General features: G+C 43.5%; 1 protein-coding gene across 1 annotated transcript; it reads right to left on the bottom strand.

Annotated features, from left to right (window-relative positions):
• Positions 1-42,754: 42,754 nt before the first annotated feature.
• Positions 42,755-57,080, bottom strand: LOC309334278 (brain-specific homeobox/POU domain protein 3-like). The gene is made up of 3 exons (XM_081848518.1): positions 57,022-57,080; positions 44,312-44,642; positions 42,755-43,726 (listed from the first exon to the last, which is right to left on the bottom strand). The coding sequence occupies exons 2-3, from the start codon at positions 44,591-44,593 to the stop codon at positions 42,797-42,799; spliced, it is 1,212 nt and encodes a 403-aa protein (XP_081704644.1). The 5' UTR covers positions 44,594-44,642; positions 57,022-57,080; the 3' UTR covers positions 42,755-42,796.
• Between the last annotated feature and the right edge of the window lie 15,009 nt (positions 57,081-72,089).

The raw sequence follows: 72,089 nt of genomic DNA, 5'->3' as shown, positions 1-72,089 counted from the left end.
GACCTGCTCTGATTTCCAATGGTACTTGCTTCCAATTATTATCTATGTTTCGTTGGAATCCTGGAGGCCAAGACTCACAACTACTCTGTGGTAAGAGAACCTCAGCAGAGATTTAACATGGCAAAACATGCAGCAAAGGAAAGTGTGGAAATATAGGCCGTAAAACCTTTAAAACGTACATTTCAGTGAATCTCATATTATCCCACTTCCCTAGCACACAGATAGCCCACACATTTAGTAAGTTATAAATAGTTTGCTAACAAAACTCTAAGGTCAGATTCATATGCTTTTCCAAACAGCAATCAGAAAAAGCTCCACAGGCAGTAAAGCATTACTTGGTTACAAAATGGTAAAAGTTCCTAAACTATTGGTATACCAAAATGCTAGTTTCAAACTCCTTTCTTGTCTGAAACAAAAGAGCCATGTGGCTGAGCCGGAGCAACCTGGTCAGACCTCCTCACACATTGAGGTTACCCATTGGTTACCGATTTCCTCTCAGTGTGAGGGGAACTGACACAGACTAAGGCTGGCAGGACAGCTTACTCTATGGCATTAACCCCTTCATGCATTAATTAGACTCAAGCATGCTCATTATATAAGGCTGGTTATCATACATGTTTATGAGTGCAGCATAAGGTGAAGTCATGCAGTGCCAGAGGATTACTTACTTTAATGCTCACCTCTTCAGGACACAGGCAGCACTTCAGAGGGGTGTTCAAGCCTAGAGATGATATAAGGCTTGTATTGGGAACGTGTGACCTTCCAGATATTTTTAGACAACAACTTGCATCAGGTCAAACCACCATGGCAAGTGATCAAGGATGATGGAGCTGCAAATGTTGCTAGACTCCAGTGCCTCTCAACCCTAGCCAGCATAGCCAATGCTCAAGGATTTTGGGAGTTGTATTCCAACAACATCTGGAGAGTCACAGAATCCCTATATCTGGGATACAATCACCATTGCACAATCAGGCTCAAGCCAAGGCCTAGATCTCAAGTTATGAATATATGGGGATTTCAAACAATCTGATCCTGTGTGTGGGGGGGGATTGGTTGACAAGGAGTGAGGAAGATGCAATAGTGCAGCTGGGAAAGCTAAGGGGGTTTCCTACTTAAAGGCAGACAATTTTCAGTTCTTGCTAGTCCACATAATACTGTGATGCATTTGGGAACAGCTGCTGAGGCAGGCTGAAGTTGTACATGTCTGGGACAAGGGGAGAAAAGGCTTTTAGGATTTTGCCATCACTGCTGCTTCAATATCCTTGAGCATGATTTAATAGGCATCTAAAGAGCAGCCCTGCACGGTCTTTGTTAGCTTGGAGAACAAGCTGTTCTTTTAAAAGGTTCTAATTGCTGAGTTAGAGGGGACGGAAAATGTATCCAGCGGCACCAGTTAAAAGCTCTTGGACCACTGTGCCACTTTTACCTCCCAATATCCATCACTGCCTCTTGATTTAATTGCGACTAACAGACACAGCTCGCTCATGCTCTCCTCAGCCAGAGTCTTCAGGAGGATTGCAGAAATTCTTTAGACATTGATAGCCCAAGAAAGTCCAAGGCTGCAATCCAAGACGCAGTGGGATGAATCAAATTTATTTTTAAGCAGTCAAAGCAGGAACAGGTGGTTTTATCTTCAAAGGTGTGGGGGGGGGGGTTGTGTGCATTTGATAAGGGCACTCAAAAATGTGACCACCCCTGTTGGGATTTCCATGGAATTTCTACTTGCAAAAGAAGCAGTACACACACACAGTTACATAAAATGGTATAACAGTCACTTGCCTGGGTATACTTCCTTAAAGAAAAAGTAATTGGCAGACTTCAAAAATTATGAAACTATGAAATAGGCAGGCAGTTCCACAGGTTAGGTTCTGCCACACTGAATAACTGACTTCTTGCAAGTGCAGAATGAGAGTAACATGGCACTTATAAAAGTGCCAGTTCCACAGATCAAAGCAATCGACTGGGCATGTGTGGGGTAAGACAATCTTTCAGCTAAATATATCCCAGGTTCTTGAGGATACGATTTGCTAGTATACAAATAGTAACACCTTGAATTTGAGCACCCACCACCTTTATTTCATGGTTTGTTTCATAAAATTTCTATACTGCTTGATTGTAAGGGGAAAAATTGGTTTACAAGAAGAATAAAACAATAAAATCTATAAAACAGCAATTTTAAGCATTCCAGAATAATTAAAATAAACCATGAGCTAAAAGCAGATTAAGGGGCATGTTGACACTCCACATTTCTGGGTGGGTTTGCCTAAAATGAATCTGTTTCTAGTAGGCACCACAAAGAGTACAGTGACGGTGCCTGCCTGATGTTCAAACTCCCTTTGTCTCAGCCGCTTCCTTTCCTTGCTCCCTGAGAGTTGACAAACCTTACCTCGTGCAGGAGAAGGGACAGACAGTGGCAAAGGCAGAAGTGAGAACTCCAGCTCCCTGGCAAAGCACTTGTTCCCACTAAGGAGTGAACTGGGGCTACAAGTTACAGAATCTCCTCAGGGAGGTATTGTGCTATTTCTGAGCCCTTGGGGAGGGAGAGGCAATGGTGATGGGCAGCAGCAGGCACTTTAAGCACTCCAAAGTGTTTTACATGTGCTTGCATAGAGCATTGTGCAAGACATAATGTTCACACAGAGTACTGTACTTGCAAACACAGAAGACTGAGAATTCTGAAAGGAACAGGAAAATGAGAAATTGCTGCAGTTCTTGTCAGTGGTTGAGAATGTAAATCAGTCAAGATTCAGGTAGGCAGTGGCGTAGCGTGGGGGGTGCAGGGGGGGCCGGCCGCACCGGGCGCAACATCTGGGGTTAGGGCAAATCCACGGGTTAGGGGGCGCAAATCCACGGGTTAGGGGGCGCAAATCCACGGGTTAGGGGGTGCAAATTACTTGCCTTGCCCCGGGTGCTGACAACCCACGCTACGCCACTGCAGGTAGGTAGCCATGTTGGTCTGACGCAGTCGAAATAAATAAATAAATAAATTTTTCCAGTAGCACTATAGAGGCCAACTAAGTTTGTTCTGGGTGTAAACTTTCGTGTGCATGCACACTTCTCCAGTAAATAAGTCAAGTGATTATGATCTGTATTCATTCACAATGTCACTGCAGAAAATGCGTAATTAATGACATCGTTTTGACATTTTGTTTACACTGAATGTAAATTATGCAAGTTATGTAAAGAGTATGTAAAAAGCTACATTAAAGGTTACTTGTGTAACATTAGTAGCTTAGGTTAAATGGCGGGCAATGAGACAGATAACACAGTATTTGGTGGAAACTGAATTTTTACCAGAAGAAAATAGTGCTGACTGCCATGAATACACGTTGGAACAGTAATGACTGCCTTCTTACATCCCTACTGGCAGAAGATGGATCCCCTTTTGAGGTAAACAAGAGGATGATTCTGCTTCCCTTGCTGAAAGCAATACAATAGAGACCTCTTTCCCCATTCTGTAAGCATTCATCCCACTTTTATTTCTCTTCACAAGTTTTTCAGGGATTTGTGGAGTTTCCAAAACCTGCACAACCTGTTTGAACTAATGCCATAAATAAAATAAAAACTATTTCTCCAGGAGTGTCCAGCAAATTGGTGACACATTTTGGCCAAGCCACATGCTCCTCCTTGTGACAGATGAAGACACGGCTGAGCCTAAAGCCCTTTGCAGAGCCCTGCGCATGATGCTTTGCAAACCTGAAAAGCAGCTGACCATCAGACAGCAAAGCGCTGTACCTTTGTCCACAATTCAGGGTTTCCCAAACTTGGGTCTCCAGCTGTTTTTGGACTACAATTCCCATCATCCTTGGCCACTGGTCCTGCTAGCTAGGGGTGATGGGAATTGTAGTTCAAAAACTGGTGGAGACCCAAGTTTGGGGAACCCTGACCCATGTGGTTTGATTTGAAACCATGTGGGCAAAACCTGGTCACCGTATTCCAGGTGATTAAGAATCCAGCCCACAGCCTGATCCAGTTTTCCAACCTCTGATAGCATGACTCCCTTCATTTGGCAGCCTGTATGCAAAATACGAAGAGAAATCTACAATCATAATAAGACTGGATCAGAACTGAATAGAATACATATTTTTCCTTATTGAACTAAATTAGCAGACCATATCAATCAAAAACACCCTTAACATCGAGATAAATTATATACTTATGTTCATTTTTTAATAATAAGAAAAGCTAAAAATAACAGGAGAAATACAAGTCAGAATAGTATTATATGCTCAAAACTCAGAAACCTACAACTGGAATGGACTCTTAATATGTTTGCCCCTGAGACTACTTTCCAAGTCACATATTGATTCACTCCATGTAATATTAGAAAAGTTGGTTTTTCTTTCACTTTCCGATACCTCATTTTCTTTAAAAAGGACTCTAAAAATAGTGTTATGCAATATCACGAGAAAGCTAGGCTTCAAGAATGTAGTGGGGATCAAATCCTCCAACACTGCTTTCCACAAATACATAATCTGTCTTGGCATGCTGTAAAAGAGCTCACATCACTCAGGTTTATAGAATGGTGGGAGGGAGCCTCCCAGCCTCATTAAGAATATAAGAACATGTGAAGAGCCTGCTGGATCAGACCAATGGAACAGACCATCCAGTCCAGCCTCCTGTTCTCAAAGTGGCCAACCAGATGCTGTGGGAAACCGGCAAGCAGAATTCAAGCACAAGAGCACTCTCCCTTCCTGTGGTTCCCAGCAACTGTTATTCAGATGCATTGCTGCCTTTTAACTGTTAGAGGCAGAGCACAGCTATTGTGGCTAGCAGCCGCTAATAGTCTTATCCTCCAATAATTTATCTAATTCTCTTTTAAAGTCATCCAAGTTCGTAGCCATCATTGCCTCCTATGAGTGGCGCTGTGGTATAAACCACTGAGCCTCTTGAGCTTCCCGATCGGAAGGTTGGCGGTTCGAACCCCCACAATGGGGTGGACTCCTGTTGCTCGGTCCCAGCTCCTGCCAACCTAGCAGTTCAGAAGCACACCAGTGCAAGTAGATAAATAGGTACCTCTGTGGCGGGAAGGTAGATGGTGTTTCCATGTGCTCTGGCTTCCGTCACGGTGTTCTGTTGCACCAGAAGCGGTTTAGTCATGATGGTCACATGACCTGGAAAGCTGTCTGTGGTCAAACGCCGGCTCCCTCAGCCTGAAAGCGAGATGAGCGCTGCAACCCCATAGCTGCCTTTGATGGGACTTAATCGTCCAGGGGTCCTTTACCTTTTTACCTTTTACCTATGGGAATAAGTTTAACTATGTCTTGCATGAATAAGTATTTTCTTTTATCTATTGTATTTTAATATTATGTTGGAATTTATAAATAATAAATAAATAAATTATTATTATTATTATTATTAGGCCTGAATATTCCAACATTCAGCTTCATCCACACTCCTACAGTAACACTGCCTCCAGCCATGACATTAGTTGTAGACTGTATTATAGCCAAGCAACATTTTTTTAAGAAGATATTGTTCTGAGAAAACATCTGAATTTTGCTTCTTTGCAGAAGGCCACTTTGCAGAATTTTAGATGAATATTGTCCACCATATTTTTAAAGGATGCAAAATGCAAGCAAGCAGGCAGGTATGCACGAAGTATCCTGCTATTGCTAATAGTGAACCCCAACTATAGATGGGAGATAAATTCTATTTGGTTCACATTTTAAGACTAACCAAATAAATTTGCACTTTCTCAATGAAAATCTGCATCAAAACACAACAATATTTCAGAATTTGCACTTCATTGATTTGGGGGTGCAGTTCATCAACCAAAAAAACATACAAAAATCTTGTTTCTTTTCCCCCACACACTTCCATTCCCATATTTTCAGGTATCACATTTTAGATATTCTTCATATTTTATATCATATACATATTATAACCCACTCTAATGTACTTTATATGCTATGATATTTATTCTCGTACAGTTGCTGGTTTTATTTTTGTTTGGGTCTATGACCACATAAATTGGAGATCAACAGGTTCAAACATGTGTATATGAGTGAAGGCAACATGCAAAAATGAGCTATATAAGTGGAAATGGTTTGGCAAATTGTGTATATAGGCAAAAATGTGTATATTATGATGAAATATGCATGAAAATGTGCATTCATTTCCATATGTGGTTTTTTGTTTTTGTTTTTAAATCAAACTCATTACCAATTAATTAAATCTTGCCGCAATTGCTTTGGAATTGCCCCTTGCTCCAGTTGCTGAGTCACAATAGTCCAGCACAGATTTCTTACATTTTGGCAATGGAGTTCTGGATGATTCGTCTGAAGTGCTGCAGACTAACTTTTGTGCAAGATGGGGTGGCTAAGTGTTGCTTATGAGCTAAACACTGAGCCGAAACAGCTTCTCTCCCAGTGCCAGTCCTCCAATTAAAATATATGCCTTTTAAGCCCACGTACAAGTAAAAGAGATAAAACAGATATGCTCCTTGCCTGTATGTTGCAATTAACACAAACCGTTGAACCAACTGACTTAAAAACCATTCAAAACAAAAACAAATAAAAACTAGAACAGACTGTACAGCTCAAAGACAAGCAGCCTTATTCATCGTCATCTTCACCTGGAAGTCCCAACTCACTTACCAGCTGATACTGAAATTGGACGAGCTGAACTCTAGACTGGAAAAATAAGAAACGGAAAAACCCGAAGTGGCAGATTCTTCCAACTGCTGGAGAATTTATCTTCCCCCTGGAGAATGTTGATGAAATGGAAACCCCCCACCCACCCATTTTTCTGCTTTCAAGTAGGTGGGGGCAAGAGGCAATTTGCACACAGCTCTAAACTGCATCTTGGAGCATTGCCTCTTAACTGAGCAAGCTAGTCTGACAAGCAATAGAGCGGACTGCTTTGAAGTGATTGCCTGGATAAACAGAAAATCATACAAGCCACTGTCTGTGTTGTGACATTCAGCAGCATGCTTTAAAGAACAAAACTCCATGTGAATTTCCCTTTTGTTGCACTCAACATGCTCCCACCTCATCCTCCCGGGATGGGGATTTTGCCTTTTGTTGATTGTGCTACATGTTTCAACTTTTGTCATCCTCTGGATTGCCTGCGGCAAAAAAGGTTCTTGAGCCTCTCTCTTTTTGGCGATTGGTTTTTGCACACAAATTCACATCCTTCTATGAAGGACTTATACTGTTCTGCTGTAAAATTCATTTGTTCTCTTTACCCACCCTTTCTCTCTCTCTCTCTCTCTCTCTCTCTCTCATCCTCAATATTCTTGTTACCCCAGGCAGCTTTAGCCATGATAGATTTTGAAGTGAGCTTTGCAGTCCACAACTGACATATGCACTTGCTTTCATGTGTCTTCCTACCTAAAAGAGGTGCATAACCAGATGGCTCTTGTATTGTTAGTGCTGCCCATTCATCAAAAGGTCTGTCTCTCTTAGCCCAAGTCTCTCTTAGCCCATTATGTGGATGGCGATGAGGAAATAGCTAGAGATGTGTGTGAGGGGAGGTGTCATTTAGTTACTCCATTCATTCTCGTTGTTTAAAAATTCATTCACTGAATCATTTGCTGTCTATTTGTTTTCATAACTGTTTCAGAATTAATTTAAGCTACACACGGATTTTCATGGGAAACCCAGTCAATATTATGCTGCCTGTAATTTTAGTGTTTTTCATCCAAATGGTTTGAAGTGTTCAGGGCTTCTGCTACTCCTTCATAACACAGGACGTGCAAAATTTAAGAGAGATCCATTTTGGGAGATAATTCACGGTAATAAAGTACACATTATATAAGCTTACCATTGTTTTCAGTGAGACCCATCTGCCCTTCTCCTGCTTATAATGTCTATGTTCTCCATTCAATTGGCACAACTTTCATGTTTATGTTTCCCCATGAGTGTTTTTGTTTTCTTCTTTTTGTTGTTGTTTATATTTGGCTAATTTTCAAGCAACAAAGACCCATCTGCGCTATACATTCAGAACCATATCATACCACTTTAAATAGCCTGTGCCTATAAAGGGCCTTTGCCTTGCCATGCAGCCATTGACTTGTATGGCATGTGAGGGACAGAGGCTGCCCTGGGAGTGAGTCCTCTGAATCTGAAGCATCTTGGAATGCCATGTCTTCTGCTCTGGAAGGAAATGGAGGTGGAGACTTATCATCCAGAAGCTCTGAGCTTTGAGTGGGATGGAAAACTCACTATGACACCAAACAAGAATTAAGCAGGATTAAGACCACAGATCAGACCTAGAAGGGGGCTTTGGATCCAAAGTTGCCCTCCTGTTCATTAAATGAGTCCTTCAGTGAGCAGGACACCTTCCATGGGTAGATTTTTTTCAATGATCAGAGGACTCCTTCTGTGAACAGAAGGGCATACCTGGATTGAAACCAACGTGAGTGCCCTTTTTTCTTCTTCCAAAAATGGGTACGTGTTTTCCGACACACTCAACAATGTACCAGGTGCATAATTTTGATACAGCCTTACATTTCACATTTTGTAGACATATTTAAAAAACCCAACCTGATAGGTGCTTTGTAAGCAGTTGGCACCATAACCTTTGCTTGTGTGCATTAAATACAGATGGAGCAGACTGAAACTGTTCCCTTGCACTCTAAATGAATGTGAATAGCTGGTCAGTTAATGGATCAACTCTTTTGGCTGAGGGCACTTTGAAGCAAAGACATGGTTCAATAATTATAGATGAGATCAGGTGGGGGGCAGAGTTCCAAAATGTTGACCTTCCTTCTTTCCATCTCTCTTTATGTGCCATGGGACTGTACCCAATATTCTCTGTTCTCTAGTGCAAATGCTCTTGTGCTTGCAGATGGGTAAGTGTTCATGCTGGAAACAAAGGAATCCAGTGCAGATGTTGCACAAGTTGGAACTTGCTGTGCAAGAGATTACATGATCTTTTGCACACCCAAGTAACCAGCAACTTGCTAATGCATTCTCTTGCATAACAGGGTTTTGCTAGTGTAAAGCATTTCACCAGCAGAACAAGTATACTGCTAAGTGACTTTAACTTAGAGCTGAATTTGGTACAATGTGTTCCCAGACGAAGTGTCCTCTGGGATACGGTGCCAGCCCTGGCTACACCTGGAATCTGACATATCCTAAAGGGAAGGAAGACCTCTTCCTTTTTTTGCACCACCATTCACCCTAAGGTTATAACCACAGTCTGGGACTGGAGGGCTCAATACCAGTCATGTGGTTTCCTGGCCAGCTCTTGGACCTCTGCCTTCATAATCCCATCATATGATGAACCATATAGGAGCTTCAGGTCAGTAGTGAAGTGCCCAGCTAGCTGCCAAGGATGGGGTGGAAATTCAAGAACTGAAACACAACCATTCCACAAAATTCTCCAAATTTTGCAGTTCAGTTCTCCAGCCAAGTAATATGTACAAAAACACGGATACTAGGCTGAAATGTGCATAAGAATGCACATATCCATTTGGATCCATATCCACAGAAATGCATTGTTAGGGAAAATTGCTTTGCAAAAATGTGTATATTTGGCAAAATGGCACACAAATGTGTATCTTAGGATAAATTCTTCCTAATTTTTTTGGTCAGTGTTGCCCTTTGTAGAACATAGCAGGAAGAAGGATAGAGGCAAAAGAAGAATGATTTGGCTGTGACTGACATTGGCTCTAGCTCTTCCTACTGTTGGTCCCCTTGCCTTTCTGCTAAACCAATCTCAATGTACACCATCCACTATTATTTATAATAATCATTTTATTATTTATATGCTGCCTATCTGACTGGGCTGACCCAGCCACTCTGGGTGGCTCCCAACAAAATATTAAAAACAAAATAAAACTTCAAACATTAAAAAAACTTCCCTGTACAGGGCTGCATTCAGAGGTCTTCTAAAAGTCCAATAGTTGTGTATATCTTCTTGACATTGGATGGGTGGCTGTTCCACAGGATGGGTGCCATTGCTGAGAAGACAGTCTCCCTGATTCCCTGTAACTTCTCTTCTCTCAGTGAGGGAACTGCCAGAAGGCCCTGAGAGCTGGATCTCAGTGTCCAGGCTGGATGATGGGGATGCAGATGCTCCTTTGGGTATAGAGGGCCAAGGCCACGTAAAGCTTTAAATGTTAGCACCAACAGTTTGACTTGTGCTCAGAAATATACTAGGAGCCAATGTAGATTCTTTAGGACTGGTGTTATATGGTCCCAGCAGCTGTTCCCGATAACCAGTCTAGCTGCTGCATTCTGAATTAGTTGTAGTTACCAAGTCACCTTCAAAGGTAGTCCCATGTAGAGTGCATTGCAGTAGTCCAAGCGGGAGATAACCAGAGCATGTACCACTCTAGCAAAACGATGCACAGGCAGGTAGGGTCTTGGCCATCACACCAGGTGGAGCTGGTAGACTTGGACACAGAATTGACTTGGGCTTCCATGGACAGATGTGAGTCCAAAATAACCTCCAGACTGTGTACCTAGTCCTTCAGGGGCACAGTTACCCCATTCAGGACCAGGGAGTCGCCTACACCTGCCCACCTCCTTTCCCCCAGAAACAGTACTTCTTTCTTTTCAGGATTCAAGCCACCCCTGCCCTTGCCCAGCAGTACCTTTTGTTAACTTTAGATTCTGGGGTTGATAGTGTTATGGGTTTCAGAAGGCAATGTGTTGAACTTCATTTACTTCAGAATGTGGTGAGTGAACCCTGTCACATATGGGAGGGACCATCCCACTTGTTACATTGGATGGGACCCTGGGTTTCTGTCCCAAACTCCTTCCCTGATGGCAAAACTGCCCCACCTGCAGTTGCTATACATTGATGCTGGGCAGGCTGTCTGTGCAAGCTGGTGTTTCCAGGACTGGGTCTCGCTTTGGGGCTACGGAGTAAATGTACTATCAGTGAAAACAGCTGTTATCTGATTCATCCCAACAGCGCCTGATGCACCGTGAGCTTCGTGGACAGTAACATCTTAATATCCTGTGCTAAATGTTTAATGCTGTGTGTGATCAACCCAATCATCGTCAAACTATATCCAGTTGCTTCAGCGGGGCCCAAACACTCCTAGGGGGTGGAAGGCTTCGGAGAGAGAGAGAGAGAGAGAGAGCTTTGGAATGCCACTGACTTTGGTTTCAAAACTGACTTCAAGGGACAGCTCAGAAAGCCTTGATCTTCTCTTCAGAGTAAACAAACAAACAAAAACCCAGCCAGTAGTTGAGTAAAGCAACCGTTGTGGGCTGGCAGCCCCCTCAGAAAGCCTTCATCTGCTGAGAAAGCCCACACTTGCTGGAAACAAGCACACCCTCCCTTTCTCTCTTTCTTAATCTCCTCTTTCTCTTTCTCTGGACTAATGCCTTTAGATCCCCCCCCCCCATGCATGGAACACTACATAGCAGGACCAAACAGGACCTCCTAACCACAATCACTACCACCCCACTTCAAGCCTTCCAAAGCACAGTGACCATGCCAGCTGCATTTCTTAAACTTTGGGACCATGGCTAACATTTACTTATAAAGATTAAAGCAGGAAGACATGGCAACTGAGTGTTGTACTAATTCTCAAGTCTAAGCATGTTAACCATCAGAATCCCCTTACCCATTCTATTCAGGTGAACCTATGAGGTGATTTTTTTTATTACTATTGTTATTTTCTGCTTATAGGTGCCAGGTTATTATTATTTCATCATTCGCCTCTCCATGCTCATTGCATTATGTACCTGCGTTGGATATCAGTAACTTTCCTGTATACAGCATATGGAAAATAAATGAAAAGATGTGTTGTTGTTTTTTGTTGTTGTTCTAAAGTACATTTTGCATCTCATCATTTGGCTCTGAAGCCACCCAATCTCTTGCCCCCAAACTTTCTTTTAAACAAATATAAAGGAAAGGATGAACACTTCAAATGTGAGGACATTTTTGTGACAGCATCAACTTGGCAGGGGAGAGTGAGGGAGAAGGAGAGGGGGGGAGCGTTCAGATGTGATTGTTGGGCATGGACCGCTCCATATTATGTAGCTTCCAGACAAAGTCGACAGCAACTGTCAGAATCTGTGTTTCAAGTCCGACCTTCTGCTTTTATCTATATTTTAAACCCCACACAAGGTATACAAGGCGAATGTTGCTGTTACAGTCAGAGAGTCCTAAATAATGGATGAAGAACAGAGGCTCTAAAGGGGGGGGGGGAGAGAGAGAGCTAGAGGAGGTTGGGAAAAAAAGAAAGAAAGGCAAGGGGGGGGGATTCCTCCAAAATAAGAGAGAACATCTGAGTAGCTACTGGTGAGACTATTCCATAGCTTTCTGTCCTTTCCAACTGAATCCCACACAGTGCCATTTGAGTGCCCTCATTGGTATAGAATATTCACAAACATTCACGCAATTGGAATGTTTGACAAACTGAATTGAGTTTGAAGTGAAAGGTAGAATTTTTTAAAAGAGAAATGAAAAGGTTATTGGGTGAGTTGTCAAGGAAGGGCATATTTTAAAGAGGATTCTCTTATAGCAGGGATAGGGAACTTTCCATTAGCCAATGGTCAGTGGTCAGGGATTATGAGCAGGCATGATGAGCATTGTAGACAACTACATCTGGTGGGAAGGGGCCACAGGTTCCTCAACCCAGCTTTACAACTTTAAAATCCACAAATCCCCTCAGCCATGTTGCAGTGCTGTTTTGTGGCTGTGTTCTGATCAGTTCTTGCCGTACTGGTGGGAGGGAAAGCGCCAGAATACGGTATATGTATTTCCCGGGCTTCTGTTAAATGTCTACAGTTCCCTGGAAACATTTGGTGAATTGTGGACAAGCAAGAAATGTATTAGCAAAAGTGCTGCATTTGCAGAAGTCCAGAAAAATGGAGCTACTGTCCTTTCACCCTGTAAAGAGATGACAAATGGAGACAGTGTTTTCTCCCTTCTAAGGGATGTAATCCTCCTCCCAGTGGAACTCCTGTTGATTTATTATTGTTGTGTGAAGCATATATAATTCTTAATGTACTGACATTCCTTACTGTGCAATCCTATACATGCCTGATCAGAAGTAATTTCTTCTGAGAAATTTAATTTTATTTCTGTTTTAATGAGAAACTACCTAATTCACACACCTCAACATGACCTAAAGCACAACTATGCTTCAAAATTCATACTTCTCCATATATTACAATGTGGACAATACCGCATATATTAGGAGAAAGTATGTTGACAAATGCCTACATTCATGACATAACATACAAAAATGTCTTATATTAGGGGAAAATGTTCACAAAATGTGCATATTAGTAAAGAGTTGTATATTAGGAGAAATCTGCACTAAAATGATTTCAAGTTTTCATGAGGGTTCCTTTATTATTTTTTTAAAATGGCAAAATTCTTCAGAAATGTGCGAAAGAAAGAGGGGGCTTTGCCCTGCCTGACTTAAAGTTGTACTACGAAGCCGCAGCCTTCTGCTGGCTAAAAGACTGGCTACTTCTCGAAGACACTGACGTACTGGATTTGGAAGGTTTTAACAATGCTTTTGGTTGGCATGCATACTTATGGTACAACAAGGTTAAGATCAATAAGGCCTTTAAGAACCATATTGTTAGGAAAGCAGTATTTAATGTCTGGATAAAATACAAAGACTTACTGGAAAACAAGACTCCGAGGTGGCTTTCTCCTCTGGAAGCTAAGGCCCGAAAAAGACCCAATATGGAGGCCAAATGGCCAAAATATTGGGAGATATTAGAAAAAGATGGAGACAATTGGAAATTGCAGAGTTTGGAGAAAATGAAGGATAAAGTGCGAGACTGGTTACATTACGCTCAGATTAAAGAAGTTTTCAAAAATGATAAAAAGTTAGGGTTCCAGGTGGAGAAATCGAAGTTAGAAACAGAATTGTTAGAACCAAAGACTAAGGTACTATCTAGAATGTATAACTTGCTGTTAAAATGGAATACACAAGACGAAATGGTTAAATCGGCTATGATAAAGTGGGTACAGAACTGGGAAAGGTTGTGGACCACTGGGCTGAACTTCACCGCATGTAATGCTCTGAAGGAAAATGTAATGAAAATGATATATAGATGGTACATGACCCCAGTTAAACTTGCCAAAATATACCATTCGTCTGATAATAAATGCTGGAAATGTAAAGAAAATGAAGGAACATTCTTTCACCTCTGGTGGACATGCCCTAAGGTGAAGGCCTTCTGGGAAATGATATATAATGAACTGAAAAAGGTATTTAAATATACCTTCACTAAGAAACCAGAGGCCTTCCTTCTGGGTATTGTCGGCCAGAAAGTGCTAAAGAAGGATCGAACATTTTTTATGTATGCAACAACGGCAGCAAGGATACTCATTGCTAAAAACTGGAAAACTCAAGATCTACCCACACTGGAAGAGTGGCAGATGCAGCTGATGGACTATATGCAACTGGCCGAGATGACTGGCAGAATCCGAGACCTGGGAGAAGAGAGGATTGAGGAAGATTGGAAGAAATTTAAGATGTATTTACAAAAATATTGTAATTTGGTTGAATGTTAAGAAGGATGCTAGATTATAAAAAATTGGCCACCACTAAATTAGACTTGAATTTGATGATAAGTGAGATTAAAGAAAACATAAATTTTTTTTTTTTTGGAGAATTGCTAGATTATATTTAAATGAGTGGATATAAGATCGTAAACAAGTTGATAATTTGCTTGGAAAAATCTTTTAATGATGTAAATGGGAGCGGGAGACGTGAGGGAGTCCAAAGAAATGATGAAACTATGTTGTGTTAGAAGTAAGATTGTTTATTATTTGTGTATTTGTATTCAAAAATCTTAATAAATACATTTGTAGCCGTGCTCCTAAAAAAAAAAAAAAAATCTTCAGAAATGTGGAAAACCTAAGATTGGAAAAATAAGAAAAATTGTACAAATCAAGACTGACAGACTACTCAGTTTCCCACGAGTGCTGCATAGCAGGCATGGTGAACCATTTTTCTATTGAATGCCTTGACCTGAGCATACTTCAAAAGGACAGATCTATCCAAACAAGCATGCATTGGACAGTGGTGTTGAGCAGAGGTGGAGAACCTTTGCCCCTCCAGAAATTGCTGGGCTCCAGCATGGCCCAAATCCGTATGTTCAGCAATTAGGAATGATGGGAGTTGTAGTCCAGCAACATCTGAAGGAACACAAATAATTATACCTGGCCTGGAGCATTCATCAGGGACAGGAAGGCTGAACACTTCACAACCAGATGTTGCTGCCATAGCCTCTTCAAGTAGCACATAACTGTTAGTCTTTCCTCCTCCAACTCTTTACAGAGTTTTGGAAAGGGGGTGCCACAGGTTGCGGCCATCCAGCCATTTCAGCTTGGCTACCACTCTTCTCCAGCAGGGGGAGGAGAGATATGAGCCTGCCTGCCATTTACTGAATGGGTTTAGATAACAATCACTGAGGAAGACAGGCTGGGGGGAATGCTGTTTTAGCTGATATGCCTTTCAGCAGCAGGAATGCATCCCAGCATATGGAAATGTATCCCATAGACTTATTGATTTCTTTGAAATGTTGATATATTGCCAAAGGTACTCAAGGAAAGCCCAACACTGTTGCTGTTGGCTGCTATCTGGGCCAGCCCTACCATAAGGCAGAATGGGCAATAGATCACTCTTGTCAGAGATCTGAAGTGATTGATTGTTGAGGGCTTTTGGAATTAGGCTGAGGTCTACAGGTTACCCACCCTGAGATGTGCCATAGTGTGGGCTGAACAGCTTCATTCTTGCTTATCTTTAATACTGCATCTTCCCAGAGTCTGGTGGCTTCAGGTGGATGGTGAGGGGGCACGGCCAGCTGTTTCCCACCCACAGATATTCCCATTCCCCTATGCTGGCCACCTGTAGTTCTCCAGTAGCTGTGACTTTTACTTGATATTCATTTGCTACTGGCTTGCTACTGACATGGGCTAGAATCATAGAATTGTAGCATTGGAAGTGGGTCACCTGCAGTACAAGAATATCAACTGTAGTGCAGGAATATTCCACTACAGTGCAGGAATGTCAGCTACCTAACTAGCTCAATAACAAGTTCTTAAAGTTACAGCTGATGTCAGAAGAAGTTCTGGTTGTCTCACCCTTGATAAAAAGAGTAGTAGTGTCTGCAGAAGCACTCTCCCCACAGATCTGATCCAGCAGCAGAACTATGGAAAAGTTGTCCAGGCAAAGAAGGCAGGGAAGACCTCCTGCAATGCAGTTTCCCCCTCAGATAGCTGATAGCTATTCCTCACAGAAGTGGGCTCCTCCCTCAAAGATGTCACTGGTGGTTCTGGCTGATACTGTTCACCATTAAAATCTCTTGAGGATAACTTTGAAGAGAAATGGGGGCCAGTCTCACTCATGAATGCCCATCCTTTCTTGACAAGCAGGTCTATCTTCCACAAGCTTCAAAAATCCAGTGGAAGGCTATAAATAAAGCCATCAGTGATTTCTCATACAGAGAAATTGTGGGTTTCTGTGGAAAAAAACCACATTCATGGCCCCTGATGACATTCGACCAGTAAATAATAGTGCACTTAAACTTAAAATAACTTAAACTAGTCCAGATTCTGCCAGGAACTGCCAGCAAATAACCCTATCTTGAGAAGAACAATATTCACAGCAGAAGGTTAAATTTAAAAAAAAAAACCCTCTATGTTAAAACAATGCATTTTAATTGGTACTCTTGAGGAAAGGTCAACTGATATTTGCTTTCAACAACTGTGCAATGCTGTTAGCTTATATTTCTCAAACAACTCTCTGTGCATGTGTTTGAATGGGTGAGTCTTTGAGGTTAAGTCTTGCTTTCATTTAGTGATGGATGGTGCTATTGGGAGTGGTAGGGTAGAAGGCAGGGAGACCAACAGGAAGTAGAGCCAGAGGCAAAGGCAGGCAGGGCCAGTTCATTCTAGTTTTGCCCCATTCTCCTCCAGTTCCCCAAGTAACACCTCTCAGACTAAGGAGGAGGAAGCTGACGGTCATGGCCACCCAACCCCCCAAGACTGGTTGTTGGCAAGCAGGCAGGCAGGCAGATGGGAGCTGGCCTATGACAGACTGAGGGTGGTGGGGTAGTGCCTCATTTGCCCTAATGCCTCCACTATATTCATTGCTATTGATAATATCAGTAGTGGGTTTGTATGGGATGTGTGGGGTACATGGGGTGTTAGGGGATGGGTAGTACCTTTGGTGTGGAACATGTTGTGTACTTTCTAGGGTAGTTTGCCCACTTTTGGTCCCCACCCTGCACTCTGCACCTGTGGCTCCTAGAAGCTGTCAGCATGTGACAATGACCATACCCTGGGAATGGCTTTGACTTGCTGGCTAAACCAGGTGAGGGTAGCCAATGTTGTCACAAACCCTTGGTGTATGAGGGGTGTCCCTTGCAAATGAATACAGGCTCCCCAGCAGATTGAGCGGACAAGACCAAGAGTGAGTCCGACAGTCAAGGAGGTTTCTGCATGTGCTGTAGAGGGAAATGAGGGACAACCTGGGAAGGTAGCCCATCTAGGAGAAGGAAAACTCTGATCCTAAACCTCTGCTGCCTGGCAGGATAGCTTAGGAAGAAGAAAGGTCTAAGGCAGGGGTTGTCAACCTGGTCCCTACCACCCACTAGTGGGTGTTTAAGGATTCTAGGTGGGTGGTAGGGGGTTCTACGGCACAAGCTGAATCCACCTTCCATCGAGCATTGGTGGGCAGTAAGGAAATTTTACCATCAAGAAAGATTCATTTGTGGACAGTAGGTATAAAAAGGTTGACTACCCCTGTCTAAGGAGTAAATCCTGCACAAATCAGAGTGCAGTAGACAATTGAATGAGGCCTTTTACGCCTCCTCCCGACAACTGCTGCTGCCAGGCTGGTGCCAAATGTATTGCTCTGCTTTTCTTTAGACTACATCAGTGAGGGACCTTGTTGTCTGGGCAGCCCAGGACCTCCATACACACTGCCCAGGCTTTTGCCTTGGGAAGGTCGCTTTGATGCTGTTAACACAGCTATTTGACTTTAATCCTGGAGGTGCACTCCATTGACTCCCAAGACAGATGGATGCCAGCAAGTGGGCTTGTGGGCTATGCAGTTATTTGGCTCTTGGTGGGAGGGATTCCTTACTGCCTTTCTGTCAGCCTCTTCCCCACCATCCTATTTCTTGTGCAACCCAAGTGCTAAGGATATGCTATTGCATTGTATCTGTCCTTAGTATGATTAAATATGTCTGTTTCAGTTTCTCATTTTTTAAAATCTTAAATTCAATTAGCAAATTATTATTATTATTATTATTATTATTATTTAAAAATCCTCATGAAAACCCACCAGCATTTTATTGCAAATATCTCCTAATAGAATAGAACCATGTGTACCACCTTGAGCTCCTTGGAGGAAAGGTGAGATATAAATATAAATATAATTATAAATATAAATATATAAATAATAGCATTTGTATGAGATATATTTTTAAAAGCAATTTTTTCCTAATATCATGCATTATCATGTATGTTATTTTCACTGATATAAACATTTTAGCCCTCGTTTATGCATTTTGTTACGCATTGCTTGGGTGGAAAATTCAGAGGGGTGTGAATTTCAAAAGACAGCTGTTTCAGTTCTCATCTTTATTTGGAAAGTGTTAATTAGGTAAGTTCACCTTTAAATTGAACTGAATCAAATTTGTTCTCCATCTCTAACCTGTGCCTACATTATGAAAAAACATAGCTACATTCAGATTTTTTGAAACCCGCAGCTTCTCTATATAACCATGTGCTGATTAATCCCTTTGTATCCTTCCATCAAAATGCCAAAAACCTTTGCAGTGTAAGTGGAGGTTATTAAAAACCATGAGATACTTCACATAAAAGAGCACCTCTAGAGCCCTGGTGGGGCTCTTCGCTTGTAAAAACAAACACTAGCAATGCTCCATGGGCTGCAGTAGACCATGGTTACCACCAGTGGAAACCATAGGTGGCATGCACTAAGGGGCAGCACTATTAAAGCATCTGATAGGCTGGCAGATGGCAGCAGAGTCTTCTCTTAGCAAATACATGTCCCCCCCCCCCCATTTATTTTGTTTTATTAAACAACATTTATGTACCACTTGATTGGTACATGAATCAATCTCTAAGTGGTTTATGGAAAAAAGAATAAAACAAGAAAGCTATTTACAAAAACAATTTAAAACAAGTTTTTAAAGCATTCAATAAAGAAAACAATAAGCTAAAACCAGATTTAAATATATGGCAGAATCTACACGCATGGGTAGTGTTTCATAAACAAAAACATTTTTAGCAGGTGCTGAAAAGAGTACAGTGAAGTGTCAACGGGCAGGGAGTTCCAAAGTTGTGGGTGCTGCTACACTTAAGATGGATTTCTTAGAAGTGCAGAATGAATATTACGTGGCACTGTAACAGTGTCCATTCCACTGTGTGGGCATGTGTGTGATAAGGCCATTTTAAAACATGTTTGCAACTTGCACTGTTAAATGTAGCCTACGCCTGTTGCAACAGTTTGAAGACCAATCAGAGAGACTCATGCTCTCAAGCTGTAGTTAAACCAGCTCTGAAAGCAATTCTGAGTCCAGACTGGCTTCTGAAATTCGTTTTCACAGCTCCAATGAATCCTAGTCTTGTGGTGATGCTGACAAGTTTGATGATTTCAGTAATTCATATTTAGAGAGCAGAGCAATGAGCAAATTAGTGCCAGGCATTCCTATAGCATTCCTTCATTGGCCTGGTTGAAACAGTTTGCAGCTTCTGCCCTCTTGCTCTGTCATTATTGTGTGGCACCCATAATGTACTCAACTACCTTTGCCTGCTTGCTTGGCTTGGTCACTTTGGTTCTCACGTAACACCAGAACACCCAGGGCCCCCAACACATTTTGGCACCAGAGGCCAACCGCAAAATGGTGCCCCCTTCCACCAAGGAGGAAGGGGTGAGTGAAGATCTACATCAGGAACAAGGAAGGAATCAAAGCAACCTGACCCAACAATTTAAGTGGGAATCTAAGGCCATTATGGGTGTGGGTGTGGAAAGGGGTCAGCTCTGAATCATGCTGAGTGGGTGGGTGCAGAGCCCAGGAGATCCCAGAGGGCAGCCCCCGCCATTTCCTCCCAAGGGGTAGGAGGAGACCAGCAGTGCAACCTATTGGCCTAGAGGTAGCTTTGGAGGAGCTGCTAAGGAGATAGCAGATCTGGCCTCCAAGGAGCATGCTGCAGGTATCGCGACCACTATGGTGGCAGCAACGGGTGATACATTCCTCAGAGGTCAGATCTGCTGCCGCTGTGGACCCTGCCACATGAGGCAGCCACTTCGCCTTGCCTCATGGGTGAACCAGCCCTGAGAACACCATAAGGCCAAAGGTCCAGCTGACTCTGACTTTCATTCTGCTGCCAGCAGAAGCCAACCAAATGCACCTGAAGAAGGTCACAAGTGTGGCCTTCCCCTTTATGTCCTTAGCACCTGCCATTCAGAGGTATTCTGCTCCTGTACATGGAGGTTCCAATGAGGTGTTTGTCAATGGCAATCCCTTTCACCATGAGATGTCTGTAGGGTGTTTGGTTTTTGCTTACAATACTGTAAATGACTTTTAGTCAAGGTGGCATCTTCATCATCATCATAATACTGATTGTACCAAAAATGGAGTTTTCAAGGGCTCAGTAGCATCTGGAATCCTGAACTAGTCAACCCAAGAAGGACAGACACAGAATGCTTTCAAATGCTTTATTCACTTGATTCCATTAATATATTTAATTCCATTACACTTCAGATATGCATCTCCTTAGTCTAATAATCAAACTTCTTTGCAAATACTAAGTTACTAAATACTGTGTTGGAATTCTAAATATCCCAATGCAATATAAAACTCCACTAGACAAATGAAGCTGGTTAGTAGTTGAGTTCTTACTGAAGCCAAATGTTGTGGGCGGGAGTACAATCCCTGATGGGAGGAGAGCCCAGTGGTGGTGATGGGGTGATGACAGTGATGATGATGATGACAATGATGACGATGAGAGTGAGTTTCCCCATAGAGTAGTGGAAGCCCTTTTATAGGATTTTTATCCTGGGATCCCTGCCAATAATGAACTATAGTATATCATACTATATCAGTCTTACCACATTACGCTCATACTTTCCCTATATCCTTCTCTCTCATACTAAAAAACAGCTGATTTTATGAACTCTCTCATATATAATTTGTTGTTTCATGGTTATTTGGGAGCATGGGTGTGGCCAAGGGGGGCAGGTGCCTCTCGCCTAGATCTACAAACATTATTGAAAATCATTGAAAGTATTCTAATATTTGAGGTTCTGCCCTTTCCCCAGCAGAAGCCTGTCCCAGGTAATGGGGCATTTTTCACAGGGTATTTTTACTTATGATTTCTCAACTTTGATTTCCTAAAAAAATGCTCAGCGACTTTGGCTCTCCGCCCCCCCCCATCAAAAATCCTGGCTATGCCCATATTGGGGAGGGGGTGCAATTTCAGGGGGTGCAATTTCAATCCATTACAGAATGGATTTTTATTTAGAAAAATGGAAGCTAAACATCTTGAAATGAGTAATCACATTACCCTTTCTGAGCCTACTACCAATCATTTTCATTGGTTGAACTCAGCTCCCCATTTGTAGAGAGAGGGAACAAATATTTTCATGCTCTCTGCCTTCCATTCACAATTTTACAAGTATCTTTCATTTCTTTTTTGGTTGTCTTTTTTCCAAGCTAAAAGGCACCCACTTCCTGTGGCTCAAAGTTTGTTTTTTGTTAACAGACTCGTAGGCTCCTGTGTTTAGATCTAAGTTAGCCTCTTGGCTGTCCTGCAGTCAAAGGAGAAATTTAGCAAAGAAAACTGCTAAATCAGGATGGTGTGCTGAGGCTGTGGGATTCTCCCATAAAGCATAACTTGGCACAGCAGGTGGCTGTCTTGCCAGCAAGTTAGCTGGCCAGCAAAGCTAATGTGGTCACTGAGAGGGATTTTTGGCTATAATGTATTCATCCCAAGGTACCCCCATGTCTGTGTTTGACTGCTATAGAAGTCAGTGGGTGGATGCAGGCAGCCCCTCCATGGTGCAAATTGGTCAGTGACAATGACCTATCTATAGGACTTGGTCCATGTTGTTTTAAATGATACACTAAACACTGAAGTCCTAAACAATATAATCCATTTGTGTACAAAGTCATTCGGTTGTATCCAACTATGTTAAATATGTGAACCCATTGAAATTAATAGCTGTGAGCTAGTTGTGTCCACTAATTTCAATGGAGCTACTCATGAGTATGAATAGCATTTGAGTACAGACCTACTGTCTTCTTTCCAGGTGGATCATACAACTACTGGAACTACCTGGAACACCCACTCACCCACAGAACCCTACAGAACAGCATCCCAAGAAGTTCCTGAAAGGAGCACACTGCAGGGCGCTGAGCCTCCACCAATTACAGCTTCCCTACGGACTTCAATTACATCAGTCTTGCCTGGATTCACATCCATTTGGCTCACTTGCAGGTAGCCCCCTATGATAGCCAGACACTGATTACTTAGTGAGACTTCACTATGATCGGAATGCAAGTGAGATGCTAAGCAGAGAATGAGCTTCTGTCATACATAGTACTGAACTCTGGAGATGCTTTCTCATATATCCATAGGTGAAAAGTGGAAGGACAAGAAGGAGCCTGAGAGAAGCGAAAAGAAGGGACATGTGCCCTGGGAATTGTGACTTTGTAAAGGCAGAACAATATAGGTATATCAGTGGTGCAGTCTTTTTCCCAGAAAAGAACATTAAATGCATACCCTGGAAACCCCGGTTCATATTTTTGCAAAAACCTCAGCACCACATTGAGGACTGAAATGCAGGGTACATTGCTGGACATGTAAGTTATGTCAAAAATTACATAAATGACATGTGAGGGGCATTTGATAATTGATGTTCAGTGATTTACTGTTTCACAATATTTGATACTTGGCATGATAGCAGTTAATATGTTGCTTGTATGTTATTTGAGATGCAATGGCTATTAGTATTTGACAGTTGGTGGTTAATTACATGTTGCATTTAATACCTGCCAAAATAAAAACAATCTAAAGATGGTAGTAGTTCTAAAAAACTGATCTTGGCCTAAGTGCGTTTACTCAAGAGAAAGTACCACTTAAGTTAGTGGGACTGACAGTAGAATTCTATGCATTATCTACTCAGAACTAAACCTCATTGAGTTCAATAGGACTTATAGGTACTGCATAGGATTGGTGTGTTACTGCTAAGTAAAAACTAGTAAGTATGCTTAGGATTTCAGGCTGAAATGCTCAAATTTTGATGGGGGAAATTCACATCTTAACTTTTAATCTGAAATCTTCCATGCAGAATATTGAATGGCATGGTCAAAAAAATGAAAAGCACTTTTGAGCACCATTCAGATAAAGCACTTCTATGCTGCATTGATTTAAACAGTGGAGAGAGCTAAGCAGGTTTTTTATTATTTTCCTATTGAAAACATGGGGCTTACAAATGCTTAATTATGCCTGGATTATGCCATTTATGTTTCTTTCAGCTGTACTGTCTATAAGCAAAACATGATGCAAGAAGCAAGCCTGTGTACTTTGAGATGGAGGAACAAGTAAACCCTTTCTGGATATTTCAAAATTGCAGCTATTAAACCAGATATAACCCAAGACATTTTGCTGGCTGGAACCATGAAGGACAAGATATTGCACCCTCAGTTCCATGTACAGAATCCAACTGGACTGACAGTTGAATCTTACTGCAATGCTAGCAATGGGATAGCATCATTCACCATATCTGGCAGTAGCAGGTTAGCTTAAGCAATGCAGTGCAGATTGCATGCCACACACAACTCTGTCTTCCAACACCTTGCCATTACTCCCTGCCCTCCAGCATCTGCCACCCAAGGGAGCCACCTCACTCTGTCTAATGGTAGGGCTGGCCTTGCCATTCATATATAGCAAGAAGAACTGCCAAAAGATCCTTAACCGTAATACTTAATCATTGTCTCTCACCCCTAAAACAAGACATTCTTTCCAGCATTGCCTGAGCTGTTCTGTAGGTAGCTAACTGGGAGCTTTTCCCACCCTGAAGTTTCCTGCTTATAGCCTGCTGTTTTTGTAGTGCAGGAGCTCATAATGACTGCTTGACTCCATTCGTCTTCTTCTCCCCCCCCCCCCCCGCAGTGGAACAGAGCCAGCTACAAGCATACACTTTTTTCAAAAATGCATCTTCTCAGCACTGGAGCCAAAACACAGAGAATAATAAAATAAGACCTTCCAAATGGATCTTCATTGCTGAAATGCCTTTCTCTCTAAGAGAAGAATCTCTTACAAGCATTGGGATATTTTCTGCCTTCTATTGTTTCTACAAAAAGGTTTTAATGAGGGTTATCAGATGTCCCTTATTTCATGAACAGAGGCTATCAAGTGCTGGTATTCCATTCTACAGACAATCTCTCCTGTGGCTAAGTATGTCACAGAATTCTGATGGAAACAGGAACAGAAATTGTTACTCTTCATTTATTTGTCCCATGTCTAGAACCGATAGCAATCCAGTGTCACAATCCAGTGTCACAATGTAATAATGACACAATTAATTACTTATATAAAATTCTACTATAGCGGACAGTGAGGCAAATAATATAGCTTTTGTTGGAAGCCAAACTGCAGTGGCATGGAAACAGTGCTGCATGCAAAAACATAGGGCAGAATGGAAACAGATGCCTTCTTACATTCGCTTTCCAGGAGCGAAGCTTCCTAAAACAAAGAAGTACACCTTGGGCCAGACTTTCCTACAAGTATGGAAAGGTGGGGAAGCTGTTTACCATGTACCTGATATCTATTTTTTAAATGTGAAGTCTTTTAACTTTTAAAGAAATCTGCATGGAAAAAAATATTTCTGAAGGAAAAGAAAGGCTTTGCCTTAACAACGAAAGGCCAAGAGAAGACACAACAAAGTAATTTCTCCCTTGAGACTTTTTCAGATCAGGAAATGTGTGCAGCCCAGGAGGCTACAGAACACTGGAAAAATGTTTAATGGACGGAGGTAGAGAACACACAAACCACCCTTGGCCTCCTCTCAACAATAAGTTAAGTTCAACCCAGTGGCACTATAAAGACACTTTAAAGTCTCCTTTAAATTGCACAAAAGAACAGAAGATAGATAGATAGATAGATAGATTCTTTATTGTCATTACACAAGTGCAACATTGCACAAGTGCAACGAAATTGGATGCCATCCCTTAAAAACAACAAAAGCAAAACAACAACAACAACCAAACAAACCACATTCCAGCCACACCCACACCCACACCCATCAAACTCCCAGGTCACACTATCGAGTTACTGCATTTAAGAAGGCCACAGCTCTTGGATAGAAACTATTTTTCAGTCTATTTGTCCTTGACTTGATGTTTCTGTATCTCCTGCCAGAAGGCAGTAGTACAAACAGACTGTGTCCCGGGTGAGATGCATCCTGCAGGATATTGTTTGCTTTCCTAAGACAACGGGAACCGTACAGTTCTTCCAAAGATGGGAGGGGATGACCAATAATCCTTTGGGCTGTGGTTATGACCTTCTGGAGCACCTTCCTCTTCCTAGCTGTACAGCTGGAGAACCAGGCACAAATACAGTATGTGAGAATGCTCTCTATGGAGCCTCGGTAGAAGGACACCAGCAGTCTCTCACTCAGATTGTTCTTCTTTAAAAGTCTGAGGAAATAAATAAATAAAGAAACCTATTTCACAGAGGGGAAAAATTATCAGGAAACGGGAGGAAAGTTTTTGGCACAGCACAACTATCCAAGGGTTTTCTCAAACCTTTTCAATGTGATCTGCTCCTTCTTCCAGCTGGGGCCTGTAGGTTTTTCATTTGCACTGTACATTTAAAGCACTATCAAAGCATGTTAAACAGTTGTGGCTTCCCCCAAAGAGGCCTGGGAACTGTGGTATGTAAGGGTGCTGAGAATTGTTAGGATCCCTATTCCCCTCACAAAGCTATGATTCGCAGGTTCCTTGAGAAGAAGGATTAACAAACCACTTTGGAAATGTACAAGATTATAATTTGTGAATGTGTGATTATAGCTTGTGTTCAGCTACATTGCATTGCTGCAATATACCTGTTTATTTTTTCCCTTACATGTATATTTCCATACTTTATTGCTTAGAGTCACATTCTATGACATTAAGAAGTCAACACTGAGTGTCAGAAGATCCTCAAAACTGGGGATTTGATAGTATGACAGTAGAAGAGTGTTATATTTCCTTCCTATTCAAAACATTGGTGAATATTCTGCAGAGTAGCATTGGAGTCCACGGGGAGTGTCTTTGGCAGCAGGGGGAGCAATGGGTCTGTTTGATCAGGGTCTGGATTTCTAGGAGAACCTGGACTACTTAATACTTTTCTCACTGTCACTTCTAACATCACCTAACATAAATTGACACTTGCATGACTTGAATTTTTGAATTGCCCATTCCCCACCCCCAGTAACTGCTCATTTTGGATCTGGCTACCCATTTTCTAAAGCCCTGGATCACACTGTAAATTATGCAATATCTTGCCCAGGATCAAAGAAGTTGCTATTTGTATTTCTATTTCCAAACAGCACACAAATCCATTCTCTCTCACAATGTCTGAGAAGTTGTGGTTGTTGTGGTTGGTTGTTTTTTTTTGTGTGTGTGTGTGTGTGTGTGTGTGTGCAAGCAAGGTGTGATTCCAAACTAGTAGACTATCTTAGAGATAGGGAGCATGCACCAAGAATAAGGAACAGGCTAGAGTCTGAAAAGCCTTTGGGATTTTCTTCCTTGCCTTTGTACTGAAGATTACCTGACCACAATGAAGCTCAGAAAGAATGCTCTGTTGATTTCTCCCAAGCCTATTATTTTTACTCAGCAGGAAAAAAATAAATGAACATGTAACTATCCTGTCTTATGATTGGTGTTGTAATTGTTTGCTTTTTACACACTTGCATAATCTTAATAATCACTTCCTGACATTAGTGGTTCTAGAATGTGGAAATCTTAGATACTTTATTCCATTCTGACTCACCCGGATCTGTACCACATCATCATTTCCCCAAAAGAATCAGGAAAAAAGCAGCGATGACATATTTCTATACCTCTTTGGGTATTGTGTCAGACAGGATAGCTTTGTGAGAAGGTTGAGAAAGGCAGTACTGCTTCCTCCTTTCGTTGAGGTACTATTAACACATAAGATGACAGGCATTCCATATTCAACAGGCTAGAACTAACTAAATTCAGGCCCGATAATATCCACATTAGCACTGATGAAAATAGAACATAAAATATAAGAACATATTTCCCTCAAGCGTAGCTTTTATTTACTCAGAATTGACTGGACTTTCCCCCTTCCTAGTAAGTAGGTAGATAAGTAGACAGTGTTACATGCTATCCCAATCTCTAAGTAGTGATAAAGTCCAGGGGGAAAGCTCCTTCCTGAAAGCCTAGAGAGCAAGGGCTGCGTTCAGCTAAATCACTCACTAGCAGAAGCCAGTGCAATGACGCCTGATAGCACAATGGAACTTCCCTCTCCTACCACTGCAAGTCCCCCATGCCTTCCCCAAATCTGCTCCAGAGGGTCAGAATGGCACACAGGGGCAGTAGAGCGGAGGCAGAATAAGCAAATATCACTGAAAACCCAAAGTCATGCAAGCAACAGAGTCTCTGGTGCTGCCTGACAAAATACCTATAACATGGGCATAAAAGCTCAAGCAGAAAGGAGGGAGCTGTTACTGAAAAGACCCTGCCACCAAACCATACCCACTGACAGTAATGGAATGCAAATGGCTTGCTTCTGAGCTTCCTGGGATTGTTCACCACTGGAAACAGGGTACACATCGGATTTTAGAGTTGGGAGAGCCTGGGAGGTCATATGGTCCAACTCTCTGCTCAGTGCCACTCACACTTCTTTCCCTTTTCTGAAGCTCTTCCCATTGTGAAGGACTGGGAAACATTTTCCATACTGAAGACCACATTCCGTTCTGGGCAAGCTTCCTGTTGCCACATCACAGTGGTAGGCAGGGTCAGTGGGAAAAGAGGTTGGAGCAAAGGAAGCAAATTATACCTTTGCAGAGGAGGCTAGTTTCTACGCACACTCACACCCTACTTTGTATTCTCCATCTCAGAAAGGAAGAGGCATTGTCAGAGTTCAGAGGCCTGTTCCAACTAGGCAAAAACCCTCAGGGAGGGTATGGTGCAGGGCTAATGGAGGTTGTGGAGAGACTTCCAAGATCCAGCAGAGGGATACATTTGTCCCTATCTTGCCACAGTGGGTGACCTCTTGATAGTTTCTGCCTTTTTCAACTTCCCTTTTTTGAGCATTTCACCAAGTGATGCTCCTGCTGGCAGACATCTGCTAAAAAGACATAATACTTGCCTGTGGACCTACATGACAGTGGAACTCTGGTGGAATATGCATTTATGTAACATCTCATCATGTGGTGAAGCTCAAAGATGATGGGGCAGAGCAGGAGATCCACCCATAGCACTTCTTGGAAAGTTTTTTTTTGGGGGGGGGCTGTTCCCCATTTCAAAAGATTCATATACTGCTTGGTTGTAAACAAGCCAAAAACTCAAATAAGTTTTCACAATGAAGAATAAAGAAAAATAAAACAAGAAAATTATGAGTGAAAACAGTTGAAAACAGCTTTCTAAAGCTTTCAAAAAAATAACTAAAAAGAGCAATAAGCTCAAAACAAATCAAAACACATGTCAAAATACCCAAATGTCACCCTCCAGAATACATCCAGTATACCCTCCAGAATACATCGCCCTCCAAGCTGTATTTGAGAATCCAATTTTGAGTGAGTCAGAAGCCATACTGTGAGTTAGCAAGGATTTTGATTTGGTTCAAGATGTCACTTCTTCCGTCCCCTTAAATTAGCCTTTATAAGATGAAATGGTTAAATCTGCAATGATTAAATGGGCGCAGGATATTGGTCATGACATAATGTTTGCTGACTGGGAAAAGTTATGGACCACCGGGATGAAATTTACGGCATGTAGTGCCTTGAGAGAAAATATTATGAAAATGATTTATAGGTGGTACATGACCCCAGTCAAGCTTGCGAAAATCTACCACTTGCCCGAGAACAAATGTTGGAAGTGTAAAGAAAGAGAAGGAACATTCTTTCACCTTTGGTGGACGTGCCCAAGGATTAAGGCTTTCTGGGAATTGATCTATAATGAACTGAAAAAGGTACTTAGGTACACCTTTCTTAAGAAACCAGAGGCCTTTCTTCTGGGCATAGTCGGCCAATTGGTTGCAAAGAAGGATAGAACTTTTTTTATGTATGCTACAACAGCAGCAAGAATTCTTATAGCAAAGTACTGGAAGACACAAGATCTACCCACCGTGGAAGAGTGGCAGATGAAAGTGATTGACTACAAGCAGAATCCGAGACCAGGGAAGAGCAACGGCGGAAGAAGATTGGAAAAAGTTCAAAGACTATTTAAAGAAATATTCAAAAATTAGTGAATGCTAGATTGATGTTGAATGAGAAAAATAGGGGTTAACAGCGATAACGGTTAAGTGGAAGAAACTGAATGTTTTTACAATTAATTTGAAAGTAAGGGAGGGATTTGTTAATTAATTAATTCGACACGAGAATGCAGAAAGGGGAGGTATGAGGAAGTCGGGAGAGTAAGGAATATGAAATTAAGACTGAAATTATACGTGTTGTATGTTCTTTATTGTTTTGTTTTCTTTGTTATGGATGGAAAATTGAATAAAAAATATTAAAAATAAATAAATAAATTAGCCTTTATATATCTGTTAAATCATAGCTCTTGTAAAATGTAATTAGCCTTTATATATCTGTTAAATCATAGCTCTTGTAAAAATGTGACTAAAGGTAAGAAAAAACTACAAACCCTGATTCTGAGACATACACTAGCCCCAAATCATGCACAGACCAGTTTTATGTCTTTTTTCCATACCTATACAATAACATGCATGAGTTCAAACCCATTATGGAATAGAATGCTACAGAGATAAACAATTGCAGAAGTTAACAAAACTTCTTTCTCGCACCACAATTATATATATATTTCTTTTGTTCTTGTTTGTTTTCTCTTTTACAAGCCAACATTGTTTTAAGTTTTCCATATTATGGGGGTGGCAAAATCCAGTGGTCCAACTAAACAGTTGCTCAAGCACCTAAACAAGAAGTCAAGTAATCCAAGTCTACTCGCGTCACTTGTCCTACATACTTGGATGCAGCAGACCATTTGCTCCTCCTCCTTTTTAAAATTTCTTTTTCTTTTTATCTCTCTCCCTCCCGCCCCCCCCCCATTCTTTGCCCTCAGCTGTCAAAATGTTCTTCCTAGGCTCTCCGTCATTCAGTTAAGTTATCTGACAGTTCAGCACAGACTTTTGAAAAGGAAGTACGTCTTCACTACTTCTATAACTCACCACCACAATGTGACAATGGCCACAGAGTTAGATGACTCTTAAATAAAGAGGAGAGGATTGATAAAGTTGGTGACTATTAGCTGTTGTACTTAAATGGAACTTCCAGGTTCAGTAGCAAAATACTTCTGATAGCGTTGGAGACTGAGGATAGACAACTATTGAGGAATGTCTGTCTTCACGGCCCGTTCGGGAGCTTCCCCGAGGCATTTCCATCCCCACTGGTCCTATAATAACAGTGGCTTTAAGAACTGATGCCTGAGCATGACTTTTTCCTTTCCTCTCTCCTCCCATTCCATTTTTTGTGTGTGCAGTGTCTTTTAGATCGTACGCTGTTTATTTAAAGTGTGGGGTGGAAGTACTTTAACAGTGCAAACCAAGGCCTATCTACTCAGTCCCACTGATTTCAATTACATTTACTCCAAAGGTGGTATATATAACTAACTAAATAAATTGATTTCTGGACTAAGGCTGCAATACTAACCACACGTACTAGTCAGTGTTGAACTTCCTGTGATTTGCTTCCAAGTAAATATGTATAGGAACACATTGTTAGATGGGACTTTTCATCTGGCAGAAAAGTTTGTCACACCTTTTTCCAAAGTGCAGTTTTCAAGAACTTCAGTGAATTCATCCTACCACAGATTCATAGCACCCACAACACCTTGTGAGTTCCTCCAACTATACTACTTTTTTAAAAAAGAAAAGAAAGTCTTGCACCAAAGTTTCTTTTCTCTCCCCCTCCCCTCTCCGCTCCTAGCAAGTCATTACATATTACCACTGCCTAGATGAATAACTTGCAAGGATGATGCAGATCAAGAAGGAACCAAGGAAAGCATGTAGAGTTGACTCTGAGGCTAATAATAACACTATACTAGGCGTGTGATGAGTTCGCTTGTTTTCTTAGCAGTCCAGCGCAATCGCTGTTGCCTCATGTGCACAACGCATTTGATCTCCTATGATAGAATCATAGAGTTGTAAGGGACCCTGAGGATCATCTAGTCCAACCCCCTGCAATGCAGGAATATGCAGCTGTCTCATACGGGGATTGAACCTGCAACCTTGGCATTATCAGTACCACGCTCTAACCAACTGAGTTAAGCAGCAGTTGTTTGGGGGAATCCTATTTTGATTAGGATTTTTTAAATGGTAAAAACGAAAACAAACACACCAGTCTTGTTTGTTTGTTTGCCCTGTTCTGACCGCAAGACTTGCCTAATCGCGCAGCGTTCCCTTTAGAGAAGGGGGTGGCGCGGCTGCATTTTAGCTCCCTCATTCTCTCCCCCATCAGCCGCCCCCTCCACGAAAGGCCTTCTCTGGCATTAAGGAAAACCTCCCTTACCTGCTTACAGCCACTCCTACAGAGAGGAGGCTGCCTTATGGCCTTCGAATAGTACCCTCGAAAAAGAACTCCCCACAAAAACAAAACAAAAACGCCAGCAGCGGGTTGGTGGTGGTTCTGCCTTCCCCCAAACAACTCTTAAGCCCGGATCGATTCAGCAGGAGAAGCGTTTTGCTTAAAGCTGTGTGAATTTTGAAACGAGGAAATACTGTCTCGCCTTTTTATTATCTCAGGTGATAAATATTGCATCGCGCGCATTTAAAACTTTTAATACAAGGGCCGGAGTGTAAGAGGCACCTGTAGGTGTTGTCATTTTGCTTAGCCGTTCCCCTTTCCTCCTAAGGAAGAAGTGCACGAGAGGCTTGGCTTTGTGGGAGAGGGCTGCTGCTGGCACCCCATTTTTCGCTCGGGGGGCGGGGCGGGCTCCATCCACTAAGGCGCGACCCGTCTTAAGCCGTGGAGAGTTTGATGTCTCTTGGAAAGAGCCATGACGGGGAGAGGGGGGCGAGAGAAGGGCTCTGCTAATGTTGCACTGAGATGATTCTCAAAGGCCCCCCAGGCAGCACTCAACATCCAGACTTCATTAAAATTTCATACTCAGCACTTGGCCAAGGTCTATTTATGAAAATGCGTTTTTCGTGGCATGGAAAAAACAGGACTCCGACGAAAGAACAAAGCGGAGACGGAGAGTGGGGGAAGCTGAGCTGAAGGGGCTTTAAAGCTGTGCGAAGGGTCCGGTCCAGGACCGGGCAGAGAGCATTCAGTGGAGGCTGGGTAGACGAGAAGGGAAGTTACAGAAGAGAGGGGGTATTTCTCAGATCTTCGGAGTGCTGTTTCAGCACCCCGGACAGCTCATCGGCTTCTCGATCGGGCCTCTCCTGTTCCCCAAACTCCCCAGAAGAGGCATCTTTTGCCCTGTAAGGGAGCCAGCAACCAGAGCCGAAGCAGCAATCCCTTTTTGAACTGTCCAGGGTCCTGAAAACAGCCCGAAGCAGGTCGCTTATTATTAACGGCAGTGGGGGAGGGTGCAGGACTGGTGGAGAACTGAACAACAACAACAGCAAAAATGTTTCTCATTCATGAAAAAGTCGCAGTCCAATCTATTCTCTTTGACTGGTGCCTGAGAGAGAGGGTTTAATGTGGTCCCAGGCGGAAAGCCAAGCGCGATAGAAGCCCGGGGAGAGTTGTCAGTCAGACCAAGCAAGCGCCATGGTGGGAGCTGAAGGCGGCGGGTGGGGTGGGTGGGCGGCATTTCGGAGGAGAGAGCGGTGGCCGGTGGGGAGAACTGACAAAGTTTTCTGCTAAGTTCAAAAAGCGGTGATTCGCCATAGGAGCTTAAAACAGAGCCCCTTTCCATTCTACTTCCGCTATGGTTGCCACCCAGAGTCAACGCTCTTTATACCTGCTTCCCCCTTCTATTAAAATCAATGGGATTTAAATGTGCTTTATCTTAGCTGAATCTTGTCCAATGCCAGCTAGCTAACTCTCATAACCTCCCCGTGGTCTTCGTTTCTCTGGTGGATGGATCGAATAGAATTCAATTTTCTTCTTTTACCACTCTATTATTATTATTATTATTATTATTATTATTATTATTATTATTATTATTATTATTATTTTCCAACTACTGGAATAGAGTAGGTTGAGTTTGTTAGAATATTACCCCTCCCGCATTCATAAAGGTTTGAGGTAAATTACAGACGAAATCAAATCCATCTAGAAACCTTATACTAGATTACGAATAAGATCAACTAACCCCTCCCCCCCAAAAAAACTAGTCGCGTTAATAAAAAGCAAAGACCAAACACAAAATCAAAGACACAGGGTGATTTTTTTATTATTATTATTAGAGGGGTAGGGGAATCTGAACTGAAAAGTTATAGGAACAGCTTATATAGTTTTACCTAATGCTCTGTACAAAAAGAAAAAGAAAAGGAAAAAAAGTGACATTTCCTTCTCTTTTTTGGCAATTTCTTCTGGTTTCACGCGCAAACAAGCAAAAGTAAATAAATAATAATATCCAGCGCTAATTGCAATCAAGATCTTTCGTTGCAAATCGCCCAAATAATATAACTTCCAGATTTTGGTCACGCCAAACAGCAACTCTGAACTTTTTATCGAGTTGTATAAAGAGGAATAAGAATATTGCCCTTTTTAAAGAGGAAGTATTCCTGCATTGCAGGGGTTTGGACTAGATGATTCTGAGGGACCTTTCCAGCTCTAAAAATTCTATAATTCTATGATTCTAAGGATCGCCAAACGAAATCCCAAAGAAACCGGAGCAAAGATAGAAGCTGAGCGGTTATTGGTCTGAGCAAGTGATTCAAGCCAGAGCCAGAAAGAGATTTCTGCCGCCCTAGAAGCCCCTTCTCCTCTAGCTGGAGGGGGCTAAGAATGATAGAATCATAGCTGTAGAGTTGGAAGGGACCCCGAGGGTCACCTAGTCCCACCCCCGGCAATGCTTGAATCTCAACTAGTTCATACATACAGAATCATAGAATAGACGGAAATGAGCAAACGACTTTTTAAGAAAACATAAGCAAAATAAAAACAACACCCACCTAGTTATATTTTGTAAGCTTATGTATGGAAATATTTAAGCAGAGGTTGTCAAGGATTCTATCCTCCCCAAACTCCTGATATCCAGGATCCCTTTCAATTTTGCTATTCTAAGTTTAACTGAACTAAATGTATATTCCTCGAGCCTCCTCGCCTCTCTTTCCATTGCTTCCTGTGGTGCTGCTTGAAAAAATAAAATAAAATGTAAGCGCCTCGGAGCAGGGACCTTTCTTCTAGTCAAGGCATTAGAATAACAATAACAATAGAGAGCGCCTGAACTTTACGTGTAAATGGCCTAAGCCTATTAGATGGGGGGTGGGGAGGTCCCTGTTGGATTCTCTGTCCGTTTCTCCAACACAAGGCTGACTTTTTTTAGTTTTTACATTTGCGAAATGATTTTAAACTGCCTCCCCTCCTCCTTTCTCTTACTTTGGCTGCTAAGATTTGTGTTAACTCTTACTAGCTTATTGGTGTGTTTTTTAACGACATCTTTCATTGAGTGGCATTCGACCCTGGTTCTACTCAGAGTAAACCCATTTAAATTAATGGACGTGACTAATTTAGGTTCATTAATTTTAATGGGTCTGCTCTGAGTAGGATTTAGATACAATTCCATGCATTTCCCTCTCCCTAGTATAGTTCCCTCCCCTCTCAATTTGTGAGTTCCTCAGAGGGTAGGGGCTTCCCTATTTTTGTAAGCCTTTATTAACCTCCATGAGGCGTTAAATTAACCCATAGCGTTGTAATACCAAGATATAACAACAACAATACAGATAATAATAGCAACAATTTCAGCGAAAATAATTTAGCTCGCATTTTGGGCTAAATGGTTTAGACGTTCTCGTTAAGCGGCGGCCTGCCTGCTTGCCTCAGGCTTAAGAATTGGCAAACGGCGGGACAGACAAAAGTGCCGAGAGCATCATTAATTGAAGAAGACAAGGCAATGGTGGTCACAGGCTAGGCGATTTTAAAAAAGGGATTAGACAGAAACACATGGAGGATCTGGCTGTCAAAGACATGGGGAAGGATCCTCTCTGATTAGAACACCTGCCTTCTATGCAGGTCTCAGGTTCAGTCCCCAGCATCTCCAGGTAAAATGGGGAAAGAACCTGTCTGAAATCAATGAGAGCCAGGGCCAGTCAGAGTGGACAATACTGAGCTGGATGGACCAATGGTTGGAGGAGGGCTGTGACTCAGTGGTAGAGCATCTGCTTTGCACACAAAATGTCCCCAATATCCTCAGATAAGGCTGGGAGAATCCCACTTCCTGAAACTCTTGAAGAACCACTCCCTAGCACTGTAGATAATACTGAACTGGATGAGCCCAGTGGTCTGACTGGCTCGTGTATTCCATGTGTACTACCCTATATTCCATGTATATTTCCCTATATTCCATGTGTATTTCCCTATATTCCATGCGTATTTCTCTATATTCCATGTCCAGTGTCACTATACTCTGTACCTCAAATTGGGTGTGGGGAAAGCACGCAGTATCATCCTGGAGAACACGGTATTTTGATCTGATCCAGCAGGTCTCTTCTGACGTGCCAAGGAGTTTGTGTGCATCGCTGTTTTTTCTGCGCAGTATGGGTGGGGGGCTTTCCCCCCAGGGGAATTAGCCAGAAACTTACCCATCGGTTTCCATAACCTTTCCACACGCGTAGGATGCACACTTTCAGGACCCCCGCGCTAAAAAGAATAAACTTTGCCTGATCTCAAGAGTTGGTATGTTGTTCTCATTGAAAATGTCTGGGGGCCTGGACTTTTGTATGCTTCCAGAACGATCCTGCTTCTGGACTCCAAAATTAAATATTTATTTATTTATCCCCCCCTTCTAAGTAGTGATACAATTCACTACTATTTAGACCCTGACAATAAGGGCCATGAGAGGTTGGGTGCTTGCTGGCATGAGCGCTTGTGTACTGTCATTACTTCATTTACTTCAAAACACAGTGAGCCAGTCCTGCTGCGCTCAGGAACTTCCTTGCTCGTTCTGTTGAATGGGGCCCTGGTCACCTCCCCAAAAGTACTGACCTGGTGGCCTCACCGTAATTCCACACGGCATGTGAATGATGGTGCCAGATGGGCTGGGGGCAATGGCTTCGTTCCCCGCCCCCTTTTCGACCGAGAGAGTAAGGGAGTTGTGGTAAAACACCGGCTTAAGAATGACAGGAAATTCTCTGGTTGCCATATTCTCTACGCGGATTCTCTGTTGACGGATTTGTCGCAAGCGATGTAATTTCTTTTTAATGGCATTTCACTCAAGTGTATTTACCTTATAAATACTTGATGTTCCTAACGTATTATCTTCGGATTTGCCTCTACACACACACACACACACACACACACACACACACTTTCCAAGGAATGAAGGAGGGTGGCGTGAAGTAAAGCGTGCGAGGTTTATTTCGAAAATCCACAGAATACACAAACACGAAAATGCCACTGGTCGTACTTACAAAATAAGCGTTAATTTTAATGAAGGGGAGTAAATTAACTACGGAAAGCAACAACCACGATAACAACAACATAAGCTTATAATTAAATATGTGCAAAGTAATATGGAAACTGCTAGCAACTTTTCCTAAAAAATAAACAAAATAAAAACAAGCTTTCTGTAATTTGCAAGTGTTATATTTTGATCCAGCCGCCCTCCAGGTTTACAGCATGTTTACTTAGAAGCCCCAGTGAGTTCAATGGGATTATTCTACTAGGTGTGCTTAGGATAGACTTCCTTTTGGGACAATGCACTCTGGAATCAAAAGGAGAGAAACAAATCAAACAGGGAAAGGAAAGCTAACTGAAGTAAAGAGTCTAGGTATTACCTCCCATTTACTTTATAACTGATTCCACGGAGTAAAAATAAGACGCAATTGTGATATATTTAAGGATTTGATTGTCAAAGCGTATTGTTTTGCACTTAAATTGTACAGGCCTCAAGTATTTCACTTGGACTGTATGCAAAATAAAATCTTAACTCGATGTCCTCCATTTGGCTCCACTTCTTGAACGTATTTTCCCCAAGATAAACAATCTAGTTCATCTTTTATTTATTTGGGAGCTGCAGGCAGCTTGATCCCCCTCCCCAAGGCACGTTTACTTGGAAGTAACTTGATTCCCTCCGTTTTCATTGGGTCTTACTTCTAAATAGACGCTATAGGATTGCTCTGTTATCCCCAAATTTCAGTGCTTCAATGAGGCTTGCACCCAGGAAAGCTGGTCTAGAAGACTGCAGTCTTGCAGCATGGTTTTACACATGTCTACTCAAAAGTAAATCTCATTAAGGTCAATAAGGCTTACTCCCAAGTAAATGAGTGGAGGACTGTCCCCTTCCTTCCTTAGCCAATGAATAGGAAGAGAATACCCTAGGCTTTTGCCTGCAGAGGAGGCACAGAAGAAGCTAAACCAAGTCAGAAATCGCTGGTGGTGATGGTGTCGGGAAGACCCTCGGAGGAACAAGCCATCAGCTTGTCTGAAGCAGGAGGGTTTTGCCAGTTAACTTTACTTGCTTTCCTCTGCGCACGCGCATTAACTTTTTACACACGTTTTCTTGACAACAGGAGTCCGAAAAGCACAATAAACAGTAAAGAGTCCACAACAACCATTTTATTGTGGAATAAGCTTTTGTAGGCTGCATTCCACAATGTCAGATGCATAACGTACAAATCCACGAATATCTGGACAGCATTTCATGCATCTGAAGAAATGGACGGCAGTCCTTGGAAGCATGCTTCACAATAAATTGGTTAGGTGTCCAGGACTCTCTTTCTCTCTCTGCGGCAGACGACTCCTCTGGAAACATCTACCTGGGAGTGAACCCCGTCTAATTCCGTGGAACTTAACTTCAAAGTAAGGATGCACAGGACAGAGCTGCAAAGACACTGAAGAATTGACTAAGCCACACTAACAAATCTTACTAGCATTCTTCAGCTGGTCTGAAGGCTCCAAAATTCGAGGCAACTCCCGTTTTCACGACTTCGCTTATTTCCCCCCCAGGCAACTACCCTGTTGTGAAGGGGATTTGCTGTGCTGGCTCAGACCACGGGGGACTGTGAGAGGGGGCAACTGCCAGACTCCGTGGGAAGTCGATAGGCAAGGCACAGTTGTTGTTTAAGGAAGGGCCTTGACTCAGTGGTATGCTCTGCATGCAGAAGGTCTCAGGTTCGATCCCCAGAAAGACCCCTGCGTGGAACCCCAGACAACCCTGCTAGTCAATGTGGACACTACTCCACTAGATAGACCAGTGTTTCCTGTGTTCACCCGCCCACCTCCTAGGCATCAGGCAGCCAGGAAGGTACACTGCCTCTGATCGTGGAGGTTCAATTTGGCTAGTTATGGCTAGTATCAGGCGGGAAATGCCGTTTTAATGGGTTGGGAAGGCAGTTGAAGAGACACTGCTATGCCAGAGAGCTGGAAATGGGATTTCCACTGAACGGTAGAGAACGTCCTGACTACACCAGTTTGTTCGCTTCCGGAAGTAATGGACTATTCTACCTCAGAGTTTGTTTTTTTAAAAAAGCTGTGGCTAGAAATAGTCACTTTTTAGGGATGCTGTTTCAGCGGGTTTGAGATTCCAAGTTTATGATCCTATGAGCAAGACCCTTGTCTGAACGTCGCCCCAGACTCCGGGATATTTGCGCCGTCTCAGTTCTTGTTGCCTTCATCCTGGGGGGAAAGTCAAATGCAGGGGGCACCATTTAGGGAGGGAGCAAGTCCCGTTCTTCAGGTACCCCTGCCTCCCAGGAATATAATAGTGGCAAATAGGAGAGCAGGCCGGCCCTTCCATCCGCCAGAGGAGAAGCAGATGCTCCAAAACTCGCTTTCTATTCTCTCCTCAAGCCCCTTTTCTTTTATATCGTGTCTGTTAGCTTGTGTGCCCTTAGCCAGGGACTGTCTTTCACATTCATTTGGATATATATATATATATATATATATATATATATATATATATATATATAATGTCAGGTGCTTTGCAAGTGTTAATTCAAAAAAATAATAGATTAATTGGCATATGTTTTCAAAGCACCACAGCAAATGGTTCTTTACTCTCCCCCCTCCCGCACGCCAAAGCCAGAGTCTCCCAAATTTATCCCCTCCCCCCCCAAATCCCCTGAAACCTGAAAAGTCACGCACCATTCAGAATCACGGGATATGATTCTCATACCAGAATTTCTCCACATTAGGCAGTGGGTTAAACAAGGCAACTGATGTAGTGTAGTCCTCAGAGTGCAGGACTAAAGCCAGAGTCCAAGTTCAAATCTTTGATCGTATTAGACCCGTCACCCTATCTTGACCTGATCTGACCGTCCACACAGGGCTGTTGTTATAAGGGTTAAAAGAAGGAAGTGCTAGTCTGAGGCAGTGAAGTGGGATTTTTTAAAAAGTAGCCAATACTATTTCAATATTGTGACTGGCCCTCGTGACCAGGGTGGAACTCAAACGCTAAAACAAGCACCCCCGCAGATAATAAGACACACCAAGCAGGTTGCTTCACAGCGCATCGTTCAGTGTTAAGCGCCCAGATCACAGGAAGCCACAGTTGTCTACACTGACTGGCAGTGGCTCCGTAGGATTTCAGACATGGAATATCTCTCAGCCCTACAGGGAGATGTTGGGGGTTGATTCCAGGGCCTTGTGCATGCAGAAGAGATGCCCAGCCAGGTAGTTACGGCTCTTTCCTAACCAGTCCAAGCCTACTGGCACTGTCTCCCCGGGTTTCAAACCTAGAGTCTCTTGCAACCCAGCTTGAGGTACCTAAGAGCTTTTGCATGCAAAGCAGATGCCATATCTCTAAAGCAAACTTACATCAGAAATCTGAGGCATTCTGGAGCCTGCTGTGTGTGTATGAGTGTGCGTGCATCTTTTGATAAATATACAATAATTTTCTAAGTATTCCTGTTTTTTCTGTTAATTCAAGTAAAACGCTAATTAAAAAGACCCCTTAACCAGATAGGCTGGGCCCATCCTTTGAAATAAATAGGCAGGCCAGACCAAAATCGCTCCCACCCTTCCTATCCCTGTTGAAACCGAATTAAGTTCTCAACAAAACCGGAATCGATCCATAATATTTTCTCAGATTAATAGCCTGCAAGTTTATCTACTCAAAACAACTACAGAAGCTCAGGCACAACCTGGACCGCTAACCAACCAACCACCCGCCTCCACGAGAACTCTTATAGAGATCGGTGACTGTTTTCCGTTGACTGCTTCTCATTAGGAGAGTCTTAATGGAAAGCATTTCAGCTTCAGAAGAGTTTATTGACAACTCAATGTGTAGACTGTAATGAAATATTTCGTTGATTTTTCTGCGTCTCCCAGCTACTCCTTCCCTGCCGCGCAGTAATTGTGGGAAGTCCCAAGCCACCGGTTCAGGAGAAAATAGAAGGTAATAACTGCATGCACTCTTTGCCCCCCCAAAGGAGCCCCCAGACTTTAGGGGAAGCAGCCAGAAAGACTAAAATCAGCCGCAACTCCCCTGCTCCCTCCCGCTATTTAGACTATTTATTTATCCAATCCTTGGGCTCGGAGTTGGACATCCATAGTACTTCTAGTAAAATCAAAAACTAAAATATTCTACACTACGAAGAGGAAGGGGAGGGGAAGAGCAACGCCAGAGGTTTGTAAGCTACGAAGGTTCCAAAGGAGTTTTTTCAAAAGGAAGTAGTTACTGCGCAGCAACAAGGAAGACTAGTTGATTGTGGAGGGAAACTACCTCTTGGTTGCACTATAGCTATTTCCTTTCAACAGCATTTTGCGCTGTGCGTTCTACTTTGTAACATTTTTAAAAATCGAGGCGAATAGTTTCTCGACCCAAGACACATAGAATAAAGAACCTTTGCTTGTAAACAGGGGGCGGGGGTGGTGGGGGCGGTGACCTGAGTTGTGCTTAGATCCCGGGACTCACATTCCTTTCCTGCCCAGATCATCCAAAGCCGTGGAGCGGCGTGAGGTAAAACGTGCGTGTTTTATTTGAACTTGTGTAGCATACATGGACACATCATTTCATTCGTCACGCACTCACACAAACGAATAATACAATCTTTCTATTTTCTTTCCTTAAAAAACAGTGACATGGAGACCATTTTGCTATTACATAGGCAAAGCGAAACGAAATAAAAATATTTTTTTTTGTTTTTGTTTTAGAAAGTGCCAAGTTAAATCTTTGCAGAGGAAGAAGAAGTTGTTTGTTAATAATTAATTTTGTTAACCACCGTGTTTGGTTTTTAAAAGAAGAAGACATATAAATCAGAATATGTTACCTTCCTCACACCCCGCAGAAAACAAAACAATCTTTTGGATAGTTGCATTCTAGAAACAAAAATGAGAGGGGGGGTCCAGGTGGGGGCGACAAAAAGCGTGACTTGTTGTATAATACCAAACTCAAAACATCGAAGCAAAGGGGAAGCCTGAAGTCACAATATCTGCACACTTCCCTGGGAGTAAGTCCCATTGAACTCAATACGATTTACTTCTAAGTAGAGATGCGTAGGATTGCGCTGTGCGTTAGAAACCAAGGAGCTCCTTCTGCCCTTGCGACATTCATATCCACCCCCCCAGCGCAATTCCACAGGTTTGAAGAAGAATAAAGGCGATATTTAATGATTTGATTGTCAAAGCGCTGTTGTTGTTGTTGGTTGTACAGTGAAATTATACAGGATTAAATAGTTCAAGTGAAGTCAAATCAAAATTTTAAATCAAGCTCTCTCCACCATCACCGGGTTTTCCAAATCAGCCAGACAGGTTCCTTTGATATTTGCTCTTCTTTTCTCTCCCTCCCCCCTTTTAATTATTTTTTTTTAAAGGATGAGGTAGGAACAGAAGATTTATTGCAAAGAATGCGGTTGGATTTTGCTGTGGGGCAAGGAGAGGATCGGAAGGCTGAAGCATGCGAGGCGAAGCCGGGTCTGGGATGGGGTGAAGAGTGCCGGAGAGGTAAGCCAATGGGAGCAAGGGTAGTAGTAATAATAATTTTAAAAATCTCATCGAACAGAAGCCAGCAAAAAGTGTTAAAAAAACAAACAAACTTTTGGAACTCGGGAGGAAAGAGGGAGTGTTTGTTTGCTTTCGGTTTCAAGCTTCCTTCCTTTCCCCCCTCCATATCTCGTTTGCTTGAAAATACAGGGATGGAAATGGGATGGAAATATGAAGTCCCTTTTTTCATTTAAAAAAAGAAAAGAAAAAGTAAACCCACGAAAAAGACTCAACTTTTTCACTCACCAGGAATATGGTACAGTAGCATAGGGGTCTCCCCCCTCACTCCTGTATATATCTATTGAAGTATTTGCATTGTTCTTTTACTTAGTAAACAAAGAGTCTTTATTCTCTCTTTCTCTCTCTCTCTCTCTCTCTCGGATGGGGCTGGTTGAGTTGTGTCTGCCTTTCGTTACTCCTCGGCCAGGGGAGTTCCAGTAAGTCCAACACAGGGTGCGCTATAGAGCTCCCCATGCTCGTGGGAGATGTTTTCACCGCTTTTAATTTTAGATTCATTATTGTCCCTCCGTTTTAGGCGTCCTTTTTGCCTTCTATCCCCCTCCGCTCTTCCTTCCCTTTCCCCATCCTCTCTCCTCAATAAGCGGCGGAGAATTTCATGCGCTTCTGCTTCTGCCTTTGATTGCAAAACCAGACCCTCACCACGTTCTTCTTCAGATCCAGCTTCTCGGCGATGGCGGCGATCTTCTCCGACGAAGGCCGTGGCTGGACGGCGAAGTAGGCCTCCAGCGAGCGCTTCTCCGGCGCCGCGATGGAGGTGCGCTTGCGCTTCTTGTCTCCCGTCGAGTACACCTCGGGCTTGGCCATCTTCTCGCGCTGGGCCCGCTCCGCCTCCTCCAGCCAGGCTTCCAGGATGGGCTTGAGGGCCACCATGTTGTTGTGCGAGAGGGTGAGCGACTCGAAGCGGCAGATGGTGCTCTGGCTGAGGCACCCGACGCCGGGGATCTTGAGGTTGGCCAACGCGGAGCCCACGTCGGCCTGCGTCACGCCCAGCTTGATGCGCCGCTGCTTGAAGCGCTCGGCGAAGGACTCCAGCTCCCGCGGGTCCGTCTCTGTCTCCGGGCCGGCCAAGACAGTGTGCGATGCCAGGCCGTGGGGCGGGTGGTGGCCCATGCCCATGGGCGGCTGGCCGTGCGCTGGGTGGCCCATGGCATTGAGGGCCGGCAGGTGGGCGTGCGGGTGGGGGTGCGCGGGCGCTGCCCCCACGTCCGGTAGCGGCAGGGCTGAGTTGAGGTGCTCCAGCAGCTCGCCATCCAGGCCCTGAGCAGGCTGGTGGTGATGGTGGTGATGGTGAGCGTGGTGCGAGTGGCCGCTCAGCACCGACGGGTGGTGCAGGTGCACCGACGACGAGGTGGGCGTGCAGGAGACCGAGACGCTGCTCATGGTGTGGTAAGTGGCGTCCGGCTTGAAGGGGTGGCTCTTCTGCGAGACAATGTCCACCGCCGCCAGGGCCTCGGCCCCGCGCAGCAAAGTCTCGTCCAGGCCGGCGAAGAAGTTACTTTGCAGCTGCGAGGGGGTGGGGAGAGAGATGGACAGAGCTCAGAGAGAGGCACGCAACCAGAGAAGGAAAGCAGGCACCTATCCACCACCTCCGACCCTAGCTGGGTCGCCTTGCTGCTGGGATATATCAAATGAACCTTTCCTGCCCCCCCCCCTTCTTTCCCGAAAGTATACCGTTTCCTACCTCCACGTGTCTCCCCTCCTCATTTGTGCCACGCAACTTTTGAGAGGAGGACTCGGCTTGGGTAAACAGGAAGGGCCGGGACAGTGCCGTCGGATCTCCGCAGAGTCGTCTTCTTCCTCTTTCCAGACTTTGCCCGAGTTATCTTTCGGGCTCACCCATCACCCCAAATGTCCCGCGCCCCTCTCTTCCCTCTTCCTGCACCCCCGACTTGGAAATTTGATCTGCACCTTCGCAGAGGCTCGCGTCTAGGGGATCAGAAGGAACCAGTCCAACTGAGTGGGTCACAGGGGTGGAGAAAGGAAGCAAGGAATCCAGGTACCGACATCCTTTCACAGAAATACTAGCTCCCACCATCACTTTCCTCTCTCCCCCACCTCCATCCCCTTTCTGTAGAGCCCGTTCCTTACCTGCGGGGCAGGCAAACAAGCCCTCCGGATGGCCTCGGAGCTGGAGTGGAGGTGGGTGTACTTGGGCTCGTGCAGGATGGGGTGCATGCTGAACGCCTGTTTGCTGTTCATGGACATCATGGTGGTGATTATGGTAGTGGCGGCGTTGGCGAGGAGCAGGAGGAGACCAGCAGGTGACCGCGCCAGCCCGGCTCCCCTTATTGTCTCTGCCGGCGCTCTTGCACTATCAATGACATTATAGAGCCGCCCAGACCACACCCTTCCAGCGGGCCGCCCTCCCATTGGCTGCGGCGGCAGGACTCCGCCCCGCCCACTTCCGAGATCTCCGAGCCTGAAAGGGATTTTATTTGGTTTAGCAGGAGAAGCGCTCACGCTCCTTGCTCGCCCTTTTGCTGCCAGAGCTCCCGGACGCGGCTTGTCAAAGAAGAAAGAGGGCCAGGGTGCTTCTCTTCTATTATTATTATTATTATTATTATTATTATTATTATTATTATTATTATCATTATCATCATCATCATCATTATCATTATCATTATATCATTATCATTATTATTATTTGTTGTTGTTGTTGTTCTTGTTACATTAAAAACATTTTTTTTAACTGTCACCTGTCCTGGAAATGAGTTATTTCCTTTGGCTGTGGCTGCCTGCCTTTGTGGAGTGATCTCCTGCTCATTCTGTTAGACAGGGTTGAGAGGGGGGGGGAGAAGTCTTGCACTGACTACCACTGTTCTAGCCCCATCTGAATTAAACCTCACGTGCAGCAAGCAGCAGAGTTAAGGAAGCAGAAAAAATATCAGCGTCAGGACATATGGGGAGAGAAATACAAGGATAAGCAGTTCCGACGGGGGGGCGGGGCGGGGAAGTCCTAGAAGCCCCCTCCAAAACAATGTATCTGAAAGTTGTTCTTTTGAATTGCCTCTGCCAGTGAAAATGAGGTCTTGATTTCTGTCCTTGATCTCCTTGCTTTTTTACCGTATTATAAATAAGTACCTGCGTTAGGACCAACCAAAACGTCTCAAGAATGTATTTCCCCTGTTGTGGCTTTTGGATTTCTACTCCTGACATAGACTAACATGGGAGTCTTCAATTTTAATGTGCTTGCTGCTAGCCTGCTTCTCCTTACTCTCTGTTTCAGTGTCTCTCCACTGATGGAGAAAAATGGAGTGACGGCGTGCTGCCAAAGATCAGATGATAAACTTTGGCTGTCTTCACATTACCATTTACTCTGGCTCCAGTGCACTCCCCCCCCCCCCGGTTTTTGAATCTGTGTACACACGTCACACAGAACTATCCTGTAGTTTCTTGAGCAATGCTGCTCTTCAATGTGCTTTCCCCCGAACCACCTTTTCAGTCCAAAAGGAAAACCACCACATTTCACCACATTTACTGGTACTTCTCAGTGAAGCTAAGGCACATGCATTTGAGACAGCAATTGCATATATGCAGCTGACAGTATATGCACTGATGACAGCTTTATGAATACAAGTTGGGAGGGGTTGTAGAAGTGCAGAGACCAAACAGGTAGTGCACACTGGGATAATATCACCCCCCCCCGCGTGTATCACAGTATGCAAATGTGACTTGAGACACAGTGGCCTTAGAATTTATTCCATGGGTAGGCAAACTAAGGCCTGGGGGCCAGATCTGGCCCAATCACCTTCTAAATCCAGCCTGCGGAGAGTCCAGAAATCAGTGTGTTTTTACATGAGTAGAATGTGTCCTTTTATTTAAAATGCATCTCTGGGTTATTTGTGGGGCATAGGAATTTGTTCATTTCCCCCCCTCCAAAATATAGTCCACAAGGTCTGAGGGACAGTGGACCAGCCCCCTGCTTAAAAACGTTTGCTGACCCGTGATCTATTCTGACTCTCTTCGCAATGGCTCATCAGAGTATTAGTAGTCAGAGCATTGGTAAGAGGTCTTTTTCACATCACCTGCTAATTTCTATCTACAGGTGTCAGGGACTGAGCTAGAGACCTTAAGCATGCACAACATGGGCTTAACCATTGAGCTTCAGTCTGTCTCCTGGTAAATAGGAGACATTTTGTAATCACATAGAATCCTAGAATTGTATAGTTGGAAGGGATCCTGAGGGTCATTTACTCTAACCACTTGCAATGCATGAATCTCAACTAAAGTATCAATGGCAGATGGCCATCCAACCTCTGCTTAAAAACCTCCAAGGAAGGAGAGTCCACCACCTTCCCAGCTCTTGCCATCAGAGAGTTGTTTCTGATGTTTAGTCAGAATCTCCTTTCTTGTAACTTGAATCCATTGGTTTGAGTCCTACCCTCTGGAGCAGGAAAGCAAGCTTGTTCCACCTTCCATGTGACAGCCCTTTAGATATCTGAATATGGCTATCATATCTGTTCTCAGTCTCCTCTTTTCCAGGCTAAACACACCCAGCTCCCTCAAGCATTCCTCAAAAGGCTTGATTTTCAGATCCTTAATCATCTTGGTTGCCCTCCTCTGCACACATTCCAGCTTGTCAAAATCCTTCTTAAATTGTTGCACCCAGAACTGGACATAGTATTCCAGGTGTGGTCTGCCCAAGGCAGAATAGAGTGGGACTATTACTTCCCTTGATTAGGACATTATACTTCTGTTGGTGCAGCCTAGAAAAGCATTAGCTTTTTTTCCTGCTGCATCAGACAGTTGACTCATGTTAAGCTTGTGGTCTACTAAGACTCCTAGATCCTTTTCACATGTACTATGGGCAAGCCAGGTACCCCCAATTTTATGTTTGCGCAGCTGATTCATCTCGTTTAAGTGCAGAACCTTACATTTATGCCCATTGAAATTCATTTTGTTAGCTTGGGCCCAGTTCTCTAACATATTAAGGTCATTTTGAATGCTGTATTCTGTAGCATTAGCTACCCCTCTCAGTTTGGTGTCATCTGAAAATTTGATGAATTTCCCCTCAATTCTTTCACCCAAGTCATTTATAAAGATGTTGAACAACAATGTGCCCAGGACAGAATCCTGATGAGCCCCACTGGTCACTTTCCCCCAGGATGTTTAGGAACCATTACCGAGCACTCTTTGGGTTTGGTCAGTCAACCAGCTACAAATCAACCTAAGAGTAACCTCATCCAGTCTACATTTCATCAGCTTCCATACACAAATATCATGGGGGACTTTGTCAAAGTCTTCACTGAAATCAAGATACACAGTGTGCACAGCATTCCCCTGATCCACCAAGCTTGTAACTGTATCAGGGAAAAAAAGAAAAGAAAAGAAAAGAAAGAAAAGAAAAGAGCCATCTAGGGGGATGGGGGGCTGAGGGCTCCCCAAAAAAATCAAGGAGGGGGCTGAGCCCCATCAAAATTCCATGCTTCTGCCAATTAAATGTGTTGTCATGTCACTCCCATTCCAAGTATCCTGACTGAGGCATGTATGAGTCAGAAAGTTAACTTTATTCAAGGCATGCAACAGTACAGGTCAGGCTTGACATAGGTACAGATTGCCATGGACAGGATTATGTGGGAATGTTCAGGGTGGCAGGAGAGGATATATTGTTTATTAATATCTTTCCTAACTTGTGCTGCTAGCAAGTTCCTTTACTTAGCAGAGTTTACATTCCCCTATACACAGCAGAAAACTAGTTGCAAACTCGTGTGTTTCTTAAGACAATACACAATTCAATCTGGTTTATCCAGACTGAAATGTGTTCTAATATTTTCCTGGTAGGACCCCTTGAGTCCCTCCTAAAAGAATAAAGACACCAAGGTCTTATTCATAAGCAATAAAAAGGAAGTTTACTCACAATCAGGCAGAGCACAGTGTGATCCCTGAAGGCAGGTGTTAGGCTTAAAGTTACAAACTTATACTAACAAGTTTATCCCATAAGGGAGATGACCTGGGGCAGCCAGCAGTTCATTCCGGGAAGTTTGCAGGACGAAAGAAAGATGGAAAAGAGAGAGAGTGGCAGCATGCCTTGTCCTTTTACCATACAAGGAAGGAAGCTCCAGGCCAGGAGGAACAGGAAGTTTAATCTGGCTGGACCAAGCATTCCCTTGCATGTTCACTCTCGGAAAACAAGGAATGTTGTACTTGACTGCTCTCAGTGGATTATATCCCACAGATTAGAGAATTCATGAGTGGCATCAGGAGTCCAAGATTTGATGCAAGTGACAAAGATGTCTCAACAGACGGATTTGCCCCTCCTACCAACATTTAAAAGCAAGACACAGCATGCTTGCACCTTCCAAGATTGGCTGCAGGCTTCCAAACCATGAATGATGGATGTTTTCATAGAGGAGGTAATCTGATACTCCAAAGCATTACATCGTGGCTCTCAGGAGTGAGACTTCCTGTGTTGTCATCTGTCATGGGGTGGGACACACAACATCACCTGCCAAACCCTAAAATGGAAGGAGCTTAAGAATTTGATGAGATGCATTCTACCTATGCTATTCATGTGACTTTCTCTCACTAGGAGATTGCTGTACTTAAAGGTTTGCTGCACTTCGAGGTGCATGCTTCACTGGAGGCATGGACAACAGAAGAAGTGGTGCCTAGTCCTGGGTGACGGGACTGAGATCAGCCACCCCTGGCTCCTTCCTCTGCTAACCAGTCTCTCATCCTAGCAGGTTGGTGCCCTTTCTCATTGCTAAGGGCCCCCTCAGTTTTATGGATGGAGGTTGACAGGGAGCCGGCAGGACTGCTTTCCCTCCCCGGTTCCTAAAGACAAACAAACAGGGCCCCCATCCTCTTCCTTGGGCCACTCCACACACATAGTATCATCTGCATCCTTCTGCTCCTGCTCTTCACCTGAGAGCAATTGCTACCCCAGTGCGGAGTCAGCCATGGCTCACATCAGCTATGGTGCTCATCTTGAAAGCTCTCAATGTCTTGGGACCCAAATACAATTAGAAGCTCCTCGCCCTAGATCAGCCTGCCTGTGTATTAAAATTAACAGAGGAGGATTTTAATCATGCTCTACCATTATGGGGGGGGGGGTTTCATTCAATTGTGATGAAGTTTGTGTAATACCCTCCATCTACACAGGAGCAGTCCTACCATTAGGGAGAGTGAGACAGCCACTTCAGGCATGAGATTTACCAATGAGATTTCGATGGTATGGTGGGGTAGAATGTTGACCCCAGAGGAAATTGTCCGTAGCAATGTCTGAAGGACTATCCTGTAGGTCTACTTATGTGTGAAATGCACAATAAAAAGGATGCTGGGAGGAATGGTTTGTGCCTGACAGAATTTGATTAAGGCTAATTTCATGTGAGTGAGGAGAGTCCAGAGGGAAAGGAGAAGAGGGGAGCCAAAATAGATGCAGCAATGAATGGAGCATGGTGGTGGGGTGGAGGATCTTCTGCCTGTGACCAGGGCAGATGTGTGGCAAGGGTGCTCTCTTTCTTTTGCCTGCCAGCCCACTGGGTAGAGATGAAGACAGCAAGATAATGGGGTGCCAGAGGGAGAAATAAGGTGGTTCCTCCCATTATTTGTTCTGGCTCTGCCCACTGTCAACATGTGACCCCTGATAAATTGCCATTGAGGGAATGGGCTCTTAGATAAGGGTGGAAAGTCTCCCTCATTTGCTGTAACCACTAGACAACAGTGAGGAGGAGGCCCATGGTTGAGGTTGTGTATCACTGCCATCATGGCTTGGGTTGGCAAGGGAAGTTTGTAACCTAGTTGATCTAGTTAACTTCAAAGAAGGGCTGAGGCCTAACAAGCATATCAGCCTAGCCCCAGGGGCAATAAACCACAAGGCGCTGATTATGAGGATGCCCATAGATGCTAGGGAGATTAATCAGGTCTGTAAAAACCTTTATTAAAAAAAAAACCTGACCCACTTTGTACTAAAGGAGAGCTCTTAATTTAAAAAGTGCAATTGCCCACTGAAGGTGCCAGGAGGGAATTCATCGAGGCCAGCTGCCTTTTCCCTCAGTGTTAATCCTGTTTAGGATTTTAAATGGACAACTTGGTGAGTTTCCGGAGCGAACGCGGCTTCTTCCATTAAGAAGCGGGAATCTTTTTAACGGGTCACCCAGGCAGCAAAATGCCCCTCTTGCCGCCTCCTACATTAGGAGGAGGGCTGGCATCCCTACCACTCCAACTCTCTGTAGAGAAGGGAGTGTGAGGGAAAAGAATAAAAGGAAAAGAAATTACAGATGGGGCAAAGTGTGTCTCTACTTTTTAATACTAAATTATTCACCATAAGTAAAATCATGTGTGTCAATTGTGAAAAGAGTCCAATTTGTTTGATTTACATGGCAGGGGGGGTGCCCTCGGGTAGGGGGTGTTTAACTACCTCCTTTAATGCAATTGCCTGTGGCAGCTCACTAAATATTTTATAGGCAGCCTCTGCAAAAAGTGAGGCTGCCTCATCTGATCTGCGCTTGCAGCCCATCCTGTGTACAAAATGGATCTGCTTGGGCAGTCAGAAGAAACCAAACTTACTTTAATTGAGTTAAGCAGCACAATAAAACCACCTAGGCCGTCCAAAATACAAAACAAAAAGCAAAATCCCCTACCACTAACAAAGTCCTAACATGTCTGGAGAAAAGCAACAGTTCCCCCCTGGAAAATATATTGACTCCTTGATCCTAATGGTGTGCCCAAAGTTTGGAGCTGCAGAGAATAGAATTTCTATAAGAAGCCTAGAAAAGTTTCAGGGATTTGAATTGAAATATGTCCTGAAGTCTTGGCAATATACAAAATGTTAATACAGTAACATAAATCAATGGTTTAGGTATTGAAAGACATATTAATAACTTGATAGATGTAATTATTTCCCTAAAGTATGGGAGTGTGTTGTGTGTGTGTGTGTGTGCGTGTGCGCGCGCGCGCGCACGTGTGCTTGTCCAATCCTCCCTAAGTCTGGGAAACAAATAGCCTTATACCTCAAATGCATTGCAGTCTGACTTCCAACTTGTTAGGCTATCAAAGAGCTTTCTTGTTCTTGACTTTCGTATCAGTCACTTTTCAAGGGATGATAAGCAAAAGAGAAATCAATAGATTTCATAGAGGCTCCTGAGTAATGCTGCCTTTCCCTGGGGCTTCCCCATATGCATGGGTGTTACACAGATTGTGGGGACACTCAAAATGGGTTTGGCAGGAAGTTCCAGACATGCTCAGATGTCCATATCCTCAGGTCAAGTTATTTATCACCATTTGCCCTGGGAGTGGTGGATGCTGGGAGGTGTCCTTCAGAACAAGCAATTTTTCACAGTACTGTGCACCCACAGCTGGCAAGCATTTGCACTATTGATCTGGGGAGGACAAGCGCAAGCCACCAGTGTCAAAAGCTGTGTCAAAACACAGAGCTATTAATTGAGAGCCTCTGGTTGGCTTTGTAACATTTGGTAGTGCTAGAAAACAATTGGGAAGGGCCTCCTTTTAGTCAAGCATTGTACTGAAAAGGCCACTGAACAGGATGCCGAGAAGCCCACAGATCTTAAAGTGGCCACCCTTTAACAAAGGAATTTCAAAGGAGGCTTTAAAGTGGAATAGCTGACATATCAGTAAATTCAATTCTACTCATTTGAGTCTGAATAGAGAAAATGGTTTCCTGTCCCATTACATATGTTAATCAACAGAGCATTGCCAAGTTGGTTGTTTTATCACCTCTCACTGCTGTTTAAAGGGTCACTGAGGTGTTGTTGTTATTTTTTTGCGGGCATGCATGCATTCTAGTTCTAACGGGGTTGCCACAAGCTGTACTTTTTGCATTTCATTTTCCACACCACTTACAATTCCACTTCACCACCACCGTGTGCCTGTGTGTTTGTGCATGCATTTGGTGCATTATGCGTTTGGTGAAATAGACTCTTATATCAGGGGTGGGGAACCTCTTTCATCCCAAGGGCCAGGTTCAAATATGACCAGGCTTCTGAGAGTTGCATGCCAAGGTGGAAGTGGGCAGGACCAAAGTGAGTGGCACAGAAAATACTCTGGCTGTGTACACACATTTAAAGCACATTCCTCCCTCAGTCCCACAGAATTATTGGAGCTCCAATTTGTTAAAGGTGCAGGGAATTGCCGTTCTGTGAGGTGCAAATGCCACTTCTCAATATTTGGAACAGGACAGGGGGTTGCTTTCAATGCATGGTGTGCATGCAGCCAAAGCAAAATAAAGGAAGAAAAGAAGAAATAAAATTTCCTCCAGTGGAATAAATTAAAAATAATTATAATTTGGAAAAACTGAGAAATGAAGAAATACAATCCCCTCCACTGAAAACACACACACACACACACACACACACACACACACACACACAGTATATATATAAAAAAACTACAAATATAGTCTTCTATCACTAGTGGGCCTCCTTGCACACATAGGTTTGCCCCAAATAATGTGCAGGGGATAGGGAGTGGGATAGGAAAAGAGAGAGAGAGATAATTCTTGCACTTTTGAATTGATCCTCCACACTCCTGCCTTTCTTCAGCACCTTTTGGATTTTGTTGGTGGAGAGAGCAGTGAATATGAGATTCAGGAACACTGAAAACAGGCATCTCATTCCTGGTAAAACTAAGCTGTTATAACCTTGATGACTCTTGAGGCATTTATTACCCCCAGTTGAGGTTCCATTAGGATGACCCACCAACACCAGTTGATTCTCAGTAACCTCCCACTTGCCCACCTTCTTACTTACAACTAGTTCAAGGGGTGTCCCTGGCTGGCAGCCTCCTTCGCCTTAGTCTCCAGGTGTTGGCTATTGTAGAACTCAGCAGGGAAAAGGATGGCGACAAAAACTAGAAGAAGCTGGTTCTCCCTGTAGTTGGCTCTGATTCCACCTCCAGTTGCATTCCCTGTCTCACCAGTCCTCTTGGCCACCAGCCATCACTGACTACCCCTTTTTAAAAGAGGCTCCTTCCCTGCATTCCAGTGCAATTTCTCCACCCCAAGAGAAGTATCTCTCAGTCAACAAACTCTGCTAAAGAACAGTAGATAGCCAGGAGTTCATACAGGAGGAAGCAGAAGGTGACCACCTGACCCTCTGGTTAGAAAAGTACAGCTTGCCATGACCTCACGAACATGCTGGCCCCCAGTGAAGAGCTCACCCCCTCTTTCCTCCCTGCTTTTTAACCTTAGGACAAAAACCATGGCTACAGGCTGTGTCCAACGGGGAGAGCTTTTAACCATGATCTCAGGTTTTGATGACATGCTGAAGCAAACCTTGGCTTGGCTGCAGTCCTGCACTGGCCTAAAAAGCCAAGGGAGGAACAAAGTGTTTGTAATCTCCTCCTTGGGAACCAGTGCATTCATTTTAAACTATGGCATGATGTTCAAAAGCAGCCATTGTCTGCCAGACTCCCTACCCACTTAAGGCTTCCTAATTTAATTTCTAGCTTGTTGATGTACATTTACCTGATGGGGAAAACAAGTAGCATCGGCTGGGAAGGCTGGTAATCATCAGAATGGAAGAAAGGGTGTAACTCTTTCCTCTTCTACTGCAAAAACCCAACACCTGAAGGTGATATTTGTTTAGAGCAGTAGTGGTCTCCAAGCAGCTCTGTCTGGCACCAGAGACTGTCCCTAGTGCATGCCTCCTCCCCAAGATACACCCCTCACTAGCTTTCTTTCTCAAGTCTCTCCCAAAGCCTTTGACTGGCTGGAATGTATTCTTGAACTGAGATAATGCTTGCAGCTTGCTGGATGGGACATAGATGTGTGTGGATGCAGGTGTGTAGAAACCTCTGGCTTTGGCATGGGTGGGATGTACTCTACTGTACAAGAGTAAAAGTTTTATCTGTTGCTCCACCCACTTTTCCATCTGTCCCCATCCATGTGAGCTCTGGAAGATTGCCCACAAGGAATGCAGCCCTTGAGCTGCAAAGGGTTGCAGAGACTTAGACAGGGTAGGGCTGCAGAAGCACGTCTGTGGAGGCTGTCATGATGACCACCTGCACTTCAGAAGTGACCCTTACATCACACACTTTGGAGAAGGAATCCCCACTTGGAAGACCACATGGCTCCAGGAAACACAAGCCACAGAATGACTCCCTTGTTTACTGGCAGGCGACTACAGTGGGGAGATGGCTGTGTTCAAACCTGCACCAGGGAGCAAAGCCCAACTTGCAGTATCCATTGCACAGCCACTGGGGTCTTGCAGCCAAAGGGAAGCCAAGGCTAGGCACTCTGGGATTCTTCTGCTGTGTCCCTGGAATCCCCCTTCAGCAATAATTTCAGACCTTCAGAATTCCTAGAAGACATGCAAAGGCTTGAGTGGTAAATATTTAATACAGAGAACACTCCCTTCTCCTCACCTCATGCATATTAATGTTATTAAACCATCTCTTTCAGCAAGCAGCAATTGGCTCCTTGCAGTAGCAACTTCTGACTCCTGCACTCCCTCCTGTGGGGCAGTAGAGAGGGAGGGCAGAGACCTCAGAGAAAAGACTGGACGAAGCTGTTGAGCACCCATGAAGGATGTTGAGGGGCTTGGCAAAGCCAGGTTGGAGGAGTGAAGTGCGTATTGCAGGGGCGGGGGGTGAATTGGAAAATGTTCCCTATGCAAATCACAGTAATTCAGATGGAGGTAATTTGCATTGGAAAATCTTCAGTTTGCATTGGATAAGATGTCTGCCCAGGCAGTGATCTAATCTGGCATGGCATTATCTCACTTACATTTAGTAAGCAAAGCTACAATGAAACCCCATTGATCCCTGCCATTGATATAGTCAGCAGCCTATTCAGAGTTGCAAGCTACATCCCGCCCCCCAGAGAGGCTTCCTATGTTTTAAAGGGTTGTGACCTGATTTTAAGACATTTATTCCAGTGCTTCTGTTGCAGGGAGTCTTCAGAATCTGAGTCAGACAGTAGAATAAAATTCCCCATCACCGCCCCCCCCCCCCCGACATGGCCGCCCCACAGAGCCTGGATGCCTCCCTGCCTCCCATTGTGTCTGAGCTCCTTCCAGCTCTGCCACTGCCACTGAATCCTTGCCCACAGCTTCACTGATGCTGATGCTACAATGCAGCAGTGGCAGTGAGGCACAGTATTAGTGGGCACATCAGTGGGTGGCTGCATGGGTGAAGCCATGGTGGTACTGCTGGTGGTGAACTGGGACTGGCAACTGTGTAACCATTGAGACTGGGAAGGGCAGGGTGGATAATGCTTGAAATGGCTTCACCTCAACTCACCTTGGCCCTGTGTTTCTAAGCCTCATTAAATTCCTGTTCAGTTCAACAGAGCTCCACTTGGAGCTGTCCATGGGCCTGCTAATTTGTTTGAATTCCTGCTCCTGTGTTAAATAGTCTGCTTGACCTTTGGCCTGGCCTACAAACTCCACCTGGAACATTCTTGACATTAGAGGCTTAATGTGGTTTAGCATGTTCCCTCTTTCCAGGGAACCAAACTACAATTCCTTGAATTCTTTGGGGGAAGCAAGGAAAGCTATGCTTTAGCAGTGTGCCTATGCTATGCTTTAGCAGTGTTCTCGAAGCAACCAGCATGAGTTTGACCAAACTGCGGGAGGCAGTGGAAGACAGGAGTACCTGGTGTGCTCTGGTCCATAGGGTCACGAAGAGTCGGACACGACTAAACGACTAAACAACAGCAGTGTACCTGTCTGTACAGTATCCTGCATGTATCATTTGGCAGCAATATAAAGGACACCAGCTGCCTTATTTTTAGCATTTTAGATGTTGTACTCATGGTGGCTCCCTGGCCATCTTTTTATATGTTCCAGATTGTCCTCTGATGCACCGCTTTCTCCTCACGGTCCAAATTTCCAGTCATCTCTCAAAATTTAAATCAATGCTTCCTCCTTCCCCCGCTTACTTTCTGAGAGGTGATGTCACTGATGACCGGTCTTCTCCTTCCTCTGTAATGGCTGGCGCCTGGGCTATTATATCCCAGCTGCTCAGCTCTGATTGGCTGACAGCCAGTCCCAACCTCATAAACAATGGCTGCGTTGCTGTAAATGGCTGTTCAGGAGGAAGAGGGAAGTGGGAAAAGAGCTAGAGGAAAGGAAAGAGAAGGAGGAGGAGATATTGTTGGAAACAGCTCTTCGACTAAGGCGGGGACTTTACCAGAAGAAGAGGCATGTGAGCTGTCAAATGTTTATTGGCACTGATCAGCAAAAGAGCTTTCTTTGCAAAAGGCATATTTGTGCTGTTTAGTGGGTTTTTAAACATTGGAACTAGGTATGAAATATTGCTGAGTGTATGCTGAAATTAATTTGCCCCAAGAAATTATTCCAAAGGTTACAATGCCCCAGTTGGTGTTATGTGGGAAGAGTAGCTGTGTGTTCCTGGTCTAGACACTGTTCTCTGCATTGGCCATGGAGTTGGTTTGGGGTGGAAGTGGGTGCTTACTTTTTGCTCCACTGTGAAAACCAAGACAGCTGGAAAATGAACAGACATCAAGAATTCGGTAAGGGAGTCTGTTCCTTTGTGCAAAAGTAAAAAATGTGCAGGTTAGGGGCAATCCCTGCAGAGCCTGTAAACAAATTTATTCAAATGTGTTTGCAAGCCAACTTGTACTATGTTAAAATCCTTTCCAGACATTTTGTTGAAAAACTGCAACAATATTTTCAAAAAAACAAAGCATCATCAAGACACTAAAAATATGGCATTGTTCTGAATGATTATATCTTGCCTCACATTGTCCCCCAAAATCATAGGATTACAAAGTTGGAAAGCACCTTGGAAGTCATTTAGACCAACCCGCAACTCAGTGCAGGAACTTGTAACAAGTACAGCATCCCTGGCAGATGGTTGTTGAGCTTCTGCTTGCATACCTTATGGACCTGGGTGCTCCCCTTGCATGACCAGATGTCTATTGCTAGGTTCCTTTCCCTTGCACCCTTTGAAAGGAGCTGTATTGGCGCCCCTCCTAGGAAAATAAACCTTTACCATAATAACCACATTAGAAATTACTACATTTTACACAACCAAAGATCTTGAAGTATCCAGATTGAGGGCAACACAAAGAGGAAAGGTAAAAAAAAAAGATGTCATGCACTTTTGTGCCATGGTGCAAGAAGGATTGGAAGCTTTTCCTGCGTTTGATCTTGCGGCAACAGCAACATTGCATCACCACGCACATATACATCGCACACTCCGTAGTCTGATAGGTGCATCCCTGGAGGGGCAGGTTTCACAAACACTAGGCCACTGCTTTCTGCATGTACAAATTATGCCAAATTTCAGGAGAGGAGCTGCAGTAATTTTCCCATAAGGGAAGCCATTACAGTTCTGGGAGGTGGGGTAAAGTGCACAAGAGCCAATGCTATCAGGGCATTTCACAATGGGCAAAATGAAGGGCTGTAGGGATGGGGGTTGAAGATGAAAGTGTGATAAATAGATTCATTTCCACCACAATATTACATAGTAGCATTCCATTTTGTGTCATGCATTTGATTGCTTTTGATTTCATTTCAGATTGCCCTAGGTGAAAGCATATTAAACACTAAGCACTAGGGATGAGTGAATCTGTCAGTTTTGGTTTCTCTCAGGTTCTTAATTTTCGAATCTTAAGTTCAATTCACCACTATATCAGTTTTCAAATTCACTTTTTAAATAGTCCTCTTGAAAATTTGTTAGCCTTCCAGTGCAAATTTCTTCTAACATACACAACTGTATGTGTGTACTTTTGCTTAAAATACACATTGTTGCAAGCAATTTCCCCTAGCCCAATGTGTTTTTGTATATCACGAATATATTCATTTTAAGGCACACTTTACTCTAGTATATGCATTTGTATACACATTGCTTGGCTGGAAAATTGCATTCCAAAAATGAGAAAAGTGTTAATTTTGAAGGATGACTGTTCTGGTTCTCATATTGTTTTGGAAAGTGCAAATTAGGTGCAGATTTGCCTCTAAATATGAACTAAATCAGATTTCTCCCTGTTCCTTACTAAACATGGAATCAGTGGTGTTTAAGGGATACAGTGGCAGAAGTGGAATCATATGGCAATTTGCTTAATATCTTTCAGAAAAAACCTGTTAGAAAATATAGCACTAAACTCTCCTTGTGAGAGAGCTGCTGCCCTCACTCAACACTACCAACTCAGCAAGGTTGCCACAGCCGTGGCCATTCTTCATGCTGGCCAGCAGGATCCTTGCAAAATCCACTAACCCAACAGTGACTGAAGGGCCCCACAGTTGTTCCAGTCCAGCAATTCTTACCCATGCAGCAAATGGCTCACCAATGGACCTTCTTGGTGGGACTCCAAATAGGCCTTTCACAAGACTAATAAGGACTCATGGGTGTACCATGAATGTGCAATACATGTAGACAGGCAGGGTCACATCTTCTAGGTCAACAAAAATAAAATGGCTAGGTTGTACTTGGGTGAAGTGCAAACAGAAGCAGGGGAAGTGACAATAGAAAACCCCCAAGAAAGCCTCTTTATCCATCAAATATCTGAAATACTGCCTCCGCTATAGACCTTTATAATAAGATCAGCAGAGAGGAACCTCTTGACAGTTCCACCACTCACAGAAGTTCAGGGAGGGGAACCAGGAGAGGGCATTCTCTGTAGCAGCTCCTAGGTTGCAGAATTCCTTCCTCACATGTGTTCATTAGATAGTTTCTATCATGTGTGGAAGATGCTCCTCTTTACCCTGGTCCTTAACACCTGAGATTACACACACACACACACACACACACACACACACACACAGTGGTACATCTGGTTGCGAACTGGATCCGTTCCGGAGGCCTGTTCACAACCTGAGAGGAACGCAACCCGTGTCTGCGTGTCTGTGTATGCATGGGTCGCAATTTGATGATTCTGTGCATGTGTGTGATGTCATTTTGTGCGTCTGCGCATGTGTGAATGGTGAAACCCGGAAGTAACCCTTTCCGGTACTTCTGGGTCGCTGTGGGACGCAACCCGAAAATGCGCAACCTGAAGCAAATGTAACATGAGGTATGACTGTATATGTGTGTGTGTGTGTGTGTGTATTTTCAGGTACCATGCTATCCTGGTGGTGGTAATTTGTTTTGAACTATTTTTAATATTGGATTTTAAATTTTTGTAAGCCACCCAGGGACCTTATGGTGAAGGGTGGGCAAGAAATCAAAGTACTATTAATAACAATACATGGATAAGCTTCCATGAGTTATTTTTACTCCCCAAATTTTCCACAGAAAGAGGGAACCCATATTAAAATGGGGGCCGGGGAGTATGGATTGGCCTTGTGATGACGGACACTGCAAAAACAAAACAATGCGCCCCCCCCCAACAACTGTGCGCACCAGTATCATGGGTCTGGAAATACCCTAGAAGAAAATAAGTCATTACATTAATTGTAGTTAGTTACAGAAAGAATGAATTAAAAAAAGATGGGAAGAGAGGAAAGGATACGGCAGAAAAGAGATACTAAGACAGGGAAGAAAGGAAGAGACTTAGTTTCTTAAGTGAGAAGCAAAATTATCTTGATTTCTGGCTGAATAATTCATATTTGCCACAGGCCATGTATTCTTGCACTTAGGTGTCAAGTGTTTACTGCATATCTCTCCTGACAGGGTGCTTGTGTGATACTCCAACATCACTGTCATGAGAAAGAAAACACAACAACTGTACAAGGGAGAAGAAACAGTAAATGCCGGAATGACAGCTTCCTCCACCTCAATTTGAGAATAATTGCTACAAATGATGCCCCCCTACCCTTTAATAAAGAGTTTGTCTAGCTCCCCCAACCCCTCCTCGTACAACAAAAAACAGCTGTACAGCCAATTAAGATGCTAAGTGTGTCTGCAGGGACTTTTCTAGGAATTGTGGGAGAAGCTTCTTGGTCCAGAGAAATATGATCCTTGCTCACCGGTGCAAGCAGAATTTTTTTCTGGATCTTGGACTTTGGCTTAGGCGGGATGCATCACACAGGGGCTTGCAATGGGCTTGTAGATGAACTACCACCACTTTACCAGAAGTTAAAGCTTTGAAAGTTAAAGCTATTAAAAGACAAAGCCCTTCCTTGCAACAGCTACCACTGGATATCAAAGATGGGCTACATTTTCTGGGAAGCTTTGCAGTAAGGGTGAACAAATGTAACCAGACTTCACCCAAAAGAAAAAAGTTATAAACTTTATTTTATTATATTTGAAAATCATTTATATGCCACCTATAATTAAAAAAATATTAAGGCTGTTCGTTGAAACAAAATACAGATTACTTAAAAACAGCACATTAAATAATGTCTAATTAATAAATGAAACAGCAGTACCCAGTGCTGATTAAAGTGCTGGAAAAATCACCTGAATAAGAATAAAAGTTTTTAGCAAGTGCATTGCCAGCACTTCCCTGAGGGGAAGTAGTTCCTTTAGACCAGGCTTTGCCAGCCTGGTACCGTTGGGAAAATATTGGGGTTCAATACCAAATACCCTGTGACGTGAGTAGGCAAACTAAGGCCCAGGGGCTGGATCTAGTCCAATCGCCTTCTAAATCTGGCCTGCGGACGGTCTGGGAAAATACAGTGGTACCTCGGGTTACATACGCTTCAGGTTACATACGCTTCAGGTTACATACGCTTCAGGTTACAGACTCCGCTAACCCATAAATAGTACCTTGGGTTAAGAACTTTGCTTCAGGATGAGAACAAAAATCGTGCTCTGGCGATGTGGCAGCAGAGGGAGGCCCCATTAGCTAAAGTGGTGCTTCAGGTTAAGAACAGTTTCAGGTTAAGAACAGACCTCCAGAACGAATTAAGTACTTAACCCGAGGTACCACTCTATAGTCCAGCCCCCCACAAGGTCTGAGGGACAGTGGACTGGCCCCCTGCTGAAAAAGTTTGCTGATCTCTGCCCTGTGGGTTCAGCCTGGACAGCCAATAAAATTCAGATTCCAGAGGTCAGCAAAACAGGCTGTTTATTTAGGCATTGCAAGGCCAGTGCAACACAACCCCAACCATCAAGTAGTGAGGGGTGGCATACCCAAACATTTCATAAGGCAATATTTGCACACTTTTCAAACTTGCAAAGAGGCAGCTACTCATGAGGCACAGCAACAAGCACAAGGCATGGCAAGCAGCTTCTGTTCCTTCTGCCATCCTGCTTCCAAGATTCTGCAAGAGGCCCCTGTGTATGTGTTATTCTGTCTCACTCTCATGGTAACTTTGAAAAACAATCCTTCATTCACAATCTAACCTTCACTTGCTCAATCCTTCTCACCCACACTTCAGTTTTCATTCTATAATTTCAATAATCTTATATAATTTCAATAATCTCCTGTCTCAGTGACATCTATGCTGGTTTGGCCATGTCCACAGAATGGAAATTGGCAAGATTCCCAAGGACAAGGTCTACAGGGAGCGGGCTTCAGGCACCAGGTCTGTTGGCTACCCAACTCTGTGTTACAAAGATGTCTGTAAACATGACATGAAGGCTGAGAATGAGACAGAGGGCCTTCTCGGTAGTGGCGCCCACCCTGTGGAACACCTTCCCTTCAGATGTGAAGGAAATAAGTAGCTATCCTATCTTTAAAAGACATCTGAAGGCAGCCCTGTTCAGGGAAGTTTTTAATATTTAATGCTGTACTGTTTTTAACATTTGATTGGGAGCCAGAGTGGCTGGGGAAACTCGGCCAGATGGGCGGGGTATAAATAATAAATTATTATTATTATTATATAACCCCACCATGTGGGAATCCCTTGCTGACAACCATGGTGCCTGGAGCCAGTTTGGTTGTGTATCCACAGCAGTGACCAAAGCAGGAATGACCACTAGGAGGAGCAGAGAGAGAAGAAATGCCGTGGTGCATCTGCAGCAGAACCAGACGCCTTCATCTGCCCCAGCTGCAATAAAACATGCCTCTCCTTTATTGATCTCTGCAGCTACAGCAGGCGCTGTAACTTTCCAGCAGTTTGACTTCACCTCCAGAGGTGCCCTCCTCCTCATAAGGGAGAACTGTGAGGGGAGAAAGACTCTGAGCAGCTGTTTACTGTACAGTGATTTGGGTTCTGTGAACCAAAATGAACTGAGTTCACAGGCCTTCCTAACACAAATTCATCATTACTTAAACCACACTTTCTTCATTTTGCAGGAGAGAGCTCATGTTATTGTGGCTATTGTTAAAGAATTGGGAGTCAGATATCCTTAGTGATCAACCACAAATTACCCAGCAGTTGGCCAAAGACTGGGCAGTAGATCCTGATTTGCTTTTTGACCATCCTTGTTCTAGGGGGGCTCCACTAAAAGACTGTCTGATGAAGAAATTGCACCTTGTCAAAATCATCACTGGGTTTACCAGCCACTGGTGGAGTTGGACCTCTGCCCCATAGCCCCCTTTATATTTATTTTCACTCTCAGTTGAGCAAACAGGAGATTATGGATTGTTTCTGCCTCATTACTTCAATTGTCCAGGGACTCCCCATGAGTTTTGTAAGTGTGTAATGTGGTCACACACCCCTCCAGCTTTGGCCTCCTCTTCCCTCAGCTTCAAGTGTCTCTTAAAAAGACAAGATCCATCCCAAATCTCTCCATCCCCTGGAGGGATAACAGAAGGATTATTATTGCCAATTTATCTGCTTTCTTTGGCTTCCCCGGGGCTTTGGATGACATAGATGCAAAGACCATGGCAGTTTGTGGAAGAAGAGAAGATCTAAAAGGGGGGGGGGGAGAGAGAGAGAGAAAGAGGGAGACAGAGAAAGAAAGAGGGAAATGGGAATATGAAGAAAGGAAAGGAAAAATTGCCCAACTCTGTTATTGTTGCTGTAATCATCTCAATGTTATTTTTATTGTTAATTAATTATACATAATTATATTTGTTACCTGTCCTTTACCACAAGGTCACAGGGTGATCTACAGCTTAAAAAATAATACAATACATTAAAACAACTCCACTCCAAAATACATATAACTCATACATATACATATCAACACACAAATGGTATATTTTGGTATAATTCTAAACAGCATGCTTTGGAAGATTTATTTGTTAAAATAGCCACAAAAATATCTCGTCGATGCCAGTGGTCTCCAATTTATGATCAACAATGAATGATTAATGAGAAGCTGTTCAAATTCAAAAGACAAGAATCTACTTTTGGGTCATTTTGGGAAACAGAAGAAGAAACTCTGGCTTACCAAGCCCGAAGACACTCCCCCCTTCACTAATGTACGTTGAAATCTGCAAAGAGCATATTTCTATGTGTGCAAGTGTCACTGCTGACTCTCAAATGGTAAGCCAGGATTTTGCATTGCACAACTTGCCCAAATTGGTCATTTGGCAAGCAGAGGCACCATCAGGGTACATACTTTGGGGCAGGGCCCTACTCAGCAGAATAAGTAGGAGGGACCCCAAACACAGTCTGCCTTCCCACTTTTGGAAGTAAGTGAAGTAATACAAACTACCACCCACAGGGCAAGAGGTGGGGGCTTCCATTAGACCATTATGTCCAGAGCCAACAGTTACCTAACTGCACTTCTCATTGCCAGAACTTTCCTTATGTGATGTCTGCTGGGCCCATCAAGAGATTTTATGTTTTGTAGGTTTGCTTGTTTATTTTTAAATGCATATTTTTTAAAAAATCAATAAATATTTCCTGGGTGGCTTACAACAGAACAATATTACAAAGGTAACATATAGTAATAATTGCAATCAACTGTAGAGTGCTGAAGAGGAACAAAGCTTCTTTACAGCATAAGCCAGAGATAAGCAAAAGCCTATTGGCAGCCTGGATTTATTTATTTATTTTTTAAAATGTTAGAACACACTGTCTATTTATTGAGCATCCCTTCTGATTTGCTTGCAGCAGGGTTATATCATGTTACACCAAGCAATTGTTTATCCCACACTTTCTATTTTTTATAATAATTTTTTAATTAAATTTTCTGTTTTGCAATTTCAAATAAACATTTTGCAGACTTTAAAATATCCACTGACTTCCCTTCTTCTCTTTCCATGGTTCATTTTGCATATCTTAAAGGTAAAGGTAAAGGTACCCCTGCCCGTACGGGCCAGTCTTGCCAGACTCTAGGGTTGTGCGCTCATCTCACTCTAGAGGCTGGGAGCCAGCGCTGTCCGCAGACACTTCCGGGTCACGTGGCCAGTGTGACAAGCTGCATCTGGCGAGCCAGCACAGCACACGGAACACCGTTTATGCATATCTTACATCCCTGCATATTTTACAATAACCATTCCAATCGATTTTCCACTATTACATCCATCAAGATTACTCTGTTGAATTTATCTTAATGCTACCAGTGTTTTCAGCTGTACACAGTTATTTTCCATATACTCAATAAACATATTCCAATCTTCTTTAAACCTATGTTCTTCTTGCTCTCTTATTCTATATGTTAAATCTGCAAACTGTGCATATTTTGTCAACTTGAGTTGCCAATCCTCTTTAGTTGGGACCTCACTCACTTTCCAGTTTTGGGCTAACAAAACGTGGACCACAGTTGTTGCGTACATGATTAACCTTTTCTGACACCTGGGGATTTCATTCTGGATTATCCCCAGAAGAAAGGACTCTGGGTTTTTTGGTGAAAGTAATTTTAAACGTTTTTTTCAATTCATTATAAATCATTTCCCAATTATCCCACACTTTCTAGACTGGAGCATTTCCTCATTACTTACCTTATGCAAAAGAAGTCCGATTTGGGGGACAAATGGGTTGTTGCACAAGATCTCCACAGTAACTTTAATTGTGTCACCTGAATTTGATAGTATGCAACTGAAGCTAACCCCCAAAATAGCAACAGTTTGAAAGCACCAGTATTCAAGAGGAGGTGATGTTTCAGGCTACTCTGAATTTTGCCATTACCCTTACATCTGAATCTGAACTGAGCATTTTAAAAATCAGATCCTGGAGATTCTTTGCATTAAAAAGAAAAAAGAGGAAAGTGATTCAGCCCAGCTAATGTGAAGCTATGTGCATCTTTATGTCTGTTGGGAATAAGAAAAGAACATGTTAGTTCAGCTGATTAGAGCATGGTGCTGATACGCGTAACACTAAAGTTGCAGGTTTGAAATATGCAGTTGCACATTTCTGCATTGCAGGGGGTTGAAATAGATGATCCTCAGGGTATCTTCCTTGGAATTGTTACCGTCTGAGTTTGCCTGGAAACTGCATACACACTATTCATTTGAAGCACATTCCCTCCCACAATAACCCTGGGAAACTGTACTTTATGCCCTCACAGACCTACAGTTCCCAACATGCTTAACAAACTACAGTCCCTAGAATACTTTGGGTATGTGTGCTTTAAATGTGCTTTAAATGTATGGTGCGGACACAGTCAGTGTTTTACTTTCAAAATTACGGCCACTATAAGTCTTTCAGTTAGGCACCCTGCCTCCCCCCCACCCCATCCTTTAATTCCATTTTGGGAATTCCCTGCTCAGTGATGAAAGGAAGATACTCTGCACATGCTTGGGATCATGCCCCCTTTTAATCAATGTGCTGCTTCGCTGAAAAGAAGTTTCTGTGAATATAAATCCTGGTGAGAGCCTCCCAAATACGTTAAGATTCTTGATATAAATTAAGACACACACGAAACCTTCACTTCCAGTGTTCTGGGCCTGACGAGCAGCTGGAAAAACACGAGACAAGTGTCACAGGGGGAAAAAGCAGGCGCATTCTCCCCCACCCCCACCCCCCAGTATTTTCCCCCAAGGCATACAGACAGCCACAGGGAGCGAGACCAACTTGAGTGGCCCTTTTAAGAGCCGTCATTCAGAGACCTGCTTCTGCAGAGGGCGAGCAACTGCCGGAGACAGACAGGGAGGCGAAGCTTTTCAATGTGCTCTTGATCGACGGCACCCAGTTCACATCTGGTGCACCAGCAGGTAGCCCTGCCTGGCCATATGTTATTCGTGCTGCTACAATTAGCCCTCCTAAGGAAGCAAAGCTGGGGAGGGAAGACGAGGGGGAAGAGCGAAGCTGGAGAATACTCCATCTCCAAGAGCTGGGGAGGGGTGCGGTGGGGGGAAGAGGGAGGAAAGGGCGGAGGGAAGAAAAAAGCAAGAGTAGCTAAGCCAACGCATCTTTAACAAGCATCAAAGCTTTCACTTCTCCAGCTGGTCTGGGGTCTACAGCCTCCTTCCACCTCCCTTCAAGTTATTTCCACCTGGCACAGCACCATTGATTAAAGTGTTTTTTTTTTTTTTTTAATCATGCTGCATTTATTTCAGCCCTATCCTATATACAGTATACCTACTCAGAAGTAAGTCCCCCTGAGTTCAGTTGGGGTTTGCATACTAGGGACAGAGGAGGAATTCGATTTTGTTCGCATTTTAATTAGAAACTACCTAATTCCTACTTTGCAGGCCTACTTTGCATATCTTTGCATTTTGCTGTGCAGTTCTCCAACCAAACAATATATACAGAAATGCATGCATTTGGGATGAAGTCGCATAAAATTTATATATTAGTGAAAATAACATACAGTAATGCATTCATTATATTAGGGAGAATTGCTTGCCAAAATGTGCATATGCATCATTGATTGATTGATTGATTGATTGACTGCAGTGACCTGCTTAACGAGTGTGCCCCCACCCCCAAACCTTGTAGGGAACACAGGAGAGAAGGACTGGATCCTCTTGCTGTTTGCAGTGCAGTCAGAAGAGGAGAAGTATCTCCTTCTTAGCCCACCCTCAAATTAATGCAGGACCAGATCCAGGTTCGTTGGGTCAGACCAGGTCAGTTTATGGGAGGGGGTGTCATGCACAGCCAGATAAAGGTTAACCAATATGGGACCCTGACTGCTGACAATGTTGGCTGAAGTTTGTGGGAGCTAGATAACCACACTATCTCTGGACTAGGTGGATTGTTGTTCTGATCTAGCAGGGCTCTTTTTAAATTTTAGGTTGGCCTATTATTCATTCAGGGACGTGGGTGGCGCTGTGGGTTAAACCACAGAGCCTAGGACTTGCTGATCAGAAGGTCGGCGGTTCAAATCCCTGTGACGGGGTGAGCTCCCATTGCTCGGTCCCTGCTCCTGCCAACCTAGCAGTTCAAAAGCACGTCAAAGTGCAAGTAGATAAATAGGTACCGCTCCGGCGGGAAGGTAAACGGCGTTTCCGTGCACTGCTCTGGTTCGCCAGAAGTGGCTTAGTCATGCTGGCCACATGACCCGGAAGCTGTACGCCAGCTCCCTCGGGCAATAAAGCGAGATGAGCGCAGCAACCCTAGAGTCAGCCACGACCGGACCTAATGGTCAGGGGTCCCTTTACCTTTATTATTCATTCAGTGCATTTATATATTCTCAAAGGAGCTCAAGACGGTGTGCGTTGTTCTCCACCTGCCCGTTTAATCCTCGCGACAACCCTTTGAAGCAGCCATAGCTGAAAGGCAGCAACCAGCTCAGGGGTCACCCATGAAACTTCATGGCCAAGTAGGGATTTGAACCTGGGTCTCTCCAGGTCCTAGTCTGATACGAACCCCTGCGGCACACATCCCAACTTTTACCAATGTCTCAGAGACACACAAGTGAAAATATTGCCCCAAAGGCTAATCTTTACTAGAGACTGAGTCCCTTGGACTCAGCATTCAAGAGACCAGTTTGAGAGACGTTGTTGCTTGCGGAGTGTGAGGAGGAGGGGTTCTGCTGAAGCAAAGCTTGCCTGACCCTGTAAGTAGCCCGGGCAGAAGCCACTTGGGAACTATATGTAAGCCAAGCTGGGGTCCTCAGAGAAAGAGTGGTGTATAATAATGCATAATTTATTTCCGAGTAAACATGTTTAGGAGTTGGCTGTAAATCACATATATTATCTCAGCGCTCCCTTACACTCAAGTCTTCACATGCAGTTCTGTCTTATTGAGGGTTTTTGTTTTTATCTGGGGAGGGTGACTGAAAGTACATGCCATGTGTGTGGGAGGAAAATAGGGAGATCAATACCAAAATAGCTAGGACCTAAACACAGGCTTAGGGCACCAGCTAAGTAGAGGCACACATACACAAATAGATTTTTTTTTGAAAGAATTTCACATTTGATCCCTCCCCCTCTTTGTTTTAGGCATCAAAGTGGAGAAAATCAGAAGTTTGTTAGACTTCCTTGCACTCCACTATAGGCTCTTCCCCCATTTTCATGTTCTCTTTTTATTACTTATCCCCACCTGTTTTAATCATATAGATCAAAATAATGCAGAGAGATCAGATCTTGTCTTGTGTTGCACATGCCATACATGCATGGACATCGCAGGATAACTCTTAAATTTTGTGTCATTTCAAAAAACAGTTTTGTTTTATGGTTTAGTATTGTTTTCAGTTTGCCTGTATATGACAGGGACACCTTATATTGTGCTCAGAACCTCTAAAGCTCTTAATCTGGCCCTGGGTAGAACAATGTGTTTGAAGGTGTTTTCTTTAATTTAATACGGTATTAGCAAGTGGGCCTTGGAACAAAATGCTGCAGTGGCAAATGCTCCTGTTCAGATTTCCAGGCAGCTTGCCATACCCTTAACAGTGAGTGCAGGGATACAATTTCCAGCCATACACTCCAACATTTCTCCAATGAAAACAGGGACGTCTCATTCCATAATGATAATTTTACTATCTATACCCCACACATCTTACTGGGTTGCCCAAGCCACTCTGGGCAGCTTCCAACATATATATAAAAAACATAATTAAACATTAAAAAACCTTCTTTATACAGGATTGCTTCCAGACAGATCAGGGATTAGATAACTCCATACCACCAACGTGGGACATTCCAGGATCAAATCAGAAACCAGGACAGCTTCTCTAAATCAGGGATGTCCCTGGAAAATAGACACTTGGAGGGTCTGTTTCCAGCAGGGCCACAGTGGAGAAGAGGAATGTTTTTGCCTGGCATATAAATATATGCAATGAAGGCACCAGACAAATGTCCCTAGGGAAAGCACACCCCAAATGGGGAGCCATCACAGGAAAGGCCCATTCTCGTGTTGCCACCCAACCCCCAGACAGGGCACATGAAGAAGGGCTTCAGATGATGATTTCAGGGTCTGGAGGTTGTGAGGACTGTGAGGAGTATGGAGGCGGGTGTTAACCTTCTCCTCCTCCAGGGCTGTGGTGATTTAAACAACCCATGGCCTTCTTGTTATGTATTTTTGTGCTTTTGTATTGTAAACTGTGATCCTTAGAAGGGCGGTATAGAAATTTAACAAATAAAATAACATAATGCCCCCCTCTCTTCCTGCTAGTAATTGTTTTATAAATGAAAGGAATGCAACAGGCAGCGATGAGGTTAGCATATTTAGTTTGTCTCTGAAACAGCAAAAAATAAAATGGCTTAGAGATTTTTAAAAAGGCAAGCGCTTGTTCTGTTTTAGGAGTGTGCAGGCCTGCAGAACTATCACTACCTAGTGGCCTGGTTCACACACCGCACTAAACCAAGGAGACTGCTTGAGCATCATACCCTCTGAAATATACTCAGAGTCCTGCAGTGATTTCGTGCTCTTTATTGCAGCTTGTAAAACAGTGATTGAATTTCCCCCCAAACCTCAGGCTTTTGTATACATTATTTACACAATGAGTCCCGTCTGATTGGCTGATTCTGCTTCCCTCCTGGAGGCTGATTGGTCTTCTCCTGCAGGCCAATCAGTTGTTACATTCTACGATCCTACCAGCCTAATAGGCTGATTAACTTCCTCCTGGAACTTGATTGGTCTTCTCCTGCAAGCCAATCAGTTGTTGCATTCTAGGATCCTACCTGCCTATTGTTCTAGGATCTAAGTTTAGTACATAACACCCTCCAAGTGCTCTCCCCCCCCCAAAGGACAGTCCAAGATTTATGAAAGCCACTCCAGTTTCTGATTTGATCCTGGAATATTCCTATTTCCCACGCCAGCACCCCCATAGCTGAGCTCAGAGAGGAATTGGATCTGGTGCTTGTCCTGAATGGCGGCAGCCACGGTGGCTGTGAAGGAACATCCTGTTGCCTCTCCATGGCTGCCACTGCTTTGCGCAGCTTGGAGTAGCTGCTGGAGAGCAGGCAAGAGGGGGGGGGCAGACCCGCCATGGTCAGGAAGAAAGGGGGGCGGGAATGGAGTGCAAGGAGTCTTTATTTTTATTTTTTTTTTAAAAAAATGCATTGTGTGTCCACATCTAACATTGCCGCTTTCTAAATATGGGTGTGTGTGTGTGTTTTGTAATTCTACCATAGAATAAACTTAGATTAAATTTGGGATTAATGGGTTTTCTTCAGATGGTGGAGGGTGTGTGGGCTGTGTCCATTGTTTAAGTGGTAGTGGCACCCACCCTTCTTCTGATAGGAAATGCTCTGTGGTTTTGGGGACAAAAATCAGCCAGCCCTGAATGCAGGACCAAACCATGAAGAGGATTCTTAATGGTTTCACTGTCAGAAACCGGACTTCAGATCTGTGTTAAAATTAGTCAGTTTCAGAAGACAACACAGTGCACCTTAGAACTCCCCTCATATTCAGGAAGGCCAGTCATTTTGCCCTGTTAATTAAAAAAGAAGAAATCCTAATGAAAATATGTCCTCACTTTAGTGCAATTTTTTCCTAAGAAACACAGTTGTGTGCAATTTTGCCTTACACTGTTTTGCAGAGCAATTCTCCCCAATACTGTATGTGAAGCATTTTTCTATGTTATTTTCACTAATACAGATTCTTAATGCACATTTATGCTAATAAATATGCATTCTTGTACATGTTACTTGACTGGAGAACTGCGCTGCAATACTGAGCTTTGGATAAGCAAATCAGCATGAATGTGGAATATGCAAGTTATCTAGCAGAGCTCCTCAGCTGTTTAGCATTTCTGCAGACACAATACCAAATACCTTCTGTTCTAGACAGCTGCATGAGATGGAGCATTTTTGCCTGGAGATGAGAGAAAGCCCAGCTTTCCTAGTTCACAGACAGAATTCTCCCAATTAAGACGCGGTGGAAAGTCAGCTGCAGGTGGGAAGGGGTTAAGAGAACCCTAGGCCATGAGCTGACCCTGGGACTTTCTCCATATTCTCTGCTTTCTTTCCCCCACTCACTAGGGAGATTACCAACCAGCAGATTAACCCTGAGTGTGACCCTCGGGTCCTTCAGGGAGGGACAAGAGAAAGTTGCTCTTTGAATTCCAAAATAGTTAAGCTTTCTACATGAGGGCTGGGGGATGGACCTTCTCTTTCTCCAGGGGAGCAGGGAGTGGAACCACTGTTTACATATGTTTATTTATTCATCAGAATGTATACACATGGGTTCAATTGATTAAACTGAGCCCATAGATTAATCAACTGTGGAGGCACAGGCCAGTTTCTGCGGTGAAAGCAAAGTGGTCCCAGCTACTTTCATGCCCTCCAATATTTATCCAATGAAAATAGGGATGTCCTAAATAATAAGAATAAGAATAATATTTATATCCTGCCCATATGACTGGGTTTCCCCAGCCTGGGCAGCTTCCAACATATATAAAAACATAATAAAACATTAAACATTAAAAAAACTTCCCTATGCAGGGCTGCTTTCAGGTATCTTCTAAGGGTGCTATAGTTACTTATCTCCTTGGTTGGGGTCACATAACTCCAAGCCCACAAACATTTCTCCAGTGAAAATAGGAACGTCCTAAGGAAAAAAATGGGATATTCTGGGATCAAATCAGAAACTGGGGCAGCTTCTGTAAATCCAGGACTGTCTCTGGAAAAGAGGGACACTTCTGAGCGTCCCTATGGAAGGAATCCAGTATTCCTGTATTCTGAAATGATATTTTATTGGTATACTACCCTTCATCATATTTGACTCCAATGGGATTTACAAAATTTATAAGAGTTCGAAAACAGTGTACAGAACTGTGGAGCAAATGGCCATGCTAGCAGTACCACAGTATTCCCAGCAAAGAGCCAATTACCTAGCGGGCTAAGTTCAAAGCACTTTGTACTGCTGTCCAAGCCCTAAACAATAATCTCACC

This window comes from Podarcis erhardii (assembly GCF_964252035.2).
Source record: "Podarcis erhardii genome assembly, chromosome: Z".
Taxonomy (NCBI): Eukaryota; Metazoa; Chordata; class Lepidosauria; order Squamata; family Lacertidae; genus Podarcis; species Podarcis erhardii.
The sequence above is the reverse complement of the archived record's forward strand: the minus strand, read 5'-3'. Positions and strand labels throughout refer to the sequence as shown.

What these genes read in the sequence shown, in the direction of transcription:
- LOC309334278 (XM_081848518.1), bottom strand. Translation starts at nt 44,593, where the DNA reads ATGGGAGGGCGGCCCGCTGGAAGGGTGTGGTCTGGGCGGCTCTATAAT. An exon ending in CTTGTTTGCCTGCCCCGCAG is followed by an intron (nt 43,727 to 44,311) that starts GTAAGGAACGGG and finishes ACCCCCTCGCAG; the next exon opens with CTGCAAAGTAACTTCTTCGC.